The sequence below is a fragment of the Arachis stenosperma genome, chromosome 9 (assembly GCF_014773155.1).
Source record: "Arachis stenosperma cultivar V10309 chromosome 9, arast.V10309.gnm1.PFL2, whole genome shotgun sequence".
Taxonomy (NCBI): domain Eukaryota; kingdom Viridiplantae; phylum Streptophyta; class Magnoliopsida; order Fabales; family Fabaceae; genus Arachis; species Arachis stenosperma.
In genome coordinates, this window is record NC_080385.1 from 97,374,184 (window position 1) to 97,446,272 (window position 72,089).

Sequence of the window (72,089 nt, forward strand, 5' to 3'; positions counted from 1 at the left end):
ATTTAAATTCTTGCAATTATATTCAAAAGTCACAATACTCATAAAATCAAAATCCTATTTGCTTGACTAAATTTACCATTTAACTAAAGTTGCTCAATCTACCAATCCTTGTGGGATCGACCTCACTCTAAGTGAGTTTTACTACTTGATACGATCCGGTATACTTGCCGGTTGTGCGTGAAATCAAATTTTTACGTATCAAGTTTTTGGCGCCGTTGCCGGGGATTGGAAAAGATTGACAATGATTAAGTAGATGGTGGTTTAGATTAAGCATTTTTTTTAGTGTTTTTGTTAAGCCCACTAACTGTTTGATACTTTGTTTCACTAACTCTGATCCCACTCTAGTTCTAGAGTATTTCACTTGTGATTTTGGTTTTGTTTGTGTATGTCAGGAGCTAATAGATTTAATACTGAGGACGAGAGAACCCTCCGAAGGAGAAGAAGAGCAGAAAGAGGAAAGGGAATAGTAGGTGAAGAGGAGTCAGAGGGAGAAGATCAAGTCATGGAGGATGAGATGCACAATCCTGGAGGGGTCAACAACAATGATGGACCACCTAGAAGGGTGCTATCTTCTTATACCATCTCTGATCCAAGACATTGTGGGAGCAGTATTGCCACTCCTCCAGTTCAGGCCAATAATTTTGAATTAAAACCCCAACTCATCACGTTGGTACAAAACAACTGCTCCTATGGAGGGGGACCTCTTGAAGACCCAAATCAACATTTGTCTGTTTTTCTGAGGATATGCAACACAGTGAAGACAAATGGAGTGCATCCAGATGTCTACAAACTGTTGCTATTCCCATTCTCTTTGAGGGACAAGGCCACTCAATGGCTAGAGTCATTCCCCAAGGAAAGCCTCGACAATTGGAACGACTTGATGGGCAGATTTCTAGCAAAGTTCTACCCACCTCAAAGAATCATCAAGTTGAAGACAGAGGTTCAAACTTTCAGGCAAATGGAAGGGGAGTCGTATGAAGCCTGGGAAAGATATAAGGCACTATGAGAAGATGTCCACCTGATATGTTTAGTGATTGGGTCAAACTCCAAAACTTCTATGAAGGCTTAAGCTTAGAAGCAAGGAAGGGACTAGACTACTCATCAGGGGGATCACTCAACATGATGAAAACTGCTGAGGAGGCTCAAGACCTCATTGAGATTGTGGCAAACAATCAGTACTATTACTCATCAGAGAGGCAACATAACCCGCCCCAAAGAAAGGTGTAATGGAGCTTGAAGGTGTTGATGCTATCTTGGCACAAAATAAGTTAATGCACCAACAAATCCAACAACAAATGGAGATGATAACAAAGAGATGGATGGTTTCAGCTAGCATCAGTGAAACAACAAATCAACCATCACTTGAATGGAGCCAAGGTGAAGGGACCACTGTTGAACAGCCACAAGAACAAGTTCAATACATGCAAAATACTTCAAATTCTCAGGATGAATTTCATGGTGATACCTACAACTCCTCTTGGAAAAATCACCCCAATCTAAGGTGGGGTGAAAACCATTGGCAAAAGAACAACAACCACAACCACACCCGCACAAATAACCAAAATCACCATGCCACCAACACTAACCAATATAGAAAAACACAAAACACATATCAACACCCTCATAATAACTCACAAACTCACCAAAACAACTTCCCTGCACCAACATCCAACACAGAATTACCACACTAATCCATCCAACAACTTCAACAACAATCAACCCCCATCATATCCCCAATTGACCATCATGAGACCAGAATTGCAAGTCTTGAAGCAACCTTGCAAGCACTTGCTCAAACCACTCAAGCCTTAGCCAAGGGACAAAAGGAACATGAGGTTACCATGAAGAATATTGAGAGACAAGTGGGACAATTAGCCAAACAAGCAGAGCGACCAACCAATGTTCTCCCAAGTGATACAATACCCAACCCAAGAGAAGAATGTAAAGCTCTGCAGTTAAGGAGTGGCAAGGTAGTTGGTGAAAGTTCGAATAAAGAAGCAACAAAACCCACAGAGCAAGACACAGTGGAGATACAAGTGGAGAGGCAGGATGAAGAAAAGGCTTCAACAGCTAACAAGGCAAAGAGGTTGTCAAGCCACAAGGCAAGCCACCCAGTCAAGGAAGCAACCATGATAGCAAGGAGAGTGTGAATCCACAACAAGAAAACAAGAGTGAAGGAGTAAAAGCTTATGTACCCAAGCTTCCGTACCCAACTAGGATACACAAAGGAGCAAAGGACCAACAATTCCCAAGGTTCTTAGAAATCTTCAAGAAACTTGAAATCAACATCCCATTGGCAGAAGCTCTAGAACAGATGCCATTATATGCAAAGTTTCTTAAGGAATTGATCACCAAGAAGAGAAGTTGGCAAGAAAAAGAAACGGTGATTCTCAATCAAGAGTGTAGTGCCATCATTCAAAAGGGCTACCTCCAAAACTCAAAGATCCTGGCAGCTTCCTCATACCCTGCACGATTGGGAGCATGGCCGTGACAAATCACTTTGTGACCTGGGAGCAAGCATTAACCTAATGCCCCTTACCATGATGAAGAAAATGATGATTGAAGAGCTTAAACCCACAAGGATGTCACTCCAACTTGCTGACAGATCCATCAAAATACCAAATGGAGTAGTTGAGAACCTCTTGGTGAAGGTGGGAAACTTCATATTCCCAGCTGATTTGTGGTCCTAGACATGATGAAGAGGGAAACAATTCAGTCATTCTTGGTAGACCCTTTTTGGCTACAGCTAGAACAATCATTGATGTGGAAAAGGGAGGAGATGATTTTTAGAGTGCATGATGAGCAAATGACCATAAATGTTTCAAAGCAATGCAACACCCCGTTGAGAAAGAAAGTTGCATGAGGATTGATGTAGTGGACTCTTTGGTTGAAGAAGTACTTGACACAAACCATCAAGTGAAACAAGAAGAAGTCCATAACATCAAGGGACAAGAAGAGAACAATTGGAAGCATCAGAAGAACCAAGTGAAGCTACGAAAGAAGAGGCACCACAACAAGAGTTGAAACCACTACCCTCATCTTAAATATGCATTCCTTGGTGAGAAGGACAGATTCCCATGATCATCAATTACATTGAGTGCAGAAGAAGAAGAAAAGCTCCTTGTAGTATTGAAAGCTCACAAAGAGGCGTTGGGATGGACCATTGATGACTTGAAAGGCATAAGCCCTGCCGTATGCATGCACAAGATACTTAGAGGAGGGTTCCAAACCGGTGGTACAACCCCAAAGAAGATTGAATCCACAATGAAGGAGGTTGTTCAAAAGGAAGTCCTGAAGTTGTGTAAAGCTGGGGATCATCTACCCTATATCTGAAGCCCTTGGGTCAGTCCAGTGCAAGTAGTACCCAAGAAAGGGGGATGACTGTCATTGTTAATGAGAAGATGAGCTTATCCCACACGAACAGTGACAGGGTGGAGAATGTGCATAGACTATAGGAGGCTGAATGATGCACACGAAAAGACCACTTTCTCTCCCTTTCATTGACCAGATGCTTGAAAGGTTGGCTGGCCATGCCTATACTGTTTTCTTGATGGATATTCTGGGATATAACCAGATAGTGGTTGACCCCATGGATCAAGAGAAGACCTCCTTTACTTGTCCCTTTGGAGTCTTTGCATACAGGAGAATGCCATTTGGACTTGTAATGCCCAGCTACCTTTCAAAGATGCATGCTATCAATCTTCTCAGACATGGTAGAAAAATTTATTGAAGTATTCATGGATGATTTCTCTGTTTTTGGTGATTTTTCAATACTTGCTTGCACCATCTTACCTAGTCTTGAAAAGGTGCCAAGAAGAAACAATTTAGTTTTGAATTGGGAGAATGCCATTTCATGGTACCCGAAGGCATTGTTCTTGGTCACAAAATTTCAAGAAAGGGTATAGAAGTTGACAAGGCAAAAGTAGAAATTATAGAAAAACTTCCTTTGCCAACTAGTGTGAAAGCGTTAGAAGTTTCTTAGGACATGCTGGATTTATAGGAGATTCATCAAAATTTTTCCAAAATAGCAAAGCCACTAAGCAATTTGCTAGTGGTAGACAATCCTTTTATCTTTGATGATGCAAACAGGCTTTTGAAACTCTAAAAGCTAAGCTCACCACAGCACCAATCATCACACCCCAAGTTGGGGATACCTTTTGAACTCATGTGTGATGCAAGTAACCTTGCAATTGGTGCTGTGTTGGGGCAGAGGAAGGAAAAGAAGCTTCATGTTATCTACTATGCAAGTAAGGTATTGAATGAAACTCAAAAGAACTACACCACAACAGAGAAAGAGCTACTAGCTGTGGTATTGCTTTTGATAAGTTTAGACAATATTGATTGGATCTAAAGTCTTAGTGTATACTGACCATGCTGCTTAAGTATCTTATGTCAAAACAGGATGCCAAACCAAGGCTAATCAGATGGGTGCTACTCCTACAAGAGTTTGACATTGAGATAAAAGATAGAAAGGGCAATGAAAATCAAGTTGCTGATCACTTATCAAGGGTACCACAAGATGCATGCCAAGACAACTTCCATCAATAAATGAAGAATTTCCAGATGACACCTCTTGCAATTCAACATGTCCCTTGGTTTGCAGATGGCCAACTACAAGGCGGGAGAATCATCCACAAGAGTACACAAAACAACAAGTAAGAAGCTGCTACATGAGGCTAGGTTCTTCTTGGGATGACCCATTCTTGTTCAAAAGATGCCCAGATGGAATGATAAGAAGATGTGTGTCAGAAGGTGAGATGAAAAACATACTATGGCATTGTCACAACTCTAAATGGTGGTCATTTTGGGGGGAAAGAACGGCTGCAAAGGTCCTTCAAAGTGGTTTCTACTGGCCTTCAATCTTCAAGGATGCTAGAGAGTTTGTGAGCCATTGCAATGAATGTCAAAGAACAGGGGGTTGTCAAAGAAAAATGAGATGCCTCAGAAGTTCATTTGGAAGTGGAACTCTTTGATCTGTGGGGAATAGATTCATGGGACCTTTTCCTCCATCTTACACATTCAAATACATCTTGGTAGCAGTAGAGTATGTCTCCAAATGGGTAGAAGCAATAGCCACCACCACATGTGATACCAACGTGGTCTGCAATTCCTCAAGAAGACATCTTCACTAGATTTGGAGTGCCCAAAGGACTCATAAGTGATGGGGGAAGCCACTTGCAACAAGCAACTAAACTCTTACTCCACAAATATGGTGTTACTCACAAAGTAGCTACCCCATATCACCCACAAACCAATGGGCAAGCTGAAACTGCCAACAGAGAGTTAAAAAGGATTTTGGAGAAAACTGTGGGAACAACAAGAAAGGATTGGGTTAGGAAGCTGGATGATGCACTTTGGGCATATAGGACAGCCTTCAAGACACCCATAGGAAAATCTCCATTTCAGCTGGTGTATGGAAAGGCATGCCACCCCCTGTGGAGCTTGAACATAAGGCCTTTTGGGCCACCAAACTTCTGAATTTAGATGCTCAAGCAGCAGGAGAGAAGAGGTTGCTACAACTCAATGAACTTGAGGAGTTCAGATTGGAGGCATATGAAAATGCCAAAATATACAAAGAGAGAGCAAAGAGATGGCATGATAAGAGGATCTCTCAAAGAACATTCGAACCAGGCCAAAGGGTGTGTTATTCAATTCAAGATTGAAGATTTTCCCTGGGAAGCTGAGTCTAGATGGACTGGCCCATACACCATCATCAAAGTATCACCTCATGGCTATGTCGAATTACTTGATGAAGCCTCAAAACAACCTTCACAGCTAATGGACATAGGGTGAAGCACTATTTTGGTGGCCCTGGAGCAAGGAAGAAAGTGTGCAATGCTAACATGAGCAAGGAAGTTGCATTGTCAAGCTAAGGACAATAAACAAGCGCTTCATGGGAGGCAACCCATGCACAGGGAGTCTTTTATTTCATACTTTAGTAATCAATGAATGATATATGATAAAAGTAGACTAGCACATAGTGTATGCAAGGCACTAAGTTTGGTGTGGCCAATCTTGAAGTAATGGCAAAAGTTTGTTCCACAACACTTAGCCACAAACTAAGTTTGGTGTCCATACATACACGAAAATGCTAGACTATGAAAGTATAGTCATCTATTTAGTATATAAAAAAAAAAAAAAAAACGTGAAATAGCATATAATGTAGGTAAAATACTAAGTTTGATGTGGCTATCTTTGGAATTAATTCCATAGAACACTTAGTCACAAACTAAGTTTGGTGTCTTTACTTACATTACTAATGCTAGAAAAAAATAGATTAGGGAATCAATTCATAAATTTTAATTTTAGTTTAGTCAATTTTGCATAGGAATATCATCATAAGTTGTTAGCTAGTAATGTCACTTTAAGAATCTCAAGCTTTTGGAATTTTGTTGCAGGAAAGAAAGAAAGAAGTGATGGGGAATCTTGGAGAGAGAGGTCACGGATACACAAGGAAGAGAAAGTCACATGAGTCTTGAACTTTGTGCATGGGAAAAACAACTCAACATGCATTGGGCACAAGGAAGCATACTCCCCATGCTATGACCGAACCCTTAGAGCCATGCATAGCACCACGGAACTCACTAGAATCATGCATCCCCACCAAAGTTCACTTTAAATACCTCAACCATATTCATCAAACCTCACTTTCCATCACTCATTCTTCTACCCCCCATAACCTCATTTCATCACCCGAAGTCACACTACACCCCCAACTCATTCCATATTTCCTATATTCTTGCCTTAGGCCTAATCTTTACCCAACAAAACTCATGAAGCACTACATCCTCACATAACCGAAACACTCCACCCCCCTCACCATCATTTTCTAGCTTGCCTAAGCCACATTGTTGTCATATATCTCTCCCATTCACAACCACTTTCTTTATGCTTGAGGACAAGCATTCACCTAAGTTTGGTGTTGGGGAGATTCAACCCTTGCAAGTGAATCTCAATGGCCTCATCATCAAGGGGTAGGAGAGAAGATGAAGGACAAAACACCTTTGATGAAAGAAGATTCAAATCCAAACACAATGAGCGCATCTTTAGTTGGATGTCAAGCAAAGATGTTGTTCCGGAGTACCTTTCAAGCTAAAGAAAGATGAATACCCTGAGATACAAAAAATAATCAGAAAAAGGGGATGGGAGCTTCTCTGTGACCAACCTCAAGAAGTGAGCATGCTTCTCATCCATGAGTTCTACACTAATGTGATAAGAGAATTTGATGATGAAGAACCATACATGAGTTATGTAAGAGGTGTGACTGTTGATTTTAGCCCGGACACCATCAACAGGGTGCTAAAGGTCAAGCAAAAACAGTTCAAACGAGCTAGCTACGAAGAAAGGGTTGAAAATGACCCAAAATACATAGATGTGGTGAGCGACTTATGCAGGGTAGGCACGGATTGGGTGTTTGATTCACATGGACAACCACTCAAACTTCGGAGAGGTGATCTCATACCTCAAGCAAAAGGATGGCATGACATAGTGAGGAGATCATTGATCTCCACTTCAAATAATTCTGAGGTAACGGTGAATAGAGCAATAATGATCCACTGTATAATGAAAGGAGGGGAAATCAATGTTGGAGACATTATAGCCAAGAACATCATTGACATAGCTCAAAAAGTCAAACAGGACAGCTGGCTAGGATATCCCAGTACTATTCTGCGCCTATGTGAAGAAGCTGGAGTGCCTCTGGAAGAATTTGGAGAAACTGATTTGGTCTCTGTTGGAAAACCTCTTACCCGAGAAAGGTTGGAATTCATTACCACAACCCAATTGGAAAGGCAACCTTTAGCAAGAAGGAAGAAAAGGAAAGAAGTAAGACAAGAGGAGGAGCCTCAAGAAATGGATGAATCCCACACCTTGAACATGAATCAACTCCAAGCCGCTTTAGAAGGAATTTCTGGGCAATATTCACAAATTCAAAGAAGCCAAGAGGAACAAGCTCAACAACAAAGGGACCTTTGGCAATTGATGGATCAACAAAGAGGGGGTTCAAGTTCAATGGATAAACCAACAAAATGAATACCAAGCACACATGATGGAACTACAACAAGAACAATATGCCAAGATGCATGAAGCCATCAATAATTCAACTGTTGAATATGGAAAAGCCATGGAGAAAGTAATACAAGAACAAGCTCAACTAAGGAAAGAGCAAGCTCAGCAAAGGGAGCTTCTCCATAGGTTGGATGCTAGGCATGATACATTTCACAAAGATTTCAATGAAAGCAGAATGTTCAGGGAAGCCAGGCATAAAGACAGACTTGACTATGATATATGCACCCAAGAAAAGCTCAGTTACCTCTGTTCCACACCCCCATTACTCAACCCACAAATTAAAACCTTTAATGAAGCTCGCAAGATATTTGAAGAGCAGGAACTTGCAAGGGTGAGATTTAATCAACAGAGGCTAAAGGAGACAATGATAAGCTCAGGAATTTGGCAAAGAGAAGAGGGGGATTCAACAACAACAACAACAAAACAAGGAGAGCTAAGAAGGAAAAAGAAAGAAGATCAAAGGGGGATTCAACAACAAAACAACAAGGAGAGTTGAGGAAGAAAAAGAAAGAAGATCCAAAGGGCAAAGGAAAGCAAGGAGAATCAAGCAAAGAAAAAGGGACATGAAGACTAAAGGTGGTGAAGTTCCTTTGTTTTTCTTTATGTTTTATCAAATAAAGAAGATGTATGTCTGAAATATGGTATACCTTCTAGGATGCATTTTCTTTTGCATTTTCTTTTTGAAGCATTTTCCTTTATGTTGCCCATTCCATGCATCACCACTTACAGATTTGGAATGGTTGCTTGTCTTGAGTACTGTTACTTGTCAATGGAATAAAAGATGTAGTTTGAGCAAGAACAGAGAGAATTCTAGCTTAAAAAGAATCATGTTGTCCCATAAGAAAAGTGCTAGCATATTTACTTTTATTGTGAAAGAACCAAGGCCCAAGAAATTCAAAAGAATGCTTGTTTATACAAGACTAGTTTGGTTGAGGATCACAAAGACTTTATAAGTAAAAGCACAAATAACCTTGACAATAAAGAAAACAGAAAACAAAGAATGAAAGGCTAGGCATCAATGACAAAATTTGGATATGTGTCTGTGGTGATTGATGTTAAGAGACATACTTGGGCTAGTAAATCCGAGGGGTGCTTCATCACCCGATAACTTGAGTTAACTAACTCGGGATTATCGATTGAAAACTCACAATCAAGAGTAGCTCTATAACAGAACATTTAGCAACCCAAAGAGGTGCTGGACACCACTATCCAAATAAAATTTCAATGTTATATGCCTGTGATTGAATGTGTTAAGGAAAGAGGCTTGAGTTAGTAAATCTTTAAGAGTGTCTCAACACTTAACAACTTGAACCAACTGGTTTGGGATTGTTGATTGAAAACTTATGCTAAAGAGCCGCCTTAAGACAAGATTTCGAGCTTGTTTGAAATAAGAAGGAATATAAAAAAAAAGAGGAGAAAAGCATCAAGTAAAGAATGGTTCAAGGATCATGTGCTGTGATAATAGAAAAGGTCTAGTGAAGTTAACCAATTTAGTATTGAAGCAAGCATTTTAATTGAGAGAGTTGAGTAGCCGTGTTCAATTACAATAAATTGATGATCACACAAGTGAGGATGACATGCTCAATGAAAAATTACTCTCTGGTAGAACATTCAAGTCTTACATCTTAGATTCTTGTGACAAAGTTTTTATATTTTGCTTGAGGACAAGCAACACTTTAAGTTTGGTGTTGTGATGCAATTGCATATTTGTTATATTAGCTAGTTAGTTTAGTTGGTTTTAGCTTAATTTCACTCATTTTCTCTAAATAAACAAGTCCTTTTATGAGTTTTATCTTCATGCATGGGAATGCCAAGGAACATGTTGATTCTAACCAAATTCATGCAAATGATTTAAAGAATGCATACATGAATGAGTATGAATGAATCTCATGAAATTTATTGCATGAATTGGTAAGACTTTGAAGCTATTTCCTTTGTTGATGATAGGTGATGAAACAAGGAAGCATGGAATCAAGAATGATGCAAGCTGGGCAAGAAGAAGAAAAGTTGGCATTGCCAACTTGAAGAAAGGGTGCGTTGTTAAGGACAACGCCAGGCAACCTTGAAGAACAAAAGTTGGCGTTGCCAATTTGAAGAAAGGGGGCGTTGTTGAAGGCAACGCCAGGCAGCCCTGGAGAAGCAAATTTGGGCGTTGCCAACTCTAGAAGGGCGTTGCCAACGCCAATTTGTGAAGCAAGCTTGGCAACCTTGGAAGGCACGAGCACGTTACTAACTTGGAATGCATTGGCGTGTTTGGCAACAACTCAAGGCAGCCTGGATGATGACTCTCCCATTTCAAGCACGTTGCCAACGTTGGGATGCATAGGCGTGTTCATTGGCAACGCCACACAAGCAAGCTTGGCCCTGGAGGAAGAGAAGCTGGCGTTGCCAACGCTAGGAACCATAGGCGTTATTCAAGGCAACGCCAAGCAACAAATGGAGCCTTGAAGAGGAGCTCGAGGGCGTTGCCAACGCCAGGAACCATAGGCGTGTCCCTAGGCAACGCCACACAAGCAAGACTTGGCCCAGGAAAGGGAGGTGCACGTTGCCAACGCCAAATTATGAAGGCGTGTTCCTTGGCAACGTAGCAAGCAACTTTGGCACCAAGTTTTAGAGCTCAACCACGTTGCCAACGCCACTATCATTGGCGTGTTTCAAGGCAACGCCAGGAAGCAAATATGGAGCCTTGAGGAAGGCTCGAGCACGTTGCCAACGTGCTGAAGAGAAGGAGTGTTCATCAACAACGCCAGGAATGGTTGCTTGGCTAGGCACCAAGTCTTGGTGCCAACTAAGTTGCCAATGCCAGGAGGCCTTGCCAACCACGTTGCCAACGCCAGGAAGCCTTGCCAACCACGTTGCCAACGCCAGGAAGCCTTGCCAACCACGTTGCCAACGCCAGCTTCTATAGGCGTGTTCAATGGCAACGTGGGAAGCAATGTCTGGAGCTAGGAAAGAGCATCGAGCACGTTGCCAACTCAAGAAAGCATTGGCGTGTTTGGCAACAACGCCAGGAAGCTTTGGATGGTGAAGAATAGAGGCAGCACGTTGCTAACTTGGAATATAGGGGCGTTATCCACAACAACTCCAACAAGGCAGCCTGACCATGTCCCCTTCAATGGAAGATATCTTGAGCTACAGAGATCCAAATTGAGTGCTTCCAGTTGCGTTGGAAAGCTAACATTCAGAGCTTTCCAACCATATATAATAGTCTATGGTGGAGCACAAAATTGAAGCCAAACCAGAGTCATCTTTAGGCCCTAAAAACAAGAACATGAAGTTGAAATTCAAGAAGGCTAGAGATGAGCCCTGGAGGGGGGGCACGAGCACGTTGCCAACGTGCTAGCAAGGGGGCGTGTTTTGCAACAACGCCAGCCCCAAGTCCCTGCCTTGGGAGGTTAGGCACGGGCACGTTGCCAACTTGGGAGTGAAGGTGCGTTTTTGGCAACAACTTGGCAGCTTAACCTTACCTTCTTTGAGGAAGCATAACTTGAGCTAGGAAAGTCCAATTGAGGTGATTCCAGTGGCATTGGAAAATAGACATCAAGAGCTTTCCAATGATGTATAATAGTCCATATTGAAGCAGAAGGTTGATACTCAAATTCTGGGCTACATTTAGCATGAAAGTAGAGCCAAGAAGAGGAAAAGCAAGTTGTTAGCAACAACTTGGGCTAGCAACGCCCAAGTCTCAAACTTCACTTCCAGGAAATTGTGATGCACGTTGCCAACGTGCATTAAGGCCAGTGTTATTGACAAAAACGCCAAGCCAATGGGCCAGAAGCATGATGAATGAACTCTTCCTTTCCAAGTCTAGCAACACTTCTTCCAATTGAGCCAAGAATTCAACAAAGAGGAAGCCCATATTGCTAACCCAATTCAAGATCTTTGAAAGAGTTTTGGGACTAGTATAAAAAGAGATTGAGTTTGTACTTTGAGAGAACTTTGGACACTTAGAACTTTTTGATACTTTTAGCACTTTTACTTGAAAGTTCTCTAGTACTTCCGGGGAATATCCCCGGAGAGCTAACGCTAGTTTTTCTTTTGGGAACTTCTCTTCTTCATTTCTGAAGCTTTAAGCATTTCCTTATTCTTCTTCTTCTTCTCTTTACACTTAGTTTAATTTTGGTTTATGGCAATTGTTGTTGAAATTGGAGCTATGACTCACTAAACCCCACTTTCATTAGGGGGAAGAGCTCTGCTTGTTGGAATGTATTGGTGAACTCATCTTTTCCTCCTCAATTCTAGTGGTTGATCTAAAGAGGGAACTCTTGTTCTTCAAAGATTCAACCACCATCGAGAGAGGGGTTAATCTATATGAATTATGTGGTGAATTTGAGGAATGAGCCACATAATTCAGTTTAGAGTTCATCCTTTCATGATTCCTTTAATCAATACACCTTGGTTAGTATGTGAGATGTAACTCTCCTTGGTTGAGATTATGGGAGTTGTGTGGCTGGATTAGATTTGAGCTTCATCTCTTCTCATGAACAATTAGATCACGAGAGTGGCAATTGGTTATGTTGAGAGAAATTGAATCACCAAGAGATTGGGATTCAATTACCCATTTGCCATGGATCTATACCCATGATTGAGAAGGATTTGACTAACATCAATTCATGAAAACTAGCATCTCTGATCCCTAATGATTCTCTCTATCATTACTTCTTATTTCTTTTGCTTCTAGTTGGTTGATTACCCTTAACCCAATTCCCTTTTACATTCTGTCAATTTATTATTCTTGTCATCTACATTTTGTTCCTTTAATTCTTGCTATTTACTCTTATGTTCTTTAATTTTCTGCACCCTTTAATTCCTTGCCATTTATCTTTGATGTCATTTAAGTTTCTTGCAATTTAAGTTTCAGTTATTTACTTTCATTTTATTTCTATATTCTTGTTCTTAAATTCATTGCCATTTAAATTCTTGCAATTATATTCAAAAGTCACAATACTCATAAAATCAAAATCCTATTTGCTTGACTAAATTTACCATTTAACTAAAGTTGCTCAATCTACCAATCCTTGTGGGATCGACCTCACTCTAAGTGAGTTTTACTACTTGATACGATCCGGTATACTTGCCGGTTGTGCGTGAAATCAAATTTTTACGTATCAAACAACTTGAAGATTAATGAAGACACATGCATGAATTCGAAAAATGCAAGAAGAACAGAAACGTGCAATTGACACCAAACTTAAAATGAGACACTAGACTCAACAAGAAACATGAGAATATTTTTGGTTTTTATGATTTTGTAATTTTTTTTTGGATTTTTCAAAAATTAAGTGGAAAAGAAAATAAAGATATCAAAATTCTTAATGAGAATTCCAGGAATCATGCAATGTTAGTCTAAAGCTTTAGTCTAAAGAAATTAGACATGGCTAGCCAAGCTTCAGTAGGACATTACATTCAAGAGCTAAATTGATGAGAATTAATTAGCTTTGGTGATGATAAGAACATCACCTTGAAACACTAGAATTCATTCTTAAGAACTCTGAAAAATACCTAATCTAAGCAACAAGATGAACCGTCAGTTGTCCAAACTCAACAATCCCCGGCAACGGCGCCATAAACATGGTGCACGAAATTATGATTCATTCTTTTCACAACTCAAACAGTCCCCGGTAATGGCCCCAAAAACTTGGTGCTCAATACCATGGTCTAAACATAATTTCACAACTTCGCACAACTAACCAGCAAGTGCACTGGGTCGTCCAAGTAATAAACCTTACGTGAGTAAGGGTCGATCCCACGGAGATTGTTGGTATGAAGCAAGATATGGTCACCTTGTAAATCTTAGTCAGGCAGATTCAAATGGTTATGGATGATATACAAATAAAGCATAAAGATAGAGATACTTATGTAATTCATTGGTGAGAATTTCAGATAAGCGTATGGAGATGCTTTGTCCCTTCCATCTCTCTGCTTTCTTACTGTCTTCATCCAATCCTTCTTACTCCTTTCCATGGCAAGTTGTATGTTGGGCATCATCGTTGTCAGTGGCTACAGTCCCATCCTCTCAGTGAAAATGTTCAACGCGCTCTATCACAGCACGGCTAATCATCTGTCGGTTCTCAATCAGGTTGGAATAGAATCCAGTGATTCTTTTGCGTCTGTCACTAACGCCCAGCCTTCAGGAGTTTGAAGCTCGTCATAGTCATTCAATCATTGAATCCTACTCAGAATACCACAGACAAGGTTTAGACCTTCCGGATTCTCTTGAATGCCGCCATCAATTCTAGCTTATACCACGAAGATTCTGATTAAGGAATCCAAGAGATAAACATTCAAGCCTTGTTTGCTTGTAGAACTGGAGTGGTTGTCAGGCACGCGTTCATAAGTGAGAATGATGATGAGCGTCACATAATCATCACATTTATCATGTTCTTGGGTGCGAATGAATATCTTAGAACAAGAATAAGCTGAATTGAATAGAAGAACAATAGTAATTATATTAATACTCGAGGTACAGCAGAGCTCCACACCTTAATCTATGGTGTGTAGAAACTCCACCGATGAAAATACATAAGAACAAGGTCTAGGCATGGCCGAGAGGCCAGCCCCCATGATCTAAGAACTAGACGTCCAAAGATGAAAATACAATAGCAAAAGGTCCTATTTGTAGAGAACTAGTAGCCTAGGGTTTACAGAAATGAGTAAATGACATAAAAATCCACTTCCGGGCCCACTTGGTGTGTGCTTGGGCTGAGCATTGAAGCTTTCATGTGTAGAGACTTTTTTTGGAGTTAAACGCCAGCTTTTGTGCCAGTTTGGGCGTTTAACTCCCATTCTTGTGCCAGTTCCGGCGTTTAACGCCGGACAGTTTTGAGCTGATTTGGAACGCCAGTTTGGGCCATCAAATCTCGGCCAAGTATAGAGTATTATACATTGCTGGAAAGCCCATGATGTCTACTTTCCAACGCAGTTGAGAGCGCGTCAATGGGGCTTTTGTAGCTCCAGAAAATCCACTTCGAGTGCAGGGAGGTCAGAATCCAACAGCATCTGCAGTCCTTTTCAGCCTCTGAATCAGATTTTTGCTCAGGTCCCTCAATTTCAGCCAGAAAATACCTAAAATCACAGAAAAACACATAAACTCATAGTAAAGTCCAGAAAAGTGAATTTTAACTAAAAACTAATAAAAATACAATAAAAACTAACTAAAACATACTAAAAACATACTAAAAACAATGCCAAAAAGCGTATAAATTATCCGCTCATCAGCATACATCTCTGAAAGGTAGCAGGTGTATTGCACAGGCCAAATGGCATCTGCCTATAAGCAAATACACCATATGGGCATGTAAATGCTGCCTTTTCTTGATCCTGTGGATTTATTGTGATTTGATTGTAATCGGAATAGCCATCCAGAAAACAATAAAAAGCATGTCCTACTAGTGTCTCTAGCATTTGATCTATGAATGGTAAAGAAAAAATGATCCTTCCTGGTGGCGTTGTTAAGCCTTCTATAGTCAATGGACATATGCCACCCTGTAACTGTCCTTGTAGGAATCAGTTCATTCTCTTCATTATGAACCACTATCATGCCTCCTTTTTTGGAAACAACTTGAACGGGGCTCACCCAAGGGCTGTCAAAGATGGGATAAATAATCCTAGCCTCCCATAATTTAGTGATTTCCTTCTGCACCACTTCTTTCATGGCTGGATTCAGTCACCTTTGTGGTTGTACCACAGGTTTGGCGTTGATGCACCATTATTCTGTGGTACATCTTGTGCTTAATTGAGTGGATTTTATCCACAATTCTCACACTTATTCATATAATTTGTATAATTTTTGCAATTTCTTCCCAATTTTGTTCTAGGATTGAAAACTTGTTTCTTAAGCCTTTAAATTATATATTTTTAATCCTTCTTTATACCATTCGATGCCATGATCTGTGCATTAAGTGTTTTCAGGCTTTATAGGGCAGAAATGGCTTAGAGGATGGAGAGGAAGCTTGTATAAATGGAAGGAGCACAAGAATTAAAGGAGATAGCCAGCGAGGAGCGACGCGTGCGCGTAACTGATGCGTGCACATGAATTGGAGCTCGCACAGCGACGCGTGCGCGTACCTGATGCGTGCACGTGAATTGGAGCTCACACAGCGACACGCGCGCGTGCCTGACACGTACCCGTGACTCGCGAAGATGACCAGCGACGCGTACGCATGAATGATGCATACGCTGACATGCGCTACTTGCAGAAATCACAGAAAACGTTGGGGCGATTTCGGGCTGAGCTTCGACCCAGTTTTTGGCCCAGAAACATAGATTAGAGCCAGGGGAATAGCAGGAACTCAAGAGACATTCACACATCATCTCATTCATTAGTTTTAGTTTAGTTTTGGAATCTTGGAGAAAGAAATCACTTCTTCCTCTAGGGTTCTTTACATTCATAGATTTCAAGTTTTATGCTTTTGATTTGGATATTGAAGAGTTACTACATCCGTTGAAGTTTACACTATTCTAGTTTGTTTCTTCATCCCTTTACTCTTTTAATTGCCCATTTACCCTGTTCAGATACGTATGTTTATGACTTTGGGATGTATTAATGCAAAGAATTATTTTTACCTTTAATTAATTTTCAGTTGTTATTCAATTTATCATGTCTTCTCTTTATTCCCCTTATATGCTTGTGAACGTAGTATTCATGTCAATGGAGTAGACTCCCAACTTGACTTGGGAGTTGACTAAGAGGAGAACCTTGAGTTAGAAATACTCAAGTGTTAATTCTGATTGGAAGTTGTTGGCTAACTCTCTAGTATCTAACTCTAATCCTCCCTTAAGAGAGGATTAGAACTTGAGGATAGAGTTGGTAAGTTAGTTACTTGACTTTCCTTTATTAAGTAAGGGATAACTAAGTAGAACAACAGCCTATTACTATTACACTTGGGAACATCTAACAAGGATAGAACTTCCGATTAATCTTCCCCCAGTCAAGGCTTTTTATCATAGTTAATTGAATCTCTTGTTAATTTTCCCTGCTTTAATTCTATTCTCCAACTCCAAATTTCTCAGAACCTTCCTGATCAATAAAATAACACTCTCTCTGCAACTCGTTGGGAGACGACTTGGGATTCATACTCCCAGTATTTTTATTCTAAAATTATGACAACCCTTTCTAAATTGATAAGCGGATTTTCGTCGGTTAAGAACTGTACTTGCAAACGCTATTTTCACTATAAATTCTTAATCGACAAATTTCCACCACGCCAATTTTTGGTGTCATTGCTGGGGAGTTGCAATGGTGTGCTAAATTATTAATTGGTGTAAATAACTTTTAAGTTTATTTATTTGTATATTTTATTTTATCTTATTACCATGAGCTGTATGTTTCTTTTATTTAATGATGCATTCACTGCCTGATCCGAGCTTAGCCGCATTTGATCCTGAAATTGAAAGAACTATTTCACGCATTAGGCGAGCTCGGCGTAGGCTAGCCTCTGAGGGTGGTGAAGTGGTTACTACCAATTCACCAGTCCTATCTGAAGGCGAATCTGAAATTCCATTTAATGAAAAAACAAGCTCCTCTTCTACTGATTCAGTTGATTTACGTGCAGATACTGTGGTGGAGCCTAGAAGGATTACTCTCTAGGAAGCAGGAGCTCCAGACTTTACACTGCAAGCGTATCAAGTGCGTCATCCAAATCTGGCTGCAGATTTTGAACTGAAGACTGCGCTAATAAACTTGATACCTAAGTTTCATGGCTTACCTGCTCAGGAGCCTATAAAGCACCTCAGGAATTTTCAGACAGCCTGTTCTACTGTTAGGCATCATGGTGCATATGAGACTTCTATTCTGCTAACCGCCTTCCCATTTTCTCTTGAGGGAAAGGCGAGGAAGTGGTACTACACTCAACCTGAAGCAGTTGTTACTAACTGGGATACGCTCATGAGGTAATTCTTAGAAAAATACTTTCCAGTCAAGGCGAATCAGAGACTCTTTATGAGTATTGGGAGCACTTCAATAATCTCCTAGACGCATGCCCTACCACATGATTGACAAGTTGGTGTTGATCAGCTACTTCACACAAGGCATGAAGCCTCAGGATAAGACTACATTGGATGGTGCGAGTAATGGTTCTCTGAAAAAGTACAAGACCGCGGAAGAAGCGTGGCAACTGATCAGCGACCTAGCTGAGTCCGCTCGAAATCATAGGCACAAAAACAATCACCCCAAGGCTGTGGCAGAGGTTTCCTCTAGTAGTGAGACTAATGCTCTCACACAGACTCTATGTGAGATGACCAACCTACTGAAGCAGATAAAGCAGAATCAACAACAACCTCAGCCTCCTCCAGCACAATAGAGTCAACAGTTGGTTCCTCAAAGAGTATGCGGAATATGTGTCGATTATACTCATTATACTGATGAGTGTCCGCAGATCCAACAAGAAGACAATACCGTGGCAGCTACTCATAATTTCTATGACCGCCCGAATCAAGGATACTATCAACAAGGTGGTAATTACAACTAAGGTGGAAACTACAATCAAGGTTGGCAAGATAACTACAACCAGGGATAGAGAGATAATTCCAACCAAGGATGGAGGGACAACTACAACAGAAGAGGTAGAGACAATAATGGAAATCAGAGGTGGAATAACAACAACAACAATAGACAGCAGAATCAAAACTAGCCCTACCGAGCACCTCACCAAAGGTAAGCCCATGGTTCTCAGAACAACCAATAACAAGCCCCTCAAGTCACCTACCCACCTTCCTCTTCTAATGACGAGTTGCTTCAGTCTATTGACCAAAGACAAAAGACCATGGAGAACACACTTAGCTCTACCTTGAACGGTCTAACTTCTACTGTACAAGCTCTCGCTTTACAGATTGGATCTATAAACACCCCCAACAGTCAACCTGCAAGCCCTAGTGCACTTTCGTCTCAACCTTTACCCAACCCCAAAGGAGGCATCAATGCCATCACTTTGAGGTCTGGAACCACACTGCAAAAGAGGAGTCATGAGGAGCCATGTTCAAGGGAGAACATTCAAGTTAAAGATGCTGTTGAGGTAGAAGATGCTGAAGAGGAAGATGAGGTACAAGACATGGTCGAAGAAGCAGCAACTCAACCAGAGAATGGAGCATCAAAGGCAGCTGAAGCTTCACGTGATGCCATCCCTATCCCCTTTCCACATCTTGCAAGGAAGTCTAGAAAGCAGATGGAGCTTGATCCCAAAATGGTAGAAATCTTCAAAAAGGTTGAAGTAACTATTCCCCTCTTTGATGCTATTCAGCAAGTACCTAAATATGCGAAGTTTCTAAAAGATTTGTGCATGAATAAGGATAAAATTAATGAATTAGAAACTATTCCTTTAGGTAGCTCTATATCTGCTTTAATGGGTAATATACTAGAAAAATGTAGTGATCCAGGTCCATGCATAGTTAGCTGTACTATTGAGGGTGTAACAATTTTTGACTGCATGTGTGATATAGGAGCATGTGTGAGTATTATGCCATTATCTGTATATGATGCTTTGAGGCTACCTCTTTTAAAAAGGTCGGCAGCACGTTTTGTTTTGGCAGATAAAAGCATAATCTTTTTGGTTGGGATTGCTGAGGATGTGCTAATGAGCATTAAGGGGCTAATATTCCCTATTGATTTTTACATCTTGGAGATGCCCCCTAATGACTCCGGGAGGCAGTCATCCATCCTACTTGGAAGACCATTTCTGAAGACTTCAAAGTTCAAGTTGGACGCCTTCTCAGGAACCTACTCTTTTGAGATAGATGGCAGAACAGTGAGCTTCAATCTGGGTGAAGCTATGAAGCATCCACTGGAAGATCACTCCATCTTCCAGTGCGATATTATTGATGAGACCATGGCTGTAGTCCATCTGGAAGAAATAGAAGAGATGCACATGGAGCAAGAAGCAAGTCTGGGGAAGCCCTCTGAATACCACAGACAAGGTTTAGACTTTTCGGATCTCGGGAATGCTGCCAATTGGTTCTAGCTTCTACCACGAAGGTTCTAATCTCACGGATTCGAATGCTCTGTTGTTAGGAGAGGCAAGTCAAATCTGTGGATCAGAGACCCAAGAGACTATACTTCAGTTGTCGTCCAATGACTACGTTGAACATCATGTAGACCGCTTGTGGTTGTCAGCCACGCAGATATTGGCTAAGCGAGTAACGAAGATAGTGGGTGATTGTCATGGGTCACCCCTTCATTCTGACTTAACTGAATTAAGTATGAGAGTATATTTTAGAGAAGAAGTAAGTGTGAATTGAAAGAGAAACAATAGTACTTGCATTAATTCATGAAGAACAGCAGAGCTCCACACCTCAATCTATGAGATGTAGAAACTCCACCGTTGGAAAATACATAAGAGAAAAAGGTCTAGGCATGGCCGAATGGCCAGCCTCACAAATGTAAAAAATGGCATAAGATAAGCTGTGAATACAGTACTAAAAAGTGCTATTTATACTAAACTAGTTACTAAGGATTACAGAAAATAAGTAACTAAGAGCATATAGTGCAGAAATCCACTTCCGGGGCCCACTTGGTATGTGCTTGGGCTGAGCATTGAGCTTTACATGTGTATTGGCCTTTTCTGGAGTTAAATGCCAGCTTAGATGCCAGTTTGGGTGTTTAACTCCAGTTCTGGTGCCAGTTCTGGCATTTTATGCTAGAAAAGGGTCTTTGGCTGGCGTTTAACGCCAGTTTTGGCCATCAAATCTCGGGCAAAGTATGAACTATTATACATTGCTGGAAAGCCCAAGATGTTAGCTTTCCAGCCCAATTGAGAAAGCACCAATTGTGATTTTTGCAACAAAACTAATAAAAATATAATAAAAAGTAACTAAAACCTACTAAAAACTACCTAAAAATAATGCCAAAAAGCGTATAAATTATCCGCTCATCACACCACCAAACTTAAATTGTTGCTTGTCCCCAAGCAACTAAAAAGAAAACAGGATAAAAAGAAGAGAAAATACAACAAATTTCAAAATATCAATGAAGCTTAGTTCCAATTAGATGAGCGGGAATAGTAGCTTTTTGCTTCTGAACGGTTTTGGCATCTCACTTTATCCTTTGAAGTTCAGAATGATTGGCATCCATAGGAACTCAGAATTCAGATAGTGTTATTGATTCTCCTAGTTTAGTATGTTGATTCCTGAACACAGCTACTTTATGAGTCTTGGCCATGACCCTTAGCATTTTGTTTTCTAGTATTACCACCGGATACATAAATGCCACGGACACATAACTGGGTGAACCTTTTCAGATTGTGACTCAGCTTTGCTAGAGTCCCTAGTTAGAGGTGCCTAGAGTTCTTAAGCACACTCTTTTTGCTTTGGATCACGACTTTTACCACTCAGTCTCAAGCTTTTCACTTGGACCTTCATGACACAAGCACATGGTTATGGACAACTTGATTTAGCCGCTTAGGCCAGGATTTTATTCCTTTGGGCCCTCATATCCATTAATGCTCAAAGCCTTGGATCCTTTTTTTACCCTTGCCTTTTAGTTTAAAGGGTTATTGGCTTTTTGCTCTTGCCTTTTGGTTTAAAGAGCTATTGGCTTTTTCTGCTTGCTTTTTCTTTTTCTTTCTTTTTTTTATTTTTCACCATTTTTTTTGCACGCTTTGTGTTTTTCACTGCTTTTTCATGCTTCAAGAATCAATTCTATGATGTTTCAGATTATCAATAACATTTCTCTTTTTTCATTATTCTTTCAAGAGCCAATAATTTTAACATTCATACACTTCACTATAAAAATATGCATTGTTCAAGTATTTATTCAGAAAACAAAAAGTATTGCCACCACATCAAAATAATTAAACTATTTTCAAGATAGAATTCAAAATTTATGTACTTCTTTTTCTTTTTCAGAAAACATTTTTCATTTAAGAAAGGTGAAAGATTCATGGAACATTCATAGCTTTAAGACATAGACACTAAACACTAATGATCATGTAATGAAGACCCAAACATAGTCAAAACATAAAGCATAAAAACTAAAAACAGAAAAGAAAATAAACAAGGAGATTAAAGAACGGGTCCACCTTAATGACTATGGCTTCTTCTTCCTCTTAAAGAACTAATGGAGTTCTTGAGCTCCTCTATGTCTCTTCTTTGCCTTTGTTGCTCCTCTCTCATGGCCTTTTGGTTCTCTCTGATTTCATGGAGGATGATAAAGTGCTCTTGGTGATCCACTCTCAGTTGCTCCATGTTGGAACTCAATTCTCCTAAAGAGGTGTTGAGTTACTCCCAATAGTTGTGTGGAGGGAAATGCATCCCTTGAGGCATCTCAGAGATTTCTTGGTGAGGGACTTTTTCATGCTCTTGTTGAGGTCCATGAGTGGTCTCTCTTGTTTGCTCCATCCTCATTCTAGTGATGGGCTTTTGAGATGAATCTCTCTATCTTCCATGACTTAGAGTTGGAAGCAACTGCCTTCCCTTTCCTCTTCCTAGAGGTTTCTCCGGCCTTAGGTGCCATTAATGGTTATGGAAAAATAAAAAGCAGAGCTTTTTTTCCACACCAAACTTAAAAGGTTTGCTCATCCTCGAGCAAAAGAAAAAAGAAAGGATTAGAGGAAGAAGAGATGGAGGAGATGGTGGTGTGGAAATAGTTTGGCCAAGGGGATTTTAGGTGGTTATGATGGGGAAAATGAAGGAGTGATGAGGGGCTTATATAGGAGTGGAGTAGAGAGGGAATTCTTGTAATAGGGGTTGGGTTTGGGAGGGAGATGGTTTGAATTTGAATGGGTGGGGGTAGGTGGGTTGTATGATGGTTTTGGAGGAGAAATGGAGGTGATTGGTGGAGGTTATTTTGGGGAAGAGTGTTATGGAAAGGTGTAAAAAGGAGAGAAAAAGACTTGGGGTAGGTGAGGATCCTGTGGGGTTCACAGATCCTGAGGTGTCAAGGAATTCTGGTCCCTGCACCTTTCTGGCGGTTAAACGCCCTCTGTGTGCCATTTTTGGCGTTTAATGCCAGCTCTGCTACCTTTCCTGGCGTTAAAGGCCAGGCTGATGCCCCTTTCTAGCGTTTAACGCCAGCTAGACACTCTTTTCTGGCATTAAATGCCAGTCTGTCTGCCAATTTTGGCGTTTAATACCAGAGTGCTGCCAGACTGGGCGTTAAATGCCCATTCTGCTATCCTTACTGGCATTTAAACGCCAATAAGCCTGTCCTTCAGGGTGTTCTATTTTTGATGCTGTTTTTTATTTCGCTTTAATTCTGCAGCTATTTTTGTGACTCCACATGATCATCAACCTAAAGAAAACATCAAATAACAATGGAAAATGAAATGAAAAAGTCATTAACATAGATAAATAAGATTAGGTTGCCTCCCAATAAGCGCTTCTTTAATGTCAATAGCTTGACAGTGAGCTTTTATAGAGCTTTACAGACACTCAGAGCATGATGGTGGCCTCCCAACACCAAACTTAGAGTTTGAATGTGGGGGCTTTGCTTGACTCTGTATTGAGAGAAGATTTTCATGCTTCCTCTCCATGGTTACAGAGGAAGATCCTTGAGCCTTAAACACAAGGTAGTCCTCATTCCGTTGTAGGACTAACTCTCCTTTGTCCACATCAATCACAGCTCTTGTTGTGGCTAGGAAGGGCCTTCCAAGGATGATAGATTCATCTTCATCCTTCCCAGTGTCTAGGATTATGAAGTCAGTAGGGATGTAAAGGCCTTCAACCTTCACTAAGACATCCTCTACAAGTCCATAAGCCTGTTTCATTGATTTGTCTGCCATTTCTAGTGAGATTCTTGCAGCTTCTACCTCAAAGATTCCTAGTTTCTCCATTACAAAGAATGGCATGAGGTTTATACCTGACCCCAGGTCACATAGAGCCTTCTCAAAGGTCACAGTGCCTATGGTACAAGGTATTAATAATCTTTCGGGATCTGGTTTCTTTTAAGGTAATTTCTATTGAACCAAGGCATTCAATTCACTGATGAGCAATGGAGATTCATCCTCCCAATTCTCATTACCAAATAACTTGGCATTCAGCTTCATGATTGCTCCTAGGTATCGAGCAACTTGCTCTTCAATAATATCTTCATCTTCTTCAGAGGAAGAATACTCATCAGAGCTCATGAATGGTAATAGTAAGTTCAGTGAAATCTCTATGGTCTCTGTATGAGCCTCAAATTCCTTTGGCTCCTCATTATGGAACTTCTTAGTGGTCAGTGGACGTCCGTTGAGGTCTTCCTCACTGGAAATCACTGCCTCTTCCTCCTCTATAGGGTCGGCCATTTTGGTTATATTGATGGCCTTGCACTCTCTCTTTGGATTCTTTTCTGTATTGCTTGGGAGAGTACTAGGAGGAGTTTAAGTAACTCTTTTACTCAGCTGACCCACTTGTGCCTCCAAATTTCTGATGGAGGACCTTGTTTCAGTCATGAAACTGAGAGTGGCCTTAGATAGATCAGAGACTATGGTTGCTAAGCCAGAGAAGCTCTGCTCAGAATTCTCTATCTGTTGCTGAGAAGATGATGGAAAAGGCTTACTGTTGCCAAACCTATTTCTCCCACCACTATTATTATTGAAGCCTTGTTGAGGCTTCTTTTGATCCTTCCATGATAAATTTTGATGATTTCTCCATGAAGGATTATAGGTGTTTCCATAGGATTCTCCCATGTAATTCACCTCTTCCATTGCTGGATTCTCAGGGTCATAAGCTTCTCCTTCAGAGAAAGCTTCTTTAGTACTACCGGATGCAGCTTGCAATCCAGTCAGATTCTGAGAAATCATATTGATTTGTTGAGTCAATATTTTGTTCTGAGCCAATATGGCATTCAGAGTATCAATCTCAAGGACTTCTTTCTTCTGAGTCATCTCATTATTCACAAGATTTCTTTCAGAAGTATACATGAACTGGTTATTTGAAACAATCTCAATGAGTTCCTTGGCTTCTGCAGGGGTTTTCTTCAGATGAAGAGGTCCACCAGCAGAGTGGTCCAATAACATCTTAAATAATTCAGACAGACCATCATAGAATATACATAAGATGCTCCGTTCTGAAAGTATGTCAGAAGGACACCTTCTGATCAATTGCTTGTATCTTTCCCAAGCTTCATAAAAGGATTCACCTTCCTTCTGTCTAAAAGTTTGGACTTCTACTCTAAGCTTGCTCATCTTTTGAGGTGGAAAGAATTTGGCCAAGAAAGCATTGACAGTGTCACAGATTTGCAAGAATTCAGCTAAGAATTTTCCCAAGAGTTCAGGCTTTCCCTAGGTTGTGAGTCCAACCATATCCTAGCTTTGTCTCTTACAGCAAAGGGGAAAAGCATAGTCTGTAGACCTCGGGATCAACCCCATTGGTCTTAACAGTGTCACAGATTTGCAAGAATTCAGCTAAGAACTGATGAGGATCTTCCAATGGAAGTCCATAAAACTTGTAATTCTGCTGCATTAGAGAAACTAATTGAGGCTTAAGCTCAAAGTTGTTTGCTCCAATTTCAGAAATTGAGATGCTTCTTCTATAGAAATTGGAAGTTGGTGCAGTAAAGTCACCAAGCATCTTCCTTGCATCTCCACTATTATTCTCAGGTTCGGCTGCCATGTCTGCCTCTTTTTCAAAATTTGCTGTAAGGTCCTCTTCGAAGTGTTGTGCTTTAGCTTCTCTTAGCTTCCTCTTCAGAGTCCTTTCAGGTTCAGGATCAGCTTCAACAAGAATGTCTTTATCCCTGTTCCTGCTCATATGAAAAAGAAGAAAACAAAGAGAGTAGTGAAATCCTCTATGTCATAGTATAGAGATTTCTTTATGTGTCAGAGGAAAAGAAGAGTAGAAGAATGAGGTAGAGAGAGAATAAGAAGAATTCGAACACGAAAAGAGGGAGAGGGTTCGAATTATTAGATGAGTAGAAGAGAAATGTTAGTAAATAAATAAAATAAATAGAAAGAGATGAGAGAGAGTATTCGAATTTTAAGAAGAGGGAAAAGAAAAATGTTTTTATTTTTATTTAATTAATTAAGTTAGTTTCGAAAATTCGAAAAAAAATACAAGAAAATAAAAAACTAAAACAATTAGTTAATTAAAAAGATTTTTGAAAAAGTGGTTAGTGATTTTTGAAAATTAGAAGTGGAAAAGTAGTTAGGTGGTTTTGAAAAAGATAAGAAATAGTAAATTTTTTAAAATTAAAACAAACAAGTCAAGTAGTTAGTTGAAAAAGATTTGAAAATAAATTTTGAAAAGATAGGAAGTTAGAAAAAGATTTTGAAATTAAAATTTTTAAAAAGATATGATTGAAATTTATTTTGAAAAAGAATTGAAAAAGAAATTAAAAAGATTTGATTTTTAAAATTAAAGTTGATGACTTGACTAACAAGAAACTAAAAGATATGATTCTAAAATTCAAAGATTGAACCTTTCTTAACAAGAAAGTAACAAACTTGAAAATTTTGAATCAAAACATTAATTGTTAGCAAGGATTTTCAAAAATATGAAATAAAAGTAAGAAAAAGATTTTTGAAAAATTAGTTTTAAAATTTTTGAAAACATTAAAAGAAAAATGAAAAAGATTTTGAAAAATTTTAAGAATGAAATTCGAAAATCATAAAAAAAATGAAAAATAATTGATTTTAAAAAAGATTTGAAAAGATAAAGTTTTTAAATTGAAATTTTGACTTGACTAACAAGAAACAACTAAATTTTAAAAATTTTTGACCAAGTCAACTCAAAATTTCGAAAATTATGAGAAGAATAAGGAAAAAGATATTTTTTTATTTTTGAATTTTTTATGAGGAGAGAGAAAAACAACAAAATGAAACAAAACATAAAAATTTAAGATCAAAACAAATAATGCATGCAAGAACACTTTGAATGTCAAGATGAACACCAACAACACTTTGAAGATCATGATGAACATCAAGAACATATTTTTGAAAATTTTTAAGAAAAGAAAGACATGCAAGATACCAAACTTAAAAAATTTTGTACTAGGGACACTAACAATTCAAAAATGCACTAGAAAAACAAGAAAAGACACTAAACAAGAAAAATTAAAGATCAAACAAGGAAAATCATCAAGAACAACTTGAAGATCAAAGAAGAATACAATGCATGAATTTTCGAAAATCTAAGAAAAATTAAAAACATGCAGTTGATACCAAACTTAAAATTTGACACTAGACTCAAACAAGAAACACAAAATTTTTTGGTTTTATGATTTTATTAATTTTTTTTTGAAAAGAAAATAAAGGTTGAAACAAGAAAGAAGGTTACCTAATCTAAGCAACAAGATGAATCGTCAGTTGTCCAAACTCGAATAATCCCCGGCAACAGTGCCATAAACTTGGTGCACGGAATTGTGATCACACTTTTCACAACTCCGGTACAACTAACCAGCAAGTGCACTGGGTCGTCTAAGTAATAAAACCTTACGTGAGTAAGGATCGATCCCACAGAGATTGCCGGCTTGAAGCAAGCTATGGTCAACCTGTAAATCTTAGTCAGGCGGATTCAATTGGTTATAAGTTTTGATAATTGAAAGATAAATAAAATGTAAATTAAAATAAAGATACTTATGTAATTCATTGGTGGGAATTTCAGATAAGCGTTTGGAGATGCTTTGTTGCTTCTGAACCTCTGCTTTCCTATTGTCTTCATCCAATCATGCGTGCTCCCTTCCATCGCAAGCTGTATGTTGGTGGATCACTGGTGCACGAAATTGTGATCACTACTTTTCACAACTCAAATAATCCCTAGTAATGGCCGCAAAGACTTGGTGCTCAATACCATGGCATAAACACAACTTCGCACAACTAACCAGCAAGTGCACTGGGTCGTCCAAGTAATAAACCTTACGCGAGTAAGGGTCGATCCCACGGAGATTGTTGGTATGAAGCAAGCTATGGTCACCTTGTAAATCTCAGTCAGGCAGATTCAAATGGTTATGGATGATATGTGAATAAAACATAAAGATAGAGATACTTATGTATTTCATTGGTGAGAATTTCAGATAAGCGAATGGAGATGCTTTGTCCCTTCCGTCTCTCTGCTTTCCTACTGTCTTCATCCAATCCTTCTTACTCCTTTCCATGGCAAGCTGTATGTTGGGCATCACCATTGTCAATGGCTACAGTCCCGTCCTCTCAGTGGAAATGTTCAACGCACCCTGTCACGGCACGGCTATCCAGCTGTCGGTTCTCGATCATGTCGGAATAGAATCCAGTGATTCTTTTGCGTCTGTCACTAACGCCCCACAATCGCGAGTTTGAAGCTCGTCACAGTCATTCAATCATTGAATCCTACTCAGAATACCACAGACAAGGTTTAGACCTTCCGGATTCTCTTGAATGCCGCGATCAATTCTAGCTTTTTGCCTCTGAACAGTTTTGGCATCTCACTCTATCCTTTGAAATTCAGAATGATTGGCTTCTATAGGAACTCAGAATCCAGATAGTGTTATTGATTCTCCTAGTTAAGTATGATGATTCTTGAACACAGCTACTTTATAAGTCTTGGCCGTGGCCCAAAGCACTCTGTCTTCCAGTATTACCACCGGATACATACATGCCACAGACACATAATTGGGTGAACCTTTTCAGATTGTGACTCAGCTTTGCTAGAGTCCCCAATTAGAGGTGTCCAGGGTTCTTAAGCACACTCTTTTTGCCTTGGATCACAACTTCATTATTTTCTTTCTTTTCCTTCTTGCTTTTTCTTGCTTCAAGAATCATTTTTATGATTTTTCAGATCCTCAGTAACATGTCTCCTTTTTCATCATTCTTTTAAGAGCCAACAATTTTAACATTCATGAACAACAAATTCAAAAGACATATGCACTATTCAAGCATACATTCAGAAAACAAAAGTATTACCACCACATCAAAATAATTAATCTGTTGTAAAATCTGAAATTCATGCAATTCTTCTCTTTTTCAATTAAGAACATTTTTCATTTAAGAAAGGTGAATGATTCATAGGACATTCATAACTTCAAGGCATAGACACTAAGACACTAATGATCATAAGACACAAACATAGATAAACATAAAGCATAATTTTCAAAAAACAGAAAAATAAAGAACAAGGAAATTAAAGAACGGGTCCACCTTAGTGATGGCGGCTTGTTCTTCCTCTTGATGGTCTTATGGAGTGCTTGAGCTCCTCAATGTCTCTTCCTTGACTTTGTTGCTCCTCTCTCATGATTCTTTGATCTTCTCTAATTTCATGGAGGAGGATGGAATGTTCTTGGTGCTCCACCCTTAGTTGTCATGTTGGAACTCAATTCTCCTAGGGAGGTGTTGATTTGCTCCCAATAGTTTTGTGGAGGAAAGTGCATCCCTTGAGGTATCTCAGGGATTTCATGATGAGTGGGATCTCTTGTTTGCTCCATCCTTTTCTTAGTGATGGGCTTGTCCTCATCAATGGGGATGTCTCCCTCTATGTCAACTCCAACTGAATAACAGAGGTGACAAATGAGATGAGGAAAGGCTAACCTTGCCAAGGTAGAGGACTTGTCCGCCACCTTATAAAGTTCTTGGGCTATAACCTCATGAACTTCTACTTCTTCTCCAATCATGATGCTATGAATCATGATGGCCCGGTCTAGAGTAACTTCAGACCGGTTGCTAGTGGGAATGATTGAGCGTTTGATAAACTCCAACCATCCCCTAGCCACAGGCTTGAGGTCATGCCTTCTCAGTTGAACCGGCTTCCCTCTTAAATCTCTCTTCCATTGGGCGCCCTCTTCACAAATGTTAATGAGGACTTGGTCCAACCTTTGATCAAAGTTGACCCTTCTAGTGTAAGGATGTTCATCTCCTTGCATCATGGGCAAGTTGAATGCCAACATCACATTTTCCGGAATAAAATCTAAGTATTTCCCCCGAACCATTGTAAGCCAATTCTTTGGGTCCGGGTTCACACTTTGATCATGGTTCTTGGTGATCCATGCATTGGCATAGAACTCTTGAACCATTAAGATTCCGACTTGTTGAATGGGGTTGGTAAGAATTTCCCAACCTCTTCTTCGGATCTCATGTCGGATCTCCGGATATTCACTCTTTTTGAGTTTGAAAGGGACATCAGGGATCACCTTCTTCAAGGCCACAACTTCATAGAAGTGGTCTTGATGCACCCTTGAGATGAATCTCTCCATCTCCCATGACTCGGAGGTGGAAGCTTTCGCCTTCCCTTTCCTCTTTCTAGAGGTTTCTCCGGCCTTGGATGCCATAAATGGTTATGGAAAAACAAAAAGCAATGCTTTTACCACACCAAACTTAAAAGGTTTGCTCGTCCTCGAGCAAAAGAAGAAAGAAAAGAGTAGAAGAAGAAGAAATAGAGGAGATGGAGATGGCTTTGTGGTTCGGCCAAAGGGGGAGAAGTAGTGTTTAGGTTGTGTGGAAATGAAGGAGTGAAGAAGGGTTTATATAGGGGTGGAGAGAGGGGTAGGGTTCGGTCATGTAAGGGTGGGTTTGGGAGGGAAAGTGGTTTGAATTTTGAATGGTAAGGTAGGTGAGGTTTTATGAAGGATAGATGTGAGTAGTGAAGAGAAAGATAGGATTTGATAGGTGAAGGATTTTTGGGGAAGAGGTGTTGAGGTGATTGGTGAATGGGTGAAGAAGAAGAGAGAGTGTGGTGGGGTAGGTGGGGATCCTGTGGGGTCCACAAATCCTTAGGTGTCAAGGAAAATTCAACTCTGCACCAAGTGGCGTGCAAAAATGCACCCTTTGCCAATTCTGGCGTTAAACGCCGGGCTGGTGCCCATTTCTGGCGTTTAACGCCAGCTTCTTGCCTTTCCTGGCGTTTAACGCTAGTCTGGTGCCCCTTTCTGGCGTTAAATGCCCAGAATGGTGCCAGACTGGGCGTTAAACGCCCATTTGCTAGCTTCACTGGCGTTTAAATGCCAGCAAGTTCTCCTCCAGGGTGTGCTATTTTTCTTTCTGTTTTTCATTCTGTTTTTGCTTTTTCAATTGATTTTGTGACTTCTCATGATCATCAACCTACAGAAAACATAAAATAACAAAGAAGGATAGATAAAATATAACATTGGGTTGCCTCCCAACAAGCGCTTCTTTAATGTCAGTAGCTTGACAGAGGGCTCTCATGGAGCCTCACAGATGCTCAGAGCAATGTTGGAACCTCCGAACACCAAACTTAGAGTTTGAATGTGGGGGTTCAACACCAAACTTAGAGTTTGGTTGTGGCCTCCCAACACCAAATTTAGAGTTTGACTGTGGGGGCTCTGTTTGACTCTGTTTTGAGAGAAGCTCTTCATGCTCCCTCTCCATGGTGACAGAGGGGTATCCTTGAGCCTTAAACACAAAGGATTCTTCATTCACTTGAATGATCAATTCTCCTCTGGCCACATCAATCACAGCCTTTGCTGTGGCTAGGAAGGGTCTGCCTAGGATGATGGATTCATCCATGCATTTCCTAGTCTCTAGGACTATGAAATCAGCAGGGATGTAATGGTCTTCAACCTTTACCAGAACACCCTCTACAAGTCCATAAGCTTGTTTCTTTGAATTGTCTGCCATCTCTAGTGAGATTCTTGCAGCTTGCACCTCAAAGATCCCTAGCTTCTCCATTACAGAGAGAGGCATGAGCTTTATACTTGACCCTAGGTCGCATAGAGCCTTCTTAAAGGTCATGGTGCCTATGGTACAAGGTATTGAAAACTTCCCAGGATCTTGTCTATTTTGAGGTAATTTCTGCCTGGACAAGTCATCCAGTTCTTTGGTGAGCAAAAGAGGTTTGTTCTCCCAAGTCTCATTACCAAATAACCTGTCATTTAGCTTCATGATTGCTCCAAGGTATTTAGCAACTTACTCTTCAGTGACATATTCATCCTCTTCAGAGGAAGAATACTCATCAGAGCTCATGAACGGCAGAAGTAAGTCCAATGGAATCTCTATGGTCTCATTGTGAGCCTCAGATTCCCATGGTTCCTCATTAGGGAACTCATTGAAGGCTAGTGGACGTCCATTGAAGTCTTCCTCAATGGCGTTCACTACCTCTCCCTCCTCTCCAAATTCAGCCATGTTGATGGCCTTGCACTCTCCTTTTGGATTTTCTTCTGTATTGCTTGGAAGAGTACTAGGAGGGAGTTCAGTAATTTTCTTGCTTAGCTGTCCCACTTGTGCCTCCAAGTTTTTAATGGAGGACCTTGTTTCAGTCATCAAACTTTGAGTGGTTTTGATTATATCAGAGACCATGGTTGCTAAGTCAGAGTGGCTCTGCTTAGAATTCTCTGTCTGTTGCTGAGAAGATGATGGAAAAGGCTTGCCATTGCTAAACCTGTTTCTTCCACCATTATTGTTGTTGAAACCTTGTTGAGGTCTCTGTTGATCCTTCCATGAGAGATTTGGATGATTTCTCCATGAAGAATTATAGGTGTTTGCATAGGGTTCTCCCATGTAATTCACCTCTTCCATTGAAGGGTTCTCAGGACCATAAGCTTCTTCTTCAGATGAAGCATCCTTAGTACTGCCTGGTGCATTTTGCATTCCAGACAGACTTTGAGAAATCAAATTGACTTGCTGAGTCAATATTTTGTTCTGAGCCAATATGGCATTCAGAGTATCAATCTCAAGAACTCCTTTCTTCTGATTTGTCCCTTTGTTCACAGGATTCCTTTCAGAAGTGTACATGAATTGGTTATTTGCAACCATTTCAATTAGTTCTTGAGCTTCTGTAGGTGTCTTTTTCAGATGAAGAGATCCTCCAGCAGAGCTATCCAAAGACATCTTGGACAGTTCAGACAGACCATCATAGAAAATACCTATGATGCTCTATTCAAAAAGCATATCAGAGGGACACTTTCTGATCAATTGTTTGTATCTTTCCCAAGCTTCATAGAGGGATTCTCCTTCCTTCTGTCTGAAGGTTTGGACTTCCACTCTAAGTTTACTCAATTTTTGAGGTGGAAAGAACTTTGCTAAGAAGGCATTGACTAGCTTTTCCCAAGAGTTCAGGCTTTCTTTAGGTTGTGAGTCTAACCATATCCTAGCTCCGTCTCTTACAGCAAAAGGGAATAGCATAAGTCTGTAGACCTCAGGGTCAATCCCATTAGTCTTGACAGTGTCACAGATTTGCAAGAATTCAGCCAAAAACTGATGAGGATCTTCCAATAGAAGTCCATGGAACTTGCAATTCTGTTGCATTAGAGAAACCAATTGAGGCTTAAGCTCAAAGTTGTTTGCTCCAATGGCAGGGGTAGAGATGCTTCTCCCATAGAAGTCGGGAGTAGGTGCAGTAAAGTCACCCAGCACCTTCCTTGCATTGTTGGCATTGTTGTTGTTTTCGGCTGCCATGAGTTCTTCTTCTTTGAAGATTTCTGTTAGATCGTCTACAGAGAGTTGTGCTTTAGCTTCTCTTAGCTTTCGCTTCAAGGTCCTTTCAGGTTCAGGGTCAGCTTCAACAAGAATGCTTTTGTCTTTGCTCCTGCTCATATGAAAGAGAAGAGAACAAGAAAGTATGGAATCCTCTATGTCACAGTATAGAGACTCCTTGAGGTGTCAGAGGAAAAGAAAAATAGAAGGAAGAGGTAGAAGAATTCAAACTTAGTGAGATAGAGTTCGAATTGTGCATTGAGGAGGAGTGGTACTCCATAAATAGAAGGATGTGAGAAGAGGGGAAGAGATTTTTTCGAAAATTAATTAAAAAGATTTTAAAAACATTTTGAAAAAGATTTTGAAGAAGATATGATTGAAAACTTTTTAGAAAAAGATGTGATTAAAAAGATATGATTGAAAAGATATGATTTGAAAAACAATTTAAAAAGATTTGATTTTAAAAATTAATGACTTGGCTAACAAGAAAAGATATGATTCAAACATTAAACCTTTCTCAACAGAAAAGGCAACATACTTGAAATGTTGAATCAAATCATTAATTGATAGCAAGCATCTTTGAAAAAGGAAAGAAATTGATTTGAAAAAGATTTGATTGAAAAGATATGATTTGAAAAAGATTTAATTTTGAAAAACTTTGAAAACCTGAAAAAAAAATTACATTAAAAACAGAATCTTCCCTCTTGTGCCATCCTGGCGTTAAACGCCAGAATGGTGCACATTCTAGCGTTTAACGCCCAAAGCACTACCCTTTTGGGCGTTAAACGCCCAGCCAGGCACCCTGGGTGGCGTTTAAACGCCAGTTTGCCCTTCTTCACTGGGCGTTTTGAACGCCCAGCTTCTTCTGTGTAATTCCTCTGCTGTATGTTCTGAATCTTCAATTCTCTGTATTATTGGCTTGAAAAGACACAATTAAAAATTTTTTTTTTTGGATTTTTAATGATGAGGAATAATCAAAAATGCAACTAAAATCAAATAACAATGCATGCAAGACACCAAACTTAGCAGTTTGTATACTACTGACACTAACAAAATGAGAATGCATATGAGAAACAAAAAACACTCAAGACAAGAGAATTTTAAAGATCAGAGCAACGAAATCATTAAGAACATCTTGAAGATCACTTAAGACACATGAATGAATGCAAGAAGAACAGAAACATGCAATTGACACCAAACTTAACATGAGACACTATACTCAACAAGAAACATACAATATTTTTGGTCTTTATGATTTTGTAATTTTTTTTTGGATTTTTCAAAAATTAAGTGGAAAAGAAAATAAAGGTATCAAAATTCTTAATGAGAATTCCAGGAATCATGCAATGTTAGTCTAAAGCTTTAGTCTAAAGAAATTAGACATGGCTAGCCAAGCTTCAGCAGGACATTGCATTCAAGAGCTAAATTGATGAGAATCAGTCAGCTTTGGTGATGATAAGAACATCTCCTTGAAACACTAGAATTCATTCTTAAGAATTCTGAAAATTACCTAATCTAAGCAACAAGATGAACCGTCAGTTGTCCAAACTCAAAACAATCCCCGGCAACGGCGCCAAAAACTTGGTGTTGTTGCCGGATCGAAAATTTGGCACTGATGTTACTGGACTAAAAGCTTGCCGAAAACTCGAACAATCCCCGGCAATGGCGCCAAAAACTTGGTGCATAAAATTGTGATCACTACTTTTCACAACTCAAATAATCCCTAGTAATGGCCCGAAAGACTTGGTGCTCAATACCATGGCATAAACACAACTTCACACAACTAACCAGCAAGTGCACTGGGTCGTCCAAGTAATAAACCTTACGCGAGTAAGGGTCGATCCCACGGAGATTGTTGGTATGAAGCAAGCTATGGTCACCTTGTAAATCTCAGTCAGGCAGACTCAAATGGTTATGGATGATATGTGAATAAAACATAAAGATAGAGATACTTATGTATTTCATTGGTGAGAATTTCAGATAAGCGAATGGAGATGCTTTGTCCCTTCCGTCTCTCTGCTTTCCTACTGTCTTCATATAATCCTTCTTACTCCTTTCCATGGCAAGCTGTATGTTGGGCATCACCATTGTCAATGGCTACAGTCCTGTCCTCTCAGTGGAAATGTTCAACGCACCCTGTCACGGCACGGCTATCCAGCTGTCGGTTCTCGATCATGTCGGAATAGAATCCAGTGATTCTTTTGCGTCTGTCACTAACGCCCCACAATCATGAGTTTGAAGCTCGTCACAGTCATTCAATCATTGAATCCTACTCAGAATACCATAGACAAGGTTTAGACCGGATTCTCTTGAATGCCGCCATCAATTCTAGCTTATACCACGAAGATTCCGGTTAAAGAACCCAAGAGATATCCACCCAATCTAAGGTAGAACGGAAGTGATTGACGGTCACACGTTCATAGGTGATAATGATGATGAGTGTCACGGATCATCACATTCATCAAGTTGAAGAACAAGTGATATCTTGGAACAAGAACAAGCTGAATTGAATAGAAGAAGAATAGTAATTGCATTAATACTCGAGGTACAGCAGAGCTCCACACCTTAATCTATGGTGTGTAGAAACTCCACCGTTGAAAATACATAAGAACAAGGTCTAGGCATGGCCGTGAGGCCAGCCCCCAAAACATGATCAAAGGGTTTAAAGACCTAAAGATGATCTAAGATCCCAAGATCTAAAATACAATAGTAAAAGGTCCTACTTATAGGGAACTAGTAGCTTAAGAATTACAAAGGTGAGTAAATGACATAAAAATCCACTTCCGGGCCCACTTGGTGTGTGCTTGGGCTGAGCATTGAAGCATTTTTGTGTAGAGACTCTTCTTGGAGTTAAACGCCAGCTTTTGTGCCAGTTTGGGCGTTTAACTCCCATTCTTGTGCCAGTTCCGGCGTTAAACGCCGGGCAGTTTTGAGCTGATTTGGAACGCCGATTTGGGCCATCAAATCTCGGGCAAAGTATGGACTATTATACATTGCTGGAAAGCCCAGGATGTCTACTTTCCAACGCCGTTGAGAGCGCGCCAATTGGGCTTCTGAAGCTCCAGAAAATCCACTTCGAGTGCAGGGAGGTCAGAATCCAACAGCATCTGCAGTCCTTTTCAGCCTCTGAATCAGATTTTTGCTCAGGTCCCTCAATTTCAGCCAGAAAATACCTGAAATCACAGAAAAACACACAAACTCATAGTAAAGTCCAGAAAAGTGAATTTTAACTAAAAACTAATAAAAATATACTAAAAACTAACTAAAACATACTAAAAACATACTAAAAACAATGCCAAAAAGCGTACAAATTATCCGCTCATCAATCACCGTTGTCAATGGCTACCATCCGTCCTCTCAGTGAAAATGGTCCAGGTATGGTTTCTGTATGGCTAATCAACTGTTGGATCTCTCGTCTCGGATGAAATATACCAGGCACAGCTACCACACGGCTAATCATCTGTCGGTTCTCACTTGTGTCGGAATAGGATCTCTCTATCCTTTTGCACACTGTCACTGTGCCCAGCATTCATGAGTTTGAAGCTTGTCACAGTCATCCCGTCCCAGATCCTACTCGGATTACCACAGACAAGGTTTAGGCTTTTCGGATCTCGGGAATGCTGCCAATTGGTTCTAGCTTCTACCACAGGGTTCTAATCTCATGGATTCGAATGCTCTATTGTCAGGAGAGGCAAGTCAAATCCGTGGATCAAAGACCCAAGAGACTATACTCCAGCTGTCGTCTAATGACTACGTTGAACATCATGTAGACCGCTTGTGGTTATCAGACACATGGATCTTGGCTAAGCGAGTAACGAAGATAGTGGGTGATTGTCACGGGTCACCCCTTCATTCTGACTTAACTGAATTAAGTACAAGAGTATATCTTGGAGAAGAAGTAAGCGTGAATTGAAAGAGAAACAATAGTACTTGCATTAATTCATGAAGAACAGCAGAGCTCCGCAGCTTAATCTCTGAGGTGTAGAAACTCCACCGTTGGAAAATACATAAGAGAAAAAGGTCTAGGCATGGCCAAATGGCCAGCCTCCCAAATGTGAAAAATGGCATAAGATAAGTTGTGAATATAATAGTAAAAGGTGCTATTTATACTAAACTAGTTACTAAGGATTATAGAAAATAAGTAACTAAAACATACTAAAAACTACCTAAAAACAATGCCAAAAAGCGTATAAATTATTCGCTCATCACATACCTTGAGGATAATCAGAAGCTCCCAGTTATCATTGCACGGGAACACACATCCCAACAGGAGGAGCAGCTGCTTAGTGTGCTGAGAAAACACAAGAAGGAAATTGGGTGGAACTTAGCGGATATAGTAGGCATCAGCCCCCAAGTTTGTGAACACCGGATATTTTTAGAGGAGGGAGCAAGGCATGTCCGTCAACTTCTAAGCGGCTTAACCCCACTATCCTGGAAGTTGTCAAGAAGGAAGTGACCAGATTACTTGTAGCAGACATCATCTACCCCATCTCAGATAGCTAATGGGTCAGTCCAGTACAAGTGGTGCCCAAGAGGTCTGGAGTCACAATAGTGAAGAATGAGCAAGGAAAGCTCATAACAACTAGAGTGCAGAATGCCTGGAGAGTGTGCATTGATTATAGGCGCTTCAACCAGGCTACTTGCAAGGATCACTACCCATTGCCTTTCATCGATCAGATGCTGGGTCACTTGTCAGGTAAATCACACTACTGCTTTTTAGATGGGTTATACTGGATATTTTAAGATTCATATAGCTCCTGAAGATCAGGAGAAAACTACTTTTACATGTCCCTTCGGAACGTATGCATATAAGAGAATGCCTTTCGGCTTATGTAATGCACCGGCTACGTTCCAAAGATGCATAATGAGCATTTTCTCAGATTTTCTTGAAGACTGTATGGAAGTTTTCATGGATGATTTTATTGTGTATGGTGATTTTTTCAACCTTTGCTTGGATACTTTAGTGGTGCACAAAATTGTGATCTCAATGGTGCCAACAACTTGGTACGTACAATTGTAATCTCAACTCTTTTTCACAACTTCGCACAATTAACTAGCAAGTGCACTGGGTCGTCCAAGTAATACCTTACGTGAGTAAGGTTCGATCCCACGGAGATTGTCGGTTTGAAGCAAGCTATGGTCATCCTGTAAATCTTTGTCAGGCGGATTCAAATAGTTATGGAGTTTTGATAATTAAAAGATAAATAAACTTAAAATAAAGATAGAGATACTTATGTAGTTCATTGGTGGGAATTTCAGATAAGCGTATGGAGATGCGTTATTCCTTCTGAATCTCTGCTTTCCTACTGCCTTCATCCAATCCTTCATACTCCTTTCTTTGGCAAGCTGTATGTTGGGGGATCACCGTTGTCAATGGCTACCATCCATCCTCTCATGGAAAATGGTCCAAATGCGTTGTCACCGCACGGCTAATCATCTGTCGGTTCTCACTCACGTTGGAATAGGATCCATTGATCCCTTTGCGTCTATCACTACGCCCAACAGTCGCGAGTTTGAAGCTCGTCACAGTCATCCCATCCCAGATCCTACTCGAAATACCACAGACAATGTTTAGACTTTTCGGATCTCAAGAATGCTGCCAATTAGTTCTAGCTTATACCACGAAGACTTTGATCGTGAACCAGAAGGCTAAGAGATATGCATTCAAGCTCGTTTGCATGTAGAATGGGAGTGTTTATCAGGCACGCGTTCATAAGTGAGAATGGTGATGAGAATCACATAATCATCACATTCATCATGTTCTTGTGTGCGAATGGATATCTTAGATCAAGAATAAGCATGAATTGAGTAGAAAACAGTAGTAATTGCATTAATACTTGAGGAATAGCAGAGCTCCACACCTTAATCTATGGTGTATAGAAACTCCACCGTTGAAAATAGATAAGTGATGATGGTCCAGACATGGCCGTGAGGCCAGCCCCCAATGTCTAAGATAGCATAAAACTGATCAAAGATCCCAACATGTCTAATATAATAGTAAAAGGTCCTATTTATACTAGACTAGTTATTAGGGTTTATAGAAATAAGTAAATGATGCAGTAATCCACTTCCAGGCCCACTTGGCGTGTGCTTGGGCTGAGCATTGAAGCTTTCATGTGTAGAGACTTTACTTGGAGTTAAACGCCAGTTTATAGCCTGTTTTGGGCGTTTAACTCTAGCTTGTAACCTGTTTCTGGCGTTTAACGCCAGAATAGGGCAGCGAGTTGGCGTTTGAATGCCAATTTGCGTCATCAAAACTCAAGCAAAGTATGAACTATTATATATTGCTGGAAAGCCCTGGATGTCTACTTTCCAACGCAGTTGAGAGCGCGCCATTTGGATTTCTGTAGCTCCAAAAATTCCATTTCGAGTGCAGGGAGGTCAGAATCCAACAACATCAGCAGTCCTTTTTCAGCCTCTGAATAAGATTTTTGCTCATGTCCCTCAATTTCAGCCAGAAAATACCTGAAATCACAGAAAAATACACAAACTCATAGTAAAGTCCAAAAATGTGAATTTTGCTTAAAAACTAATAAAAATATACTAAAAACTAACTAAATCATACTAAAAACTATGTAAAATCAATGACAAAAAGCGTTTAAATTATCCGCTCATCACAACACCAAACTTAAATTGTTGCTTGTCCCCAAGCAACTGAAAACAAAATAGGATAAAAAGAAGAGAATATGCCATGAATCTCATAATATCAATGAATCTTAGTCTTAATTAGATGAGCGGGGCTAGTAGCTTTTTGCTTCTGAACAGTTTTGGCATCTCACTTTTTCCTTTGAAGTTCAGAATGATTGGCATCTATAGGAACTCAAAATTAAGATAGTGTTATTGATTCTCCTAGTTTAGTATGTTAATTCTTGAACACAGCTACTTTATGAGTCTTGGCCGTGGCCCTAAGCACTTTGTTTTCCAGTATTACCACCGGATACATAAATGCCACAAACACATAACTAGGTGAACCTTTTCAGATTGTGACTCAACTTTGCTAAAGTCCCCAATTAGAGGTATCCAGAGTTCTTAAGCACACTCTTTTGCTTTGGATCACGACTTTAACCACTCAGTCTCATGCTTTTCACTTGGACCTTCATGTCACAAGCCCATGGTTAGGGACAACTTGATTTAGCCGCTTAGGCCTGGATTTTATTCCTTTAGGCCCTCCAATCCATTAATGCTTGATAAACCCCGATTTCGTGGTTTATTTTGTGCTTATTCTGGGAGATTTATCCACTTTTTCCCACATTTATTCAATGAAATAGCATGGTTTTGTAATTCTCCCTTGAAGTGTGCTTAAATGTAAAAACATGCTTTTTAGGCCTTAAATTGGTGATTTTAATCCACCTTAATTCCATTCGATGCCTTGATGTGTTTGTTAAGTAATTTCAGGTTGATAAGGCAAGTATTTGATGGAAGAAATGAGGAGAAAAGCATGCAAAGAGGAGAATGCATGAAGAAACAAAGATTTGGAATGCACCAATGGACGCGCACGCGTACAAGGCGCGCACGCGCAAAAGTGGTTTCTCACAAGGACGCGCACGCGTACATACCGCTTCCGCGCAGATTGGGAAATTGCCAGCGACGCGCACGCGCACATGGCGCGCGCGCCGATACTCTTATATGGCCCACTTAATGGCAAAATGCTGGGGGCGATTTCTGAGCTGCCCAGGCCCAAATCCAACTTGTTTCTGAGTGTATTTCATGCAGAATTGAAGTCCAAGCAAGGGGGCAATTAGGGTAGCCAACATGAGCCTTTAGTTAGTTTTCTAGAGAGAGAAACTCCCTCTTCTATCTAGAATTAGGTTAGGATTAGGGTAGATTATTTTAATTTCATGTTCAATTAGTCGATCCCATCTTATTTCTTCTATAATTTCTCTTCTCTACATCTTGATCCTCTTAGTTTTTATGTTAATTGTTCCTCTTGCTCTCTTTTGTGATGATGAACTCATGTTGGATTTGTTTACATTTAATGCAATTTTAATGTTGATGTCTCTTTAATTGATGTTGATTTGAGTTGTGGATTTACTTTTCTTGCAATTTGAAGTTGTTAGATTTAACTATTTCTTGCACTTTTACCTTGCTTTCCTTTATTACCCACCAAGTGTTTGACAAAATGCTTGGTTGGGCTTTAGAGTAGATTTTGAGCATTCTTGGCTTGGAAAGGGTAATTAGGCAATCTTGAGTCATGAAACCCAACTCATGTTGGTGATCTAGAGTTGTTAGCTAATATTATTTCCATTGACGCTAATCTTTTGCTAATTTAATTAGTGAGTTGATTAGGACTTATGGAAGATTATTTTCATTGACGCTAATCTTTTACTAATTAAATTGGTAAGTTGGTTAGGACTTCTAGATTGAGATTGGCTAGTCTTATTAGACTTTCTTCCAACGTTGGGGATGACGTGATAAGATAAATTCTTGTTTATATTTGTAACATAATTGATTATCTTGTTTGACTTTCTCCCTAATAGTTGGAGTTGACTAAACAAGCCGAATTAATCATGCATGACTAGGATAGAAAGCCTATGATCTCAATTCAATGCCATGAATGTCTCTCTTCTTTAATTGTTTCTTTCAATTGTTTGCTTGATTTACTTTCCTTGTACGTTTAAAGTCCGTGTCCTATCACCAATCAAAACCCTCTTTTTTTCCCCTTCATAGCCAATATGCATGCACTCCATTGTTTCCTAGGGAGACGACCCGGAGTCCAAATACTCCGGTTATAAATTCAGTTGGGGATTGTACTCGTGACAAAACTCTAATTTAATTTGATTGCGAGAGTTGTTTGTTGGTTTGGAGCTATGCTTACAACGACATTCTAATTTCTACAAGAGAAATTCCTAACCAACAATCCACTCTCTATCAAATTAATGGTGCCGTTGCCGGAGAACCAATGGTGCTATGTTATTGGCTATTGTAAATATTGTGAATAACCCTATTTTTGGTTTATTTGTTGATTTTTGCTAGTTTTAGGGTTTAGTCTTCTTTATTTCTTATTGCTTTTTGTTTTTATTTTCTATTTCACTATGAATTCTCACTGTGGCTATGAGTGTTGTTCAAACTATGTTGTAGGAAACGAAAGCTTCGATGAGGATGTGCATCAAGGAATTAGAGATCAAAGGTGGGAGGAGCCTCAAGCGTTTGATCAATCTCCATGGCAACAACCTCCACCAGTGTATTATGAGCAAGGACCACTCCAAGATGCATATCAATCCAATGTGTGTGATGACCCTTACTGTGGTTGCCAACCACAACCATCATATGCATGTGACCCCACTCCTCAATATAGCCACACGTCATACTCACAAGCCTCACATCACCATTCAACTTCACATGACCATAACTCATACACACCATATCAACCACCGTTAGAATCACACATAGAACAACCACCATCCCAATACCAATACTCCCAAGAACCACAAATTCCACGCACACCACCTCAAGAATTCCACCAATATGAACCACCTTCCGATTACAACAGTTTTCCCCTAACCGATGAATTTCCTCTTCCAACACCATCTCCTGATGAAGCCTTCATGTTAGAACTGAGAGACATTGAATCTCGTATTTTAAGGCGACAAGAAGAGGATGAAACTAAGTTTACGGAGTTAAGAGTAAGGGTGGCCGGCATAGTAGAAGCCGTGAGTCACCTAACATCTCACCTAAGCTCATGCAACATAAGCCCTCCACTTGGTGAACATGGAGCAGCGATTGAGGAGCCTAATGAAGAAGTAAACTTGAAGCTCCGTGGTAAGGAAGAAGAATTTGAGCAAGTAGTGCAACATGAGGAGAAGATAGAAATTAGCGAACAAAAGGAAGTAGTGGGCGGATGTTTAGGATATGTTGAGTGCATAAAAGAGTCTCAAGTTGAGGAGCCTGATGTGAGCGGAAATTATTGAATTAAAAATTATTAAAATGGTTGCGTTGTAAGTATAGTTCTTAACTCACCAAAATCTACCTATCAATTTAAAATGTGTCACAAAAAATTTAAATTAAAAATTACTGGGAGTATGAATCCCAGGTCGTCTCCCAACGAGTTGCAGAAAGTGTGCTATTTTATTAACCAGAGGTTTTCAAAGAAGTGAATTTTGTAACAGGAAAATTTAAAGTTAATAGAATTGAATAATGTAAATAAAAAGCCTTGACTGGGAGTTGATCAGTTAGAATCTCTAATGTTGCTGGAATTCTCTCAGAGTAATTGATAATTAAAGATTGGTTTGTTTAGTTATCCTTTACTAAGTAAGGGAAAGTTAAACAAATTGGAATGCTATGTCTGTTCACAAGTTGTAATTCAATTAATAAAAAATGAGTTGGTATTAGTGACTAGAGAGCAATCCAATAATTATCCCAATTACGAATTCTCTTTCAATCCTTCCAACTCAAGAGTTCCTTTCAATCAACTCTCCATCAAGTGAGGGGAACTACTCGCTCATTGTAAATAACAAATCCATAACATATGAAAAGGAATTAAAAGAAGACATGATTATTGGAATGTAAAATGGATTAAAATGAAAGGAATAATTCTCGTATTAAATAATCATAAAAATATTTAAATGATAAAATTGAACAAAGCAAAGAACATGGAAGAATAAAACCAAGTTAAGAAAACGAACTAGAGTGACGAAGTCTTGATGAGGCAATGACTCTTCTCAATATCCCAATGCCAAAAATAGTAGAAAAATAAAATCCTAAAAGTATCAATTGTTTTCAGAGAAGGAAAACCTAGAGGAGGAGTAAAACTATATCTAAAAACTCAAAACTGTGTAGAATGAATGTTGTGTTTGTTTCTGCATATTCTCTGGTTCTAGTTTGCTGTTCCGGGCCGAAAACTGGGTCGAAATAGGGTCCAACATTGCCCCCAACGAATTTTGCAGATTATGCAGATCGCACATGTCACGCGATCGCGTCACTCATGCGGACGCGTCACTCGCGCTTTTCCATGCCACGCGTTCGCGTCGTCCACACTACCGCGTCGCTTGAGCTTTTCCAATCCGTGCGGCCGCGCGATCCATGCGACCGCGTCACTGCGATTTGCTCTCCTTCGCGCGGTCGCGTGAGCCATGCGACCGCGTCACTTCTCGTTGGTTATCTCCTCAAATTCTTGTGTTCCTTCCATTTTTCGCTAGCTTCCTTTCCAATCTCTAACTCATTCATGCCCTGTAAAGTCTGAAATACTCAACACATAGATCACAACATCGAATGGGATAAAGGAGAATTAAAAGTACATAATTAAAGTCTTTAGGAAGCAGTTTTCAAACATGTAATGAATTCAGGAAGGAAATCTAAATGCATGCTATTTTAATGAATAAGTGGGTAAGGATCACGATAAAACCACACAATTAAACATAATATAAACCATAAAATAGTGGTTTATCAGAGCCCTCTCCCAAGGGGTGTGGAGGAAATATTAAAGAGAAGAGCAATGTTGCGGGAGTAGACAATGAGTTGAAGGAAACTGATCGAAAAGTAGATTCCATCACTAGTGATTTTTTACCCACCCTGATCAATTCCCTTGACGATCCTGTTGAACCTTTCCCCAGTAGGTTGGAAAGCAAAGTTGAGGAGGTTGTGCAACCTCCAAGGCCTTGTGCGAATGAAGAACTGGAAGAAGTGTTCCAAGCAACAAACTCTCCTATCTATGATGATTCCGAATCAACATATGATCCTTTTGAGCTTGAAGAGTCCTTCCCCAAATTGCTTAGACTTGATGATGAGGTAGATTTCACTAGACCTCCTATCTATGATGAGAGTGATGGGGAAGAAATAGAAGAAATTGGTGAAGAAGAATGTGAACTTGAGATGGCTTGGTATGAGGAGGAACTTGAAGAACCTCGCCAAGTGGTGGAAACCTCTAGAAAAGGATGGACGGGAGTAGAACATGTTTTGTCAAGATCTTTGGGAACCCCTCCACCTAGTTCGTGATCCAATCCTCTGCTTGAGTGGGTAAAACTTTTAACTCTCAGCTTTATTATCCCACTTGAGTATGGTTTGCTTGAAACGGATGGCCAACTTAGGGCGCTTTGTGGAACTAAGCGAAAGAGGAGGATGTTTAGTGGTTGGCGTTCTAAATCTAGGTTCATTATGGTGGGAAGCTTGAAATTAGAGAGCATGGATTGGTGTAATGCTAAATTAAATGGGTCTAGGAGAGTAGTTTGGTGCTTCCATGAGAATTCTGCTTTCTCGTCACCCGGACAAGGTCAAGGAAATCAACTAGAAGATGGGTGCGAGGACAAGATATGGGATCCTGGATTATCCTATGATAGTCATTCTCGGGAGCTCAAGTCTTGGAAAGAACCTCACCAAAGCTTAATGAAGAAGGTTGGAACTTCTGACAACCGACGGAAGGACAAGCACTTTTGGAGGTTCAAGGATGGATACAAGCATATGCCACCTTGATAAAAAGCCTCCCAATGTCCAACTTAAGGACTTAAACTAAAAGTGCTTGGTGGGAGACACCCCACCATGGTAAACTCTTTCCATTCTCTTGTAGATATAATGAATGAATGAATTGGGTTCCATTGTATATAGTTTCTTTACTTCTTGGTATATTCTTTCTTAGTTTACTAAGGTGTTTATGCATTCTGTGCTTTCATAAGGGATAAATCTTTAAATTGAGTTTTTGCTTGAATCACAAGTTTTCTCAAGTTGTTTGAAAAATGCCCTTATGTTTCAAAATGTACTTAATCTTGCACCTTAGCTAGTTCTAGAGTTTTAGAGAAGGATGGGAAGTTATGAGGTCTTCTGATGCTCATTAAAAAAAAGAGAGAAGACACGCGCAAGCGCACAGCGCGCGCACGTCAGCTGCATATTTCAGTTTCCTGGGCCAAAAAATAGAGAGTTGCGCCACTTTTGGGCCGACTCTGTGCCTCAACCCACGCGAACGCACGCTGTACGCGTCCGCGCCACTCTCTGCTTCTCTTCCCACGCGTTGGTGTGCTTTACGCCTCCACGCCCATCCAATAACCTCAAGCCATCTACGCGAACACGCACAGCGCGCGCGCGCATCGATGCGTCATAGCATCATCCAGGCCAAGGGACCCGAGAGTTATGCCAACTCTGGGCCTCCTTTGTGCCTTCGACCCAGCACATCCGTGCCGACGCGCACCTTACGCGTCTGCGCCCACTCCGATTTCTCCCTCGACGCGCAAGAGCGCATGCCGCTCGCGCGCCGTTCTTCCATTTCTCCCTCCCACGCAAACGCGCACGCTATGCGCACGCGTGGATTTAAAATCCCACTTACCCCAGAGACGCGAAGCCCTAGCGCACTTGTGCATCAACCCTATTTCTGTCTCCAACGTTCCATTTTCTTCTCTCCCTCCATCTTCAACCTCCAGCCTCTGAGCAACCCGATCGACCGCTTTCACCCTCCGGCGGGCAACCGTGACCGTCGCCGCCACCATCGCCTCACCCTCTTCTCTCTTTCTCCATCCCCTTTCTCTTCCACTCACCCCTCCTCTCTGTCGGTTCTCCCTCTCACCGCTCTACTTCACCCTCTTCTCCTTTTGCTCTGTTCATTTTTCGTCTCCCAGGTTCCATACCCTCCCCTGTTTTGCTTCATTTTGCTGTTTACTGTAATTGCATTAGTGTAGTTAGGATGAGCTTAATTAGATTAGTTAGTTAGTCCAGTTTGAATTCGGTGGTTAGCGAATCTGGGTTGAGTAGTGGATTTAGGCATTGTTTGAATTTCTGTTGCTGTGTGGAATTGCTCTGTTTCATTGCTGCGCCATATGCTCGTTTGAGCTAGTTGATGCTGATGCATTAACTCGATTTGGCTTGTTGTTGTTAAATGTACTTTACTCATGGATATTGGCTGCTCACTTGTTCATAACTGCTTCTTGGCTGATTTAGTTGAATTATTTTCTATTGCTCTATTTGCTGCTGTTTGTGCTGCATTATTGGCTTGTTTACCCATTCATATGAATTCATACATAATTTTTGTGCTTCTGAATCCTTAATGAATTCATATGGAATTTGTTGTGACTGTTTGAATTTGGAAAATAGCCAATTTGCTGCTGAAATATTGCCGGATTTTCATTAACCACAGTTCTTGTATTGATCTTGTGTGATGAATGTAACAGCCCTAGTTGATGAATTCTGTTCAATTAGAGTACTGTTGCTTAATTGGTTTTGGAAAATCCTTAGGGACAAGTTTTGGTATCAGTTAACCTCTTTGCTTGTTATGCACGATGGCTTGCATATAAGCATTGAATGGTTGCATAAACTTTCTAAATTCCCTTAGAAATTTTTGCCTCTGTTGCATAGACATACAAGTTCAAATGTTCTCATCTATGTGACCAATTAGTTCATTATGTTCATATGTTGTCCCAGTGAATTACATAGACCATGAGATTCCCAATTGACATTTAAACTTGTAACTTGCATGCATTGTTAGAATTGGTGTGATTGTGCTTGATTTACTTAGTTCTCAAGATCTCAATTTCACCAACATTGCTAGTGACCCTTGCATTGATTGATGGTTTGTCTCATACTAGTTGCTTTCTAGCAATATCATATTTCATCATCAATGACTTGTTGCAATTCATGATTGTGGACGTGCTTACATCCTTGTTTTGTTCATTCCCTTCGAATTGAGATAGTAATCACCATATCACTAATTTTCAAACTGATTTCTAACTTTAACCTGTTTAACCGCCTGACTTCTTTTGGTTTCTAACTTAACTCTTTTTGTCATTCTTTTGGATATGGTGCTGTCTGAACTCAATAAACAAATAATGTGCAAAATATGGTTTGAATTCTTGGTTTGAAGTTTGGTTTGAATTCTGTATTCTGTTGCTTGCATTCCAAGAATTCTTCTTTCTTTATTCAGTTCATGAATATGCTTTGCTTTGAGTGCTTTATATCTACTTGGCTATAAGTTTATATTCTGATATCCCTATTTTTCTGGATGTCGGATAAAGAAAAGGCTATAGCCACCACTTCCAAAAAGAGGAAGCGCTCTAAGACCTCTACACCCTCACCATATGCTAACTATGCCAAGAACCCGCTGAATAATGAAGAAAAGAAAAATCAGTTACTTCCATCCACTGATTCAACTAAATTTCCAAACCTCTACTGCGAGCTACGCCTTTCTCGTTATGCAAAGAAAAATCTGAACATTAAGAAGAAGCTTAATCTTCCCAATGACGTGAGGCGTGCCATAAACGCCCGTATTTCAGAGTTGGGATTGGATTTCGTTGATAGAGACTTGGGAAGGATTAACATCTCGTGGGTGAAGGAATTCTACTGTAACTTCTTCCGACCAAACTTGGATTCAGTGCACTTAAGGGGTAGAGAGATTATGGTCACTGAGGATGCCATAGGGGATGCACTGCTTTGCAGAGTGGGCACTCTTGAGACTTGTGCCTACCAGCAGGCAGATGTAGCTCTCCTCTCCATGACCTTTGACTATGAGGCGATTAAGCACATGATTGCTACACCAGACACTACCTGGGTGATGAATTCGAACAACAAGAAGCCCAAGGGTATGCTATTCTCACATCTGACTAAGGAGGCTAAGACTTGGCAGCAGATTTTTGCCTACTATGTCTTCCCTACCACTCACTTCTCAGAGATTTTGATGGATATACTAGTTTTGATTGGGTGTGTCATGGAGGGGAAAGAGGTGTATTTCCCCCGGTTGATTAGGCATAGCATGTGGAGAGCGCATATTCGCGGCTTGCTACCATTTCCTACACTGGTTACCAGTTTGGCTGAGCTAGCTGATGTCCCATGGGAGGACGATGACGTGACACCACCACCTCCAGATGACGATGACAAGGAAGTTACTATTTCTTGGGGTCTATGGGTACACGAGAAGCCCCCGACTAGCCGCCGTTCACGAGCTAGAGCGGTAGTTGAGGCAGCTAGGCCTTCATCCTCCACGGCACCTGGACCCTCTCCCTCCACAGCAGCACCTGCACCACCATCAGCACCTGAGCCGACTTATCTGTTAGTGCAGCACCTTCTTCGCTTCATGGAGCACTTCGAGTGTCGTGTCATGCGACATTTTGACCGCATAGATCAGGTGTTCGCATCACAGGGCATTAAGCTTCCTCCACTTCCAGACTCTCCCGCATCCGACGAGCAGGATCAGGAGGAGGAGCATGATGAGGAGCCGATACAGCAGGAGGCACCACCAGAGACGCAGACCACCACAGAGGTCCAGCAGCCTCCTGAGGTCCAGCATGATATTCCTAAGCCACAGCCAGTACCACCTCCAGTCCCACAGCCCGAGCCTGAGCATGAGCCACAGCCTGGTGCGATTGTTGACCCCCATCCTGAGCTTCAGTAGTAGCATCGAGGACGATGCTTAATTCTGAAGTGTAGGGAGGTCACCATTTATGACCGGTGTTTGCACTTATATGGTGAACTTTCAGACTTTTATTTCTATTCGCTACTACTCTATTTTATTTTATTCCGCACTTTATGTTTTAGATCATTTTGGGATTACTGTACATATTTATGCTTTTGTAGATACTCTTATTTTGGTTGTTGCACACTTTTAGTATATATATATTTTGCATCTTAGTTGTTGATTGTGATTAGAAAATTAATGGATTGCTGAAAATCTAGTTGGCCCTTTTTATAGAAGAAATGTGTTTTGATTGAAAAAAAAGGGGTAAACTAGGAGAATTTTTAAAATTTTTCTAAATCATAATTTTGCACTAGAATAAGCTTAATCAATATGATGAAATTTCCAAGAAACTCATTTTTAGGGCACCACCCCAATTGGTTGAAATTTTTTTTAAGTACTTGCTTGAAGTATATACTTTGTGGATCATGTTTTGAGCTAAGAACACAAGCATGTGAGGTTTGAGCCTAATCGTGTGGTTACATCATATATAACCACTTATTTTCATTCTTGTGTACATTGTTCTCTCTGACTTTAATTCTGTCGTCCACGCAATCGCGTCAATCAGCGTTTTTCGTACCACGTGTGCGCGTCGTCCACGCATTCGCGTCATTCGTGCAACTTCCAATCCGCGCGGTCGTGTCAGGCACGCGAACGCGTCACTCTGATTTCTTCCATTTCGTGCAGTCGCGTGACTTCTCGCTGGTCATCTCCTCAATTCCTTGTGTTCCATCCATTTTTGCACGCTTCCTCTTCATTCTCTAAGCCATTCCTGCCCTATGAAGCCTGAAACACTTAACACACAGATCAAGGCATCGAATGGTAATAAGAGAGAATTAAGATTAGCTAAATTAAGACCAAAGAAGCATGTTTTCAATCGTAGAACTAAACTAGGAAGGAATTGTAAAATCATGCAAATCCTATGAATAAGTGGGTGAAAAGCTTGATAAAACCACTCAATTAAATACAATATAAACCATAAAATAGTGGTTTATCAACCTCCCCACACTTAATCATTAGCATGTCCTCATGCTAAACTCAAGGAGACAAAATAAATGAGTAGGGAAAAGAAGGACTCATGCAATGCAACCTATGAATGTGAATGCAACTACATGCTAAAATGATTCTACCTACTTGATAAAAAAGTAAATAAATCCTTCAAGAATAAATATGAACTGGATTTTACTAATTCAAATCACAAAATACAATAAAAATAACTTGCAAGAAGAAGATAGCTAATGAAAGCAAGGAACATAGAATTAAGCACTGAACCCTTAATGGTAGTGTATATCATTCTAACTCTCAAGTGTCTAGGGTCAATTCTCTCAATTCTCTACTAATCTTGCTTTCTATAGCTTGCTTTTCATCTAACAATCAACAAAAATTTAATGTACTAATACACAAATCAAGAGGTCTTTTAATGGTTGTAATGGGGTTAGGGTCATGGTAGGATTGTATTTGGCCAAGTGGACTAAAATCTGAATCCTTAATTAACATTATCTTTCCACCTAACTTAGGACAATCCATGTAATCATAATATAGAATCAATAACTACCCATTAACTGCGTTTACTACATATTTATGCATTCCAAGTTTTGAGTACAGTACATATGCATTGCTATTGCCATTTACTTTGGGGGCATTTTGTCCCTTTTTTATTTTTCTGCTCTTTCTTTTTTTTCTTTTTTTCTTTTCTTAATATATTTTTTTTAATGCATATGATTAAGATTTTGAATGCATAAATATATTCTTAACATTTTTCATATTTTCACACAAAGTCTAACATACTCAATTCCCAAACCAAACATTTCCAAACCCACTTTTCCCCACACTTAATTCATGAGCGTTCTCACTAGTCTAAGCTAATCAAGGATTCAAATTAAGGACATTATTGTTTTCCGCTTAGAGTTAGTGATGAGCTAAAGTAAAGAACAAGGGGTAAAATAGGCTCAACATAGGATTGCAAAGGATAATAAAAGGTAAGGCCATATGGGTTTGTAAGCTCAGTGAAACAAGGCCTCAATCATATAAGTGCATGCATACATCAAATAATGGAAATATAGAATTAAGCAAGGCAAAGATCACAATTTTAGAGAGAAAAACACACACCAAAAATAAAATATTGGTTGATAGAATACAACCAATCAAATAGGCTCAAAATCTCACTGGTTTTGTGTGTTCTTAGCTTTTTAAACTATGTTCCAAAATAATATTTCTTCATACAAGTTTTTTTTTTCAAAAAGTTTTTAATTCAAATTACTGAAATACTATAAAAAGTTTCTTGAAAAAGAAAATGTTACTTCAACCAAGTGGTAAAATATGCAAAAAATAAAACAGACATCCAATCAAACATGCAAATGCAACAATGAAAAACAAAAATTGGTGTTGAGAAGGGACTAACTGACCCGTGGAGATCGGTATCGACCTCCCACACTTAAAGATTGCACCGTCCTCAGTGCATGCAATGATGTGCAGGTTGCGGGGGTTGTGGTTCCTCAGCCGGTGCTCGTTGTAGAGTCTTTCTCTTTACTCTTCCTGGTAGCCAGCCTGAAAAATGGAGAAGAGAAAGGGACATGAAGTCAAAAGGATAGAGCAATGGAGAGGGCAGTACTAGTAAGAATCATGCCAAAATAAAGAAGAATGTCATTAACACATGGTCGCAATTCCATGAAATTAGGACATCAATGGAAGCATAGCATGATAAATTGAGGCAATTAAATGCAAGGTGTTTATTGGCATGCTGGCAAAGGCATGAGTAGCGTAAATCAAGCATTCAAAGCCTTAATGTATTATTAGTCGTGAGAAACTAACAATAACGTTTGTATTGACAATTATATTTAATTAATAAAATATTGAAAAGGGTTTTGTGAAAAATAGGCATTAAAGTAGAAGGATAGAATAATTAAGAATGCACAATGCCATATGGGCTTTTTCACAAACACAAAGCATGCATATTAAATAAGGTATGGAAAGTATTAAATTGAACATGCAAGCACCCTTAAAAAAATAATATATAATTGTCAAGCAATTTCTTAACAATCCACAAGCAAAATAATGACCCAAATAAATTTCTAACACCAATTGAAAGGAAAAAAAGAAAGAAAAAGAAAGGAAGGAAGAAAGAAATAAGAAGGGAAAGAAAAGATTTAGATTTGGGGAAGAAAAGATAAGATATTTGGCTGATTTGGATAAGCTATGCGGCGCAGCCGACGCGAGCGCATGGGGCACGCGGTCTGACGAATGGATTTTTGACGGTTTAGAATTTCACTAATAAAATCTCGTTGTAAAGTATAGTTTCTAAACCAACAATAATCCTTTCATACAAAAGATTGTTTGTCACAAGTAACAAACCCCTAAAATTTATAAACCGAAGTATTTAGACCTCGGGTCGTTCTCCCTAGGAATTACAATGAAGTGTTTTGTTATTAGTTGTGAGTTATTTTGGGGGTTTTGATAAGAAGCATGAAAGATAAATGGCAAAAAAGTAAACTAAGGCCTAAAAAGGTCTTGGCAAGGGTTGGTGGTTAAGGATCTCTATCCTAATCACTAACCACAATATGAGAATTGGCAAGGATTGATCCCATTAAATCATCCTCTAACTAGTAGTAAAGGAAAGTCAAATGAGCTATATCAATCCTAGTCCATAAGTCCTAACTCTCCACTAATTCAATTAGTGAGAACTAGAGTCAATGGCTCCCAATCATCAATCATTTGGACATTAGTAACTCAAGAGTTCCTAAGTTACCTTTCCAAGCCAAGAGTATAAAATTCTACTCTAAAATCCAACCAAGCATTTCATCAAACACTTGGAAGGCATAAAAGAAAAGCATAGTGAATCAACAACAAGAACAAAATCTAACAACAATTATTGAAAAGAACTAACAACAACAATTAAAAGAAACACAAGTATTATTGAATTACCTTGAATTGAATTGAAAGAAAAGAGAAGGAACAAAAGTAGATCTACAACAAAATGTAAGAACAACATAAAGGAAATTACAACAAAAGAATAGAGGAAGATTGTAACAACAAGGAATTAAAAGGTAGAAGTAGAAGAAAGCAAGATTGAAACCTAGATCTAAGAACTAATCCTAATCCTAATTCTAGAGAGAAGAGAGAGCTTCTCTCTCTAGAAACTACTTCTAAACTAATCCTAATGAGTGTGTAATGTACTAATGAGTTGGAATCCCCCTTTTTCTCTTCAATCCTTGGCTTTAAATAGCATCTTTGGCGCCAAAGTTGGTTGGGATTGGGCCCCACAACCCTTCAGAATTCGTTGGCCACGTTTTCATTAAAAAATCATAAACCAACACCGACGCGTACGCGCACAGCACGCGTACGCGTCCATGGAGTGATTCGCAGGTGCGCGCAAGCGCCAGGTGCGCGCGCGCGTCCATGGGCGATTTCAACTTCTTTGACTTTTCATGATTTCTCCACTTTGCATGCTTTCCCTCTTCACTCTTTTGATCCATTCCTAGCCTTTTCAATCTGAAATCACTAGCAAACATATCAAGGCATCTAGTGAAATCAAAGGGAGATTAAAACCATCAAATTAAGGGTCTAGAAGCATGTTTTCACATCTAAACACAAATAAGGAGACAATCACAAAACCATGCTATTTCATTGAATAAATGTGGGTAAAAGGTGATAAAATCCCCTGAATTCAATATAAGATAAACCGTCAAATTGGGGTTTGTCACGGTCGCATGGGTCGCGCTTTGATGAAGTGATGCTAACGTGTGTGGCACGCGGATGCGTGACTCGATATGTGCTAGTGGCGCGAGTGTAGCCTTGCGTACGCACAACTCTCTGTTTAAATGCATTTTTGCCAAAAATCTGGGGTGACGTGGTTGCGTGGTTGACGCGATCGCATAGATGGCCTAAATTTGAAAATGGCACGGACATGTGGGGCACGCGTACGCGTGGGGCACGCGTACGCGTGGCAGGGCTTGTGCTTCCAGCACGAGTCCAGCCCAATTCTAGCTCAACTTTCGGCCATACACCCTTTTTACGTCGATTTCAGGGCACGCATTCGCGTGGGTGACGCGGACGCGTGGGAGGCATTTTTCCCACATGACGCGGACGCGTCAGCGACGCGGTCGCATGGATCAATTTGTGCCAAAGGCACACCTCCAGCCACGCCTTCGCGTGACTCTCTGTTCACTTTTCTTTTCTTTCGAACGCACCTATGACGTTGATGCATCGCGTGCGATTTCTTCTTTTTTTGTTTTTTTATTTTTTTTAATGCAGTATGCAGAATGCAATGAATGTTATGCAAAAATTTCAGGTTCAAACAAAATTCAAAAACAAAGCAAAATGGAAAGGGAACGATCATACCACGGTGGGTTGTCTCCCACCTAGCACTTTTAGTTATAGTCCTTAAGTTGGACATTTGGCGAGCTCCTTGTCATGGTGGCTTGTGCTTGAACTCATCTTGAAACTTCCACCAATGCTTGGTCTTCCAATAAGCTCTATCGATACTAAGTAAATTCCTCAAGCTTTGATGGAGTTCTTCACAAGCTTTGAGCTCCCAAAATTATCATCATATATTCCCGGATCCCAAATATTGTTTCTACACCCGTCTTCAAGTTGATTATCATGATGCCATCCGGGTGGTTCAGCTTTAGAATTCTCACTGAAACGTCCAAACAACCTCCTAGACCCATTCAATTGAGCTCTATACCAACCTTTGCATTTAAACTCAAAGCTTCCGACCATACTGAACCTTGCAGTACAATTCTTACCACTGACCATCTTCCTTGTACTCTTAATGCTACAAAGAGCTTTAAGTTGAGTATCCGTCTCCAGTAGCCCATATTCAAGTGGAATTAGAAAGCTAAGGGATATGAATTTTACCCACTTGAATGTTGTGAAGGATGAAGGCAACTTAGGGGGAGGTGTTTCTAATAAACGTGCAAGCTCCACTCCCTTGTGCTCTTCTTTGACATCTTCCACCTCCTTACAAGCTTCTTCAATATCAACCTCTTCCTCTTGGTGGCTTTCTTCCAATTCAATCTCTTCTTCATTGCTCACCAAGGGCATGGGAGGTTGTTCTTCTTCTTCTTTAATCTCCATGTCAAGTCCAATGGAAGAGGATTCAAATGTAGATAAGAATTCATCAATGATTGTATCCATCTCTTGATCATCCCCTTCAAAGTCTTCAACCATGAGATGCCTTGGAGGTTGTACACCCTCCTCATCATCAGTTTCAAACATCTTTGAAGGAGGCTCTATAACTTGACTTTCCCATGGCAATTCTGCATCTCCTAAGTCTTCAACCACTTTCTTCTCTTTAGTAATTACTGCTTTATCCAGTTGTTTAAGTATAAAATTGTATTCATCCTTGATGATTTCCTTTTTAACTATTCCTTCATCTTCATGTTCAAAATCCTCCTTGTTGTCTTTTTTCACTAGTTCTTCAATCGCGCTATCAATTTCAAGGGTCTCTACTACCTTCACCTTTAGTGCCACCTCTAGCTCCTTATAAAGTATGGATTTGCAAAGATGATCCTCTCTCTCTTGTTCCATGTCAATAGTATCAGTGGGATCATGTTGCTCTTGGATTGATGGATGTTGGTGCTCTTCCACGGATGGTGGTGATGGGATAGGTGGATCATTATGTGGTTGAGATGGAAGTGCAATGGAGCTTGAGGGTTGAAGAGTAGAGGTGAGACTAGTGATAGAGGCAAGTGTGCTCTCCGTGGAGGTTTGGGGTGGGTAGGAGGGTTCATTTGTTGGGAGAAAAGGTTCATAACACGGAGGTGGTTCCTCTTGATAAGGATATGGAGATGGTGTATATTGAGGTGGTGGTTCTGGGTATGGTTCATATGGTGGTTGGTGTGGTGAATAAGGATTGGGGTCATATGGAGGTGAATGGTGGAAAGGGGCTTGTGAGTGTGGTGGTTCAAAGCTATGTTGAGGAGGTGGTTCATTGGCATATGATGGGGCTTGTTGGTAACTACAAGGGGGTCCACCATACCTATCATCTTGGTATGCATTATAGAATGGTCTTCGTCCATGATATCTTGGAAGGTGTTGTCACCTAAAGGGTTGATCAGATCCTCTTGGCTCCGTCCATCTTTGATTGCTTAGACCTTGATGCATAGTCCTGTTATAGCTTCCATTCCTTGCAACAAAATTAGAACCAAACTCAAAGCGAGAGGGGTGAGAATTCATAGTAGTTATCAGAAATAAAGGGGGAAGAGAAAAAACAAATAAACAAGTAAAAGAAAAATATTTACAATAATCAATAATAAGGCACACGTTTGCAATTCCCCGGCAACGGCGCCATTTTGACGTTAGGATTTTTGCTAGTAAAGAATTTTATAAAAATATAGTCGCGTTGTAAGTATAGATTCTAAACCAACAGAAAATCCCTTCATACAAACATTTTGGTTGTCACAAGTAACAAACCCCTAAATAAATTGATAACCGAAGTATTCAAACCTCGGGTCGTCTTCTCAAGGAATTGTAGGGAGGTATGCTCTTATTATTGGTTATGAGTCTTGTAAATTGGAGGTTTTGAAAGTAAGGAAGAAGTATGTTAATTGACAGGTAAAATAAATAAATAACTGTAAAATAAACTCTTGGCAAGATATGAGAAATTGGAAGTCCTATCCTAGTTATCCTTATCGATGGTGATGACAATTGAGTTTTAAACCCACTTAGTTAACCTTTACTAAAGCAAAGAAAAGTCAAGTGGACTAATTAGTTTGATCCTCAGGTCCTAGTCAACTCCTAAGAAAGGACTAGAGTTATTGGAATTCAATTCAATTAGCAAAAATAGTAATTATCAATCACGATGAGTTTGATAACTCTAGAGTCACCAAATAATCAACCAGAGCCAAGAATATAGAAAACTAAATTAAAATCATAAATATCTGGAATACCTCAAATTGCATGGAGATGTCAATTCTAACATGGAAAAGTTCATAAGCCAATTGGGCAACATAAATCAAACACAAATAAAAGCTTCAGAGTAAACAAAAATAGAAGAGAAACATAAATTATTGAACCTGGTATGAAGAAACAATCCTAATCCTAATAGAAATCTTAATCCTAAATCCTAAGAGAGAGGAGAGAACCTCTCTCACTAAAAACTACATCTAAAACCTAAAATTGTGAGTGATTATTGAATTTCCAGTCCTCCCCTGAGTCTCTGCATGTTCCCTGACTTTAATCTGTGTTTTTGGGCCAAAAAGTGGGTTAAAATGCGGCCCAAAATCTCTGCCAGCGACTTTTGTAATTCTGCAGATCGCGTACGTCACGCGTCCGCGTCGTCCACGCGATCGCGTCACTCAGCGTTTTTCATACCACGCGTGCGTGTCATCCACGCATTCGCATCGTTCATGCAGCTTCCAATCCGCGCGGTCGCGTCAGGAACGTGAACGCGTCACTCTGAGTTCTTCCATGCTCATGCGACCGCGTGACTTCTCGCTGGTCATCTCCTCAATTCCTTGTGTTCCTTCCATTTTTGGATGCTTCCTCTTCATTCTCTAAGCCATTCCTGCCTTATGAAGCCTGAAACACTTAACACACAGATCAAGGCATCGAATGGTAATAAGAGAGGATTAAGATTAGCTAAATTAAGACCAAAGAAGCATGTTTTCAATCGTAGAACTAAACTAGGAAGGAATTGTAAAATCATGCAAATCCTATGATTAAGTGGGTGAAAAGCTTGATAAAACCACTCAATTAAATACAATATAAACCATAAAATAGTGGTTTATCACCTCCCAACACCAAACTTAGAGTTTGAATGTGAGGGTTTTGTTTGAATCTGTATTGAGAGAAGCTTTTCATGCTTCCTCTCCATGTGTACAGATGGAGAACCTTGAGTCTTAAATACAAGGTAGTCCTCATTCAATTGAAGGACCAACTCTCCTCTGTCAACATCAATAATAGCTTTTGCTGTGGCTAGGAAAGGTCTACCAAGGATGATGGATTCATCCTCATCCTTTCCAGTGTCTAGGATTATGAAATCAGCAGGGATGTAAAAGCCTTTAACCTTCACTAGCACGTCCTCTACTAGTCCATAAGCCTTTTTTATGGACTTGTCTACCATCTCTAGTGAGATTCTTGCAGCTTGAACCTCAAAGATTTCCAGTTTCTCCATTACAGAGAGTGGCATGAAGTTAATACCTGACCCTAGGTCACATAAAGCCTTCTCAAAGGTCATGGTGCCTATGGTACAGGGTATTAAGAATTTACTAGGATCCTGTTTCTTTTGAGGTAAAGTTTGCTGAACCCAGATATTCAGTTCATTAATGAGCAATGGAGGTTCATCCTCCTAAGTCTCATTACCAAATAGCTTGGCATTCAGCTTCATGATTGCTCCTAAATATTGGGCAACTTGCCCTTCAAAATGTCTTCATCCTCTTCAGAAGATGAATAGTCATCAGAGCTCATGAATGGTAAAAAGAAGGTCAAAGGAGTCTCTATGGTCTCTATATGAGCCTCAGATTCCTTTGGTTCCTCAAATGGGAACTCCTTTTTGTCCAGAGAACATCCCATGAGGTCTTCCTCACTGGGATTCACGTCCTCCTCTTCCTCTCTAGGTTCGGCCACACCAAGTAAGGTTATGGCCTTGCACTCTCTTTTTGGATTCTCTTCTTTATTGCTTGGGAGAGTACTAGGAGGAGTTTCAGTGACTCTTTTACTCAGCTGCCCACTTGTGCCTCCAAATTTCTAATGGAGGACCTTGTTTCATTCATGAAACTTAGAGTGGCCTTAGATAGATCAGAGACTATATTTGCTAAGCTAGAGGGGCTCTGCTCAAAATTCTCTGTCTGTTGCTGAGAGGATGATGGAAAAGGCTTGCTATTGATAAACCTGTTTCTTCCACCATTATTAAAGACTTGTTGATGCTTTTGTTGATCCTTCCATGAGAAATTTGGATGATTTCTCCATGAGGAATTATAGGTGTTTCCATAGGCTTCACCCATGTAATTCACCTCTGCCATTGCAGAGTTCTCAGGATCATAAGCTTCTTCTTTAGAAGATGCTTCTTTAGTACTGTTGGATGCATTTTGCAATCCAGTCAGACTCTGAGAAATCATATTGACTTGCTAAGTCAATATTTTGTTCTGAGCTAATATGGCATTCAGAGCATTAATTTCAAGAACTCTTTTCCTCTGAGGCGTCCCATTATTCACAGGATTCCTTTCAGAGGTGCACATTAACTGGTTATTTGCAACCTTTTCAATGAGTTCTTGAGCTTCTGCAGGCATTTTCTTCAGGTGAATAGATCCACCTGCAGAATGGTCCAATGACATCTTAGACAATTCAGACAAACCATCATAGAATATATCCAGGATGCTCCATTCTGAGAGCATATCAGAAGGACACTTTTTGGTCAGTTGCTTGTATCTTTCCCAAGCTTCATAGAGGGATTCACCCTATTTCTGCCTGAAGGTTTGAACATTTACTCTAAGCTTGCTCAGCTTTTGAGGAGGAAAAAATTTGGCTAAGAAAGCTGTGACTAGCTTATCCCAAGAGTTCAGGCTATCTCTAGGTTGAGAGTCTAACCATATTCTAGCTCTGTCTCTTACAGCAAAAGGGAAAAGCATAAGCTTATAAACCTCAGGATCAACTCCATTGGTCTTAACAGTATCACAGATCTGCAAGCATCTAGTTAAAAACTGAAAAGGATCTTCTGATGGAAGTCCATGAAACTTGCAATTCTGTTGCATCAGAGAAACTAATTGAGGCTTTAGCTCAAAATTGTTTGCTCCAATGGCAGGGATTGAGATGCTTCTTCCATGGAAGTTGGAATTTGGTACAGTGAAGTCACCAAGCATCTTCCTTGCATTGTTGTTGGGTTTGGCCATTACTTCTTTTTCGAGGTTCTCTGTAAGGTTTTCTCTAGATTGTTGTGCTTTAGCTTCTCTTAGCTTCTTCTTCAGAGTCCTTTCAGATTCAAGATCTGCTTCAACAAGAATGTCCTTGTCCTTGCTCATGCTTGGTGCACGAAATTGTGATCATCAATGGCGCCATCAACATGGTACGCTCAATTGCAATCTCAACTCTTTGTCACAACTTCGCACAACTAACCAGCAAGTGCACTGGGTCGTCCAAGTAATAAACCTTACGCGAGTAAGGGTCGATCCCACGGAGATTGTTGGTATGAAGCAAGCTATGGTCATCTTGTAAATCTCAGTCAGGCAGATTCAAATGGTTATAGATGATTTATGAATAACGCATAGAATATGGATAGAGATACTTATGTAATTCATTGGTGAGAATTTCAGATAAGCGTATGGAGATGCTTTGTCCCTTCCGTCTCTCTACTTTCCTACTGTCTTCATCCAATCCTTCTTACTCCTTTCCATGGCAAGCTGTATGTTGGGCATCACCGTTGTCAGTGGCTACAGTCCCATCCTCTCAGTGAAAATGTTCAACGCACCCTATCACGGCACGGCTAATCATCTGTCGGTTCTCAATCAGGTTGGAATAGAATCCATTGATTCTTTTGCGTCTGTCACTAACGCCCAGCCTTCAGGAGTTTGAAGCTCGTCATAGTTATTCAATCATTGAATCCTACTCAGAATACCACAGACAAGGTTTAGACCTTTCGGATACTCTTGAATGCCGCCATCAATTCTAGCTTATACCACGAAGATTCCGATTAAGGGATCCAAGAGATAAACATTCAAGCCTTGTTTGCTTGTAGAACAGAAGTGGTTGTCAGGCACTCGTTCATAAGTGAGAATGGTGATGAGCGTCACATAATCATCACATTCATCAAGTTCTTGGGTGCGAATGAATATCTTAGAACAAGAATAAGCTGAATTGAATAGAAGAACAATAGTAATTGCATTAATACTCGAGGTACAGCAGAGCTCCACACCTTAATCTATGGTGTGTAGAAACTCCACCGTTGAAAATACATAAGAACAAGGTCTAGGCATGGCCGTGAGGCCAGCCCCATGATCTAAGATAGCATAAGACTGATCAAAGACAGCTACCAAGATGAGAATACAATAGTAAAAGGTCCTATTTGTAAAGAATTAGTAGCTTAGGGTTTACAAAGATGAGTAAATGACATAAAAATCCACTTCCGGGCCCACTTGGTGTGTGCTTGGGCTGAGCATTGAAGCGTTTTCGTGTAGAGACTTTTCTTGGAGTTAAACGCCAGCTTTTGTGCCAGTTTGGGCGTTTAACTCCCATTCTTGTGCCAGTTCCGGCGTTTAACGCCGGGCAGTTTTGAGCTGATTTGGAACGCCGGTTTGGGCCATCAAATCTCGGGCAAAGTATGGACTATTATACATTGCTGGAAAGCCCAGGATGTCTACTTTCCAACGCAGTTGAGAGCGCGCCAATTGGGCTTCTGTAGCTCCAGAAAATTCACTTCAAGTGCAAGGAGGTCAGAATCCAATAGCATCTGTAGTCCTTTTCAGCCTCTGAATCAAATTTTTGCTCAGGTCCCTCAATTTCAGCCAGAAAATACCTGAAATCATAGAAAAACACACAAACTCATAGTAAAGTCCAGAAAAGTGAATTTTAACTAAAAACTAATAAAAATATAAAAAAACTAACTAAAACACACTAAAAACCTACTAAAAATAATGCCAAAAAGCGTATAAATTATCCGCTCATCACAACACCAAACTTAAATTGTTGTTTGTCCCCAAGCAACTGAAAACCAAATAAGATAAAAAGAAGAGAATATGCAATGAATTCCAAAAACATCTATGAAGATCAGTATTAATTAGATGAGCGGGGCTTTTAGCTTTTTGTCTCTGAATAGTTTTTGCATCTCACTCTATCCTTTGAAATTCAGAATGATTGGCTTCTATAGGAACTCAGAATCCATATAGTATTATTGATTCTCCTAGTTAATTATGATGATTCTTGAACACAGCTACTTTATGAGTCTTGGCCGTGGCCCAAAGCACTCTGTCTTCCAGTATTACCACCGGATACATACATGCCTCAGACACATAACTGGGTGAACCTTTTCAGATTGTGACTCAGCTTTGCTAGAGTCCCCAATTAGAGGTGTCCAGGGTTCTTAAGCACACTCTTTTTGCCTTGGATCACAACTTTATTTTTTTTCTCTCTTTTTTTTCCGTTTTTCTCCCTTTTTTTTCTTTTTTTTGTATTCACTACTTTTTCTTGCTTCAAGAATCATTTTTATGATTTTTCAGATCCTCAGTAACATGTCTCCTTTTTCATCATTCTTTTAAGAGCCAACATTCATGAACAACAAATTCAAAAGACATATGCACTGTTTAAGCATACATTCAGAAAACAAAAGTATTGCCACCACATCAAAATAATTAATCTGTTATAAAATTCAAAATTCATGCAATTCTTCTCTTTTTCAATTAAGAACATTTTTCATTTAAGAAAGGTGATGGATTCATAGGACATTCATAACTTTAAGGCATAGACACTAATGATCATAAGACACAAACATAGATAAACATAAGCATGAAAATTCGAAAAACAAGAAAATAAAGAACAAGAAAATTAAAGAACGGGTCCACCTTAGTGATGGTGGCTTGTTCTTCCTCTTGAAGATCTTATGGAGTACTTGAGCTCCTCAATGTCTCTTCCTTACCATTGTTGCTCCTCTCTCATGATTCTTTGATCTTCTCTAATTTCATGGAGGAGGATGGAATGTTCTTGGTGCTCCACCCTTAGTTGTCCCATGTTGGAACTCAATTCTCCTAGGGAGGTGTTGATTTGCTCCCAATAGTTTTGTGGAGGAAAGTGCATCCCTTGAGGTATCTCAGGGATTTCATGATGAGTGGGATCTCTTGTTTGCTCCATCCTTTTCTTAGTGATGGGCTTGTCCTCATCAACGAGGATGTCTCCCTCTATGTCAATTCCAACTGAATAACAGAGGTGACAAATGAGATGAGGAAAGGCTAACCTTGCCAAGGTAGAGGACTTGTCCGCCACCTTATAAAGTTCTTGGGCTATAACCTCATGAACTTCTACTTCCTCTCCAATCATGATGCTATGAATCATGATGGCCCGGTCTATAGTAACTTCGGACCGGTTGCTAGTGGGAATGATTGAGCGTTGGATAAACTCCAACCATTCCCTAGCCACGGGCTTGAGGTCATGCCTTCTCAGTTGAACAGGCTTTCCTCTTGAATCTCTCTTCCATTGAGCGCCCTCTTCACAAATGTCTATGAGAACTTGGTCCAACCTTTGATCAAACTTGACCCTTCTAGTGTAAGGGTGTTCATCTCCTTGCATCATGGGCAAGTTGAATGCCAACCTTACATTTTTCGGACTAAAATCTAAGTATTTCCCCCGAACCATTGTAAGCCAATTCTTTGGGTCCGGGTTCACACTTTGATCATGGTTCTTGGTGATCCATGCATTGGCATAGAACTCTTGAACCATTAAGATTCTGACTTGTTGAATGGGGTTGGTAAGAACTTCCCAACCTCTTCTTTGGATCTCATGTCGGATCTCCGGATATTCACTCTTTTTGAGTTTGAAAGGGACCTCGGGGATCACCTTTTTCAAGGCCACAACTTCATAGAAGTGGTCTTGATGCACCTTTGAGATGAATCTCTCCATCTCCCATGATTCGGAGGTGGAAGCTTTTGCCTTCCCTTTCCTCTTTCTAGAGGTTTCTCCGGCCTTAGATGCCATAAATGGTTATGGAAAAACAAAAAGCAATGCTTTTACCACACCAAACTTAGAAGGTTTGCTCATCCTCGAGCAAAAGAAGAAAGAAGAGAGTAGAAGAAGAAGAAATGGAGGAGATGGAGGTGGCTTTGTGGTTCGGCCAAAGGGAGAGAAGTAGTGATTAGGTTATGTGAAAATGAGGTGGTGAAGATGGGTTTAGGAGGGAAAGTGGTTTGAATTTGAATGGTGAGGTAGGTGGGGTTTTATGAAGGATGGATGTGAGTAGTGAAGAGAATAGTGGGATTTGATAGGTAAGGGGTTTTTGGGGAAGAGGTGTTAAGGTGATTGGTGAATGGGTGAAGAAGAGAGAGAGTGGTGGGGTAGGTGGGGATCCTGTGGGGTCCACAGATCCTGAGGTGTCAAGGAAAATTCATCCCTGCACCAAGTGGCGAGCAAAAATGCTCTTTATGCCAATTCTGGCGTTAAACGCCGGGCTGGTACCCATTTCTAGCATTTAATGCCAGCTTCTTGCCCTTTCCTGGCGTTTAACGCCAGTCTGGTGCCCCTTTCTGGCGTTAAATGCCCAGAATGGTGCCAGACTGGGCGTTAAACGCCCATTTGCTGCCCTTACTGGCGTTTAAACGCCAGTAAGGTCTTCCTCCAGGGTGTGCTATTTTTCTTTCTGTTTTTCATTCTGTTTTTTCTTTTTCAATTGATTTTGTGACTTCCCATGATCATCAACCAACAGAAAACATGAAATAACAAAGGAAAATAAATAAATATAACATTGGGTTGCCTCCCAACAAGCGCTTCTTTAATGTCAGTAGCTTGACAATGGGCTCTCATGGAGCCTCACAGATACTCAGAGCAATGTTGGAACCTCCCAACACCAAACTTAGAGTTTGAATGTGGGGGTTCAACACCAAACTTAGAATTTGGTTGTGGCCTCCCAACACCAAACTTAGAGTTTGGCTGTGGGGACTCTGTTTGACTCTGTTTTGAGAGAAGCTCTTCATGCTTCCCCTCCATGGTGACAGAGGGATATCCTTGAGCCTTAAACACAAAGGATTCTTCATTCACTTGAATGATCAATTCTCCTCTGTCAACATCAATCACAGCCTTTGGTGTGGCTAGGAAGGGCCTGCCAAGGATGATGGATTCATCCATGCACTTCTCAGTCTCTAGGACTATGAAATCAGCAGGGATGTAATGGTCTTCAACCTTTACCAGAACATCCTCTACAAGTTCATAAGCTTGTTTTCTTGAGTTATCTGCCATCTCTAGTGAGATTCTTGCATCTTGTACCTCAAAGATCCCTAGCTTCTCCATTACAGAGAGAGGCATAAGGTTTATACTTGACCCTAAGTCACACAGAGCCTTTTTAAAGGTCATGGTGCCTATGGTACAAGGTATTGAGAACTTCCCAGGATCCTATCTCTTTTGAGGTAATTTCTGCCCAGTCAAGTCATCCAGTTCTTTGGTGAGCAAAGGGGGTTCATCCTCCCAAGTCTCATTACCAAATAACTTGTCATTTAGCTTCATGATTGCTCCAAGGTACTTGGCAACTTGCGCTTCAGTGATATCTTCATCCTCTTCAGAGGAAGAATACTCATCAGAGCTCATGAATGGCAGAAGTAAATCCAATGAAATCTCTATGGTCTCATTATGAGCCTCAGATTCCCATGGTTCCTCATTAGGGAACTCATTGGAGGCCAGTGGACGTCCATTGAGGTCTTCCTCAATGGCGATCACTGCCTCTTCCTCCTCTCCAAGTTCGGCCATGTGGGTTATGTTAATGGCCTTGTATTCTCCTTTTGGATTCTCTTCTGTATTGCTTGGAAGAGTACTAGGAGGGAGTTCAGTAATTTTCTTGCTCAGCTGTCCCACTTGTGCCTCCAAATTCCTAATGGAGGTCCTTGTTTCAGTCACGAAACTTTGAGTGGTTTTGATTAGATCAGAGACCATGGTTGCTAAGTCAGAGTGGCTCTGCTTAGAATTCTCTGTCTGTTGCTGAGAAGATGATGGAAAAGGCTTGCCATTGCTAAACCTGTTTCTTCTACCATTATTGTTGTTGAAACCTTGTTGAGGTCTCTGTTGATCCTTCCATGAGAGATTTGGATGATTTCTCCATGAAGAATTATAGGTGTTTCCATAGGGTTCTCCCATGTAATTCACCTCTTCCATTGAAGGGTTCTCAGGATCATAAGCTTCTTCTTCAGATGAAGCGTCCTTAGCACTGCCTGGTGCAGCTTGCATTCCAGACAGACTTTGAGAGATCATATTGACTTGTTGAGTCAATATTTTGTTCTGAGCCAATATGGCATTCAGAGTATCAATCTCAAGAACTCCTTTCTTCTAATTCGTCCCATTGTTCACAGGATTCCTTTCAGAAGTGTACATGAATTGGTTATTTGCAACCATTTCAATGAGCTCTTGAGCTTCTGTAGGTGTCTTCTTCAGATGAAGAGATCCCCAGCAGAGCTATCCAATGACATCTTGGACAGTTCAGACAGACCATCATAGAAGATACCTATGATGCTCCATTCAGAAAGCATGTCAGAGGGACACTTTCTGATCAATTGTTTGTATCTTTCCTAAGCTTCATAGAGGGATTCACCTTCCTTCTGTCTGAAGGTCTGGACTTCCACTCTAAGCTTACTCAATTTTTGAGGTGGAAAGAACTTTGCCAAGAAGGCATTGACTAGCTTTTCCCAAGAGTTCAGGCTTTCTTTAGGTTGTGAGTCCAACCATATCCTAGCTCTGTCTCTTATAGAAAAAGGGAATAGTATAAGTCTGTAGACCTCAGGGTCAACCCCATTAGTCTTGACAGTGTCACAAATTTGCAAGAACTCAGCTAAAAACTGATGAGGATCTTCCAATGGAAGTCCATGAAACTTGCAATTCTGTTGCATTAGAGAAACTAATTGAGGCTTAAGCTCAAAGTTGTTTGCTCCAATGGCAGGGATAGAGATGCTTCTCCCATAGAAGTCGGGAGTAGGTGCAGTAAAGTCACCCAGCACCTTCCTTGCATTGTTGGCATTGTTGTTGTTTTCGGTTGCCATGGGTTCTTCTTGTTTGAAGATTTCTGTTGGGTCCTCTACAGAGAGTTGTGCCTTAGCTTCTCTTAGTTTTCGCTTCAAGGTCCTTTCAGGTTCAGGATCAGCCTCAACAATAATGCTTTTGTCTTTGCTCCTGCTCATATGAAAGAGAAGAGAACAAGAAAATATGGAATCCTCTATGTCACAGTATAGAGATTCCTTGAGGTGTCAGAGGAAAAGAAAAATAGAAGGAAGAGGTAGAAGAATTCAAACTTATCAAGAAAGATGGAGTTCGAATTGTGCATTGAGGAGGAGTGTTAGTCCATAAATAGAAGGATGTGAGAAGAGGGGAAGAAATTTTCGAAAATAAATTAAAAAGATTTTAAAAACATTTTGAAAAATACTAATTGATTTTCAAAAACTAAGAGTGGAAAAGAAATCAAGTGATTTTTGAAAAAGATTTTGAAATTAGAAATTTAAAAAGATATGATTGAAAACTATTAAAAAAAAGAAAGATGTGATTAAAAAGATATGATTGAAAAGTTATGGTTTTAAAAAGATGTGATTGAGAAGATATGATTTGAAAAATAATTTAAAAAGATTTGATTTTGAAAATTAATGACTTGGCTAACAAGAAAAGATATGATTCAAACATTAAACCTTTCTCAACAGAAAAGGCAACATACTTGAATTGTTGAATCAAATCATTAATTGTTAGCAAGTATATTTGAAAATGGAAAGAAATTGATTTTGAAAACATATGATTGAAAAGATATGATTTGAAAAAGATTTGATTTTGAAAAAATTTTGAAAACTTGAAAAAAATTTGAGTTAAAAACAAAATCTTCCCTCTTGTGCCATCCTGGCATTAAACGACCAGAATGGTATACATTCTGGCGTTTAACGCCCAAAATGCTACCCTTTTGGGCGTTAAACGCCCAGCCAGGCACCCTGGCTGGCGTTTAAACGCCAGTTTTCCTTCCTCACCGGGCGTTTTGAACGCCCAACTTTTTCTGTGTAATTCCTCTGTTGAATGTTCTGAATCTTCAATTCTCTGTATTATTGACTTGAAAAGACACAAATTAATTTTTTTTTTGGATTTTTAATAATGAGGAATAATCAAAATGCAACTAAAATCAAATAAACAATGCATGCAAGACACCAAACTTAGCAGTTTGTATACTATTGACACTAACAAAATGAGAATGCATATGAGAAACAACAAAACACTCAAGACAAGAGATTTAAAGATCAGAGCAAGTAAATCATCAAGAACAACTTGAAGATAAAGACACATGAAAAATGAAAGAAGAACAGAAACATGCAATTGACACCAAACTTAAAATGAGACACTAGACTCAACAAGAAAGATACAATATTTTTGGTTTTTATGATTTTGTAATTTTTTTGGATTTTTCGAAAATTAAGTGGAAAAGAAAATAAAGATATCAAAATTCTTAATGAGAATTCCAGGAATCATGCAATGTTAGTCTAAAGCTTCAGTCTAAAGAAATTAGACATGGCTAGCCAAGCTTCAGCAAGACATTGCATTCAAGAGCTAAATTAATGAGGATCAATCAGCTTTGGTGATGATAAGAACATCACCTTGAAACACTAGAATTCATTCTTAAGAACTTTGAAGAAAAATACCTAATCTAAGCAATAAGATGAACCGTCAGTTGTCCAAACTCGCGAGTATAGAGATTCCTTAAGATGTGAGTAGAAGAGAAGAAGAATTGAAGGATGAGAAGAGAGAAGAAGAAAAATCCAAACACAGAGAGAAGAGAAGGTTCGAATTATGAGTAGAAGAGAAGTGTTAGTAGATAAATAAAATAAATAGAAAGAGATGAGAGGGAGATAATTTCGAAAATTATTTTTGAAAAATGGTTAGTGATTTTCGAAAAAAAGTTAGAAGAGATAAAATTAGAATTTAAATCAATTAGTTAATTAAAAAGATTTTGAAAAAGGGTGAGGAGTTTTCGAGAATTAGAGAGAGAAAATTAGTTAGGTAGTTTTAAAAAAGATGAGAAATAATAAATTTGAAAAGATAGGAAGTTAGAAAGAGATTTTGAAATCAAATTAAAAGAGATATGATTGAAAAGATATGATTGAAAAAGATTTGATTGAAACGATATGTTTGAAAAGATATGATTGAAAAGCAAATTTTTGAAAAAGATTTGATTTTTAAAATTGATGACTTGACTAACAAGAAACAAAAATATATGATTCTAAAATTTAAAGATTGAACTTTTCTTAATAAGAAAGTACAAACTTGAAATTTTTGAATCAAAACATTAATTGTTAGTAATAATTTCGAAAAATATGAAATAAAGATAATAAAAAGATTTTGAAAAGTTTTAAAAAAATTTTTGAAATTTTTCGAAAAAAAAGGAAAAAAATGAAAAATATTTGATTTTGAAAAAGATGTTGAAAAGATAAATTTTTAAAATTGAAATTTTGACTTGACTAACAAGAAATAACTTATTTTAAAATTTTTTGACTAAGTCAACCCAAAGATTTCGAAATTTATGAGTGAAATAAGGAAAACATATTTTTTGAATTTTTTGAATTTTTAATGATGAGAGAGAAAAACACAAAAATGACTCAAAACATGAAAATTTTGGATCAAAACCAATGATGCATGCAAGAACACTTTGAATGTCAAGATGAACACCAAGAACACTTTGAAGATCATGATGAACATCAAAAACTTATTTTTGAAAAATTTTCAAGAAAAGAAAAACATGCAAGACACCAAACTTAGAAATTTTTAAACATTTGACTCTAAAAATTTGAAAATGCATATGAAAAACAAGAAAAGACACAAAACAAGAAAATATGAAGATCAAACAAGGAGACTCATTAAGAACAACTTGAAGATCATGAAGAATGCAATGCATGAATTTTTGAATTTTTTTTAGAAAAATTAAAACATGCAATTCACACCAATACTTAAAAATTGACTCTAGACTCAAACAAGAAATACAAAATTTTTGGTTTTTATGATTTTATTAATTTTTTTGGATTTTTCGAAAATTATTTTTAGAAAAATGAAAAAGAAGAAAAATTTTGAAAACTTTTTGAAAATAGAATAAAGGTTGAAACAAGAAAAAAATTACCTAATCTAAGCAACAAGATGAACCGTCAGTTGTCCAAACTCGAACAATCCCCGGCAACGGCGCCAAAAACTTGGTGCACGAAATTGTGATCTCAATGGCGCCAATAACTTGGTACGCACAATTGCAATCTCAACTCTTTTTCACAACTTCGCACAACTAACCAACAAGTGCACTGGGTCGTCCAAGTAATACCTTACGTGAGTAAGGGTCGATCCCACGGAGATTGTCGGCTTGAAGCAAGCGATGGTCATCTTGTAAATCTCAGTCAGGCAAATTCAAATGGTTATGGAGTTTTGATAATTAAAAGATAAATAAACTTAAAATAAAGATAGAGATACTTATGTAGTTCATTGGTGGGAATTTCAGATAAGCGTATGGAGATGCGTTATTCCTTCTGAATCTCTGCTTTCCTACTACCTTTATCCAATCCTTCATACTCCTTTCTATGGCAAGCTATATGTTGGGGGATCACCGTTGTCAATGGCTACTGTCCGTCCTTTCAGTGAAAATGGTCCAAATGCACTGTCACCGCACGGCTAATCATCTGTCGGTTCTCACTCATGTTGGAATAGGATCCATTGATCCTTTTGCGTCTGTCACTACGCCCAACAGTCGAGAGTTTGAAGCTCGTCACAGTCATCCCATCCCAGATCCTAGTCGGAATACCACAAACAAGGTATAGACATTTCGAATCTCAAGAATGCTGCCAATTGATTCTAGCTTATACCACGAAGACTCTAATCGTGAACTAGAAGGCTAAGAGATATGCATTCAAGCTCGTTTGCATGTAGAACGTGAGTGTTTGTCAGGCACGCATTCATAAGTGAGAATGGTGATAAGCATCACATAATCATCACATTCATCATGTTCTTGTGTGCGAATGGATATCTTAGATCAAGAATAAGCATGAATTGAATAGAAAACAGTAGTAATTGCATTAATACTCGAGGAACAGCAGAGCTCCACACCTTAATCTATGGTATGTAGAAATTCCACCGTTGAAAATACATAAGTGATGATGGTCAGCCCCCAATGTCTAACATAGCATAAAACTGATCAAAGATCGCAGCATGTCTAATACAATCGTAAAAGGTTCTATTTATACTAGACTAATTATTAGGGTTTACCGAAATAAGTAAATGATGCAGAAATCCACTTCCGGGCCCACTTGGCATATGCTTGGACTGAGCATTGAAGCTTTCATGTGTAGATACTTTTCATGGAGTTAAACGCCAGTTTGTAGCCTGTTTTGGGCGTTTAACTCTAGCTTGTAACCTGTTTCTGGCATTTAACGCCAGAATAGGGTAGGGAGTTGGCGTTTGAACGCCAATTGGCGTCGTCAAAACTCGAGCAAAGTATGGACCATTATATATTGCTGGAAAGCCCTGGATGTCTAATTTCCAACGCAATTGAGAGCGTGCCATTTGGGTTTCTGTAGCTCCAAAAATCCATTTCGAGTGTAGGGAGGTCAGAATCCAATAGCATTAGCAGTCCTTTTTTAGCCTATGAATCAGATTTTTGCTCAGGTCCCTCAATTTCAGCCAGAAAATACCTTAAATTACAGAAAAACACACAAACTCATAGTAAAGTCCAGAGATGTGAATTTTGCTTAAAAACTAATAAAAATATACTAAAAACTAACTAAATCATACTAAAAACTATGTAAAAATAA

The 72,089-nt window shown here is 39.6% G+C and overlaps 2 non-coding genes across 2 annotated transcripts; both read left to right on the forward strand.

Moving 5' to 3' along the window:
- Positions 1-25,053: 25,053 nt before the first annotated feature.
- LOC130953232 (small nucleolar RNA R71) lies at positions 25,054-25,157 on the forward strand. The gene has a single exon (XR_009075403.1). It is a non-coding gene; the product is annotated as a small nucleolar RNA R71 (small nucleolar RNA).
- Positions 25,158-32,777: 7,620 nt separating this feature from the next.
- Positions 32,778-32,885, forward strand: LOC130953323 (small nucleolar RNA R71). The gene has a single exon (XR_009075493.1). It is a non-coding gene; the product is annotated as a small nucleolar RNA R71 (small nucleolar RNA).
- The last annotated feature ends 39,204 nt before the right edge of the window (positions 32,886-72,089 follow it).